This window comes from Nicotiana tomentosiformis, chromosome 12 (assembly GCF_000390325.3).
Source record: "Nicotiana tomentosiformis chromosome 12, ASM39032v3, whole genome shotgun sequence".
In the NCBI taxonomy this organism is placed as follows: domain Eukaryota; kingdom Viridiplantae; phylum Streptophyta; class Magnoliopsida; order Solanales; family Solanaceae; genus Nicotiana; species Nicotiana tomentosiformis.
Window position 1 is genome coordinate 134,433,673 of NC_090823.1, and position 72,089 is coordinate 134,505,761.

The 72,089-nt window shown below is 37.8% G+C and overlaps 4 protein-coding genes across 5 annotated transcripts; all 4 read left to right on the forward strand.

The window, feature by feature from the left end:
• The first annotated feature begins 4,208 nt into the window (after nt 1-4,208).
• On the forward strand, nt 4,209-13,670 carry LOC104097970 (uncharacterized). 2 transcript variants are annotated; one of them, XM_009604604.4, is made up of 15 exons: nt 4,209-4,743; nt 8,927-9,103; nt 9,195-9,319; nt 9,400-9,538; nt 10,011-10,160; nt 10,248-10,301; nt 10,429-10,524; nt 10,626-10,685; nt 10,775-10,849; nt 10,944-10,997; nt 11,096-11,197; nt 11,292-11,948; nt 12,096-12,194; nt 12,508-12,615; nt 13,343-13,670. In XM_009604604.4, the coding sequence occupies exons 1-15, from the start codon at nt 4,321-4,323 to the stop codon at nt 13,490-13,492; spliced, it is 2,469 nt and encodes an 822-aa protein (XP_009602899.1). In that variant the 5' UTR covers nt 4,209-4,320; the 3' UTR covers nt 13,493-13,670. The 2 variants fall into 2 exon arrangements, with proteins under 2 accessions (XP_009602899.1, XP_009602907.1); XM_009604612.4 differs by lacking the exon at nt 8,927-9,103.
• An 18,523-nt stretch (nt 13,671-32,193) lies between these two features.
• Nucleotides 32,194-32,790, forward strand: LOC138903439 (uncharacterized). The gene has a single exon (XM_070191411.1). The coding sequence runs from the start codon at nt 32,194-32,196 to the stop codon at nt 32,788-32,790; it is 597 nt and encodes a 198-aa protein (XP_070047512.1).
• A 1,026-nt stretch (nt 32,791-33,816) lies between these two features.
• On the forward strand, nt 33,817-34,439 carry LOC138903440 (uncharacterized). The gene is made up of 2 exons (XM_070191412.1): nt 33,817-33,966; nt 34,062-34,439. The coding sequence occupies exons 1-2, from the start codon at nt 33,817-33,819 to the stop codon at nt 34,437-34,439; spliced, it is 528 nt and encodes a 175-aa protein (XP_070047513.1).
• An 18,924-nt stretch (nt 34,440-53,363) lies between these two features.
• LOC138903441 (uncharacterized) lies at nt 53,364-53,870 on the forward strand. Its single transcript, XM_070191413.1, has one exon. It carries the CDS (start codon nt 53,364-53,366, stop codon nt 53,868-53,870), a length of 507 nt encoding a protein of 168 aa, XP_070047514.1.
• The last annotated feature ends 18,219 nt before the right edge of the window (nt 53,871-72,089 follow it).

Genomic DNA, 72,089 nt, shown 5'->3' on the forward strand with positions numbered 1-72,089 from the left:
CGTGATTAAATCTCATTTTATCAAAAACATAGGTTTTTAATTAAACCCATAGTTTTTCACTAATTTATATGTTATTAGCTACCCTTAATCTATGTATTTAACTCAAGATTGGTAGAAATCACTTACTTCCAAGTGCTAGGTGAAATCCCCTCCTTAAAAGCTCTCAAATCTCCCAAGAATGAAAGAAAAATATGATAAAAATGACCCAAGTCCCATATTAAATGAACCCTCACTGCCCCGCGATTTTCGTACATGCAGTGCCTTGGCCGCATCTGCGGTCATGCACCTGCGGCAATTGCCTCGCAGGTGCGTTTTTCCTTCACCCGGCCTTACTCCGCATCTGCGGACAGAAGAGGCCGTTCCTGCGAGCCTAGCCGCACCTGCGACCACAGCTCTCGCACCTGCGGTCACGCAGGTACGCCCAATCTTCCGCATTTGTGGTTCCGAGGCAGCCCTGATATTTTGGTTTTGCGGCTCGAGGCTCGCATATGCGAGCCCGCACCAGCGGCTAGCCAAGTGCATGTGCGATTATGACAGATCTGGGAGCTCCACCTGTTCCTCTAAGCTCCCAACTCGGGTCGATCCTCGTCTGATCGGCACTCGGGGCCCCACCCGAACATACCAGCAAGTTTGAAATCATAAAACGGATTCGCTCGAACTCTCGGAACGCCCAAAACAACATTAAAACTAAGAATCGCACCCCAAAACTCATTGAATCAAACTTATAAACTTCAAGTTCTTCAATTTATTCGAAATGCGCCGAAACGTACTTAAACTACCCGGATTGACATCAAATATTTTCGTGCAAGTCTTAAATGACATTACGAAACTATTCCCGATTTCAAAATTCCGTTTAGACCTCGATATCACCAAAAACCACTCCAGAAAAAATTTAAAGAACTTCTAAAACCTTCAAAGAACCAACCTTCACTATTAGACGCCAAAATGCGGGTCATCCAAAATCCGATCTGAACATACACCCCAGTCCGAAATCATCATACGTACCTATTGGAACCATCAAATCCCGATTCCGAGGTCGTTTACTCAAATTAATCAAATTTGGCCTTTTTAGCCAACTTTAAGGAACCAAGTGTTCCGATTTCAACTTGAACCCTTCCAAATTTCGAACTAACTATCCCGCAAGTCATAAAACAATAAAGGAACGTACGAGAAGTCTTATTTAGGGGAACAGTGTTCTAGAAAGCAAAACGACTGGTCGGGTCATTACAGTCACGCTATGTAATTACCTAATATTTAATGATTTGAGTTTATGGAAGTCAATTTCTTTAAGATAAATTAATAATAGAGAACAGAGAATAAAAAGTCATTTAGTTATTTCTGCCTTCTATGGCATTACTTACAAAATTTTGTAGCTAAAAATTAAAAATTTTTAACCATATAAATATTAAAAAAACACATGTTATCGCTAGAATATTCTTCAATTTTATTCTTGCAAAACCTTTTATCCTGAAAATTGATACGACAAAAAGCTATTAGCAAACCTAATGTAATAGTCTATACATAAATACATGCAGTTGGAAAACACAAGTATGATTTAATACATTCATTAAACGTTGAAACTAAAGTATAATAGAAGAACTTTAATAGATCCCTGATATACTAATAGAAGAATGACATTGTATGACACATACCTGAGTGAAATCGTTGTTTAGTTTTGGAGTGAATGTAACCAAACAAACATGAGAAACATTGCTAATTCTCATCACTTTTTCTTACGTGATGAGTAGGTACGAGCTCCAAAATTAATTCTTATTTCGTTTATAATTCTACTTCCTTTCACGGTTAGATTCTTATTCTATTACAACTCTTAGTCTTAACACGTAGTATTTCTAGTTATGTCCTTTTCTTATGATTTCTTATGACAATTAATATAAATAATTAAGTGTATAAAAGTTGGTCAATATCTTAGGGATATTTTAATCGTTCAACAATTAACGTTTTACATTCGTGCTTTTATAATAATATAGATATAGATAGATAGATAGATATAGATAGATATAGATATAGATAGATTAAAAAATTATCGAGAGTCAGTATTTAATCAGTCGTTCCTTTATCATTATCTACTTAATACTAAGTTGTTTTAACATCATCTGAATCTGCCCTAATGTATACACGTTGTGCTAATACTGCTAGACCAAAATCTCAGCTAACGAAATTGTTTATTTTACTTTTTTTTTTTTTTCATGTTAAGTTAAATTTTGAGTAATTTGTTAATATAGAAATTTTTAAACGGTTGTGTGCCGCATAAAATTAAATCATATCATGACAAGTTATAGAATTTTTTACCTCAAGTTAATCAATGTATATTCGCATATCCATTTTGTATTTCACATGACAAACTATTATATTTTGGTACAATATTTTTAAAGAAAAGAACTACTTTAATTTTTATTAGAATTTCTTTTTCCTACAAAGGAAAACTTAACTTTATTAATAACTATTCTCTATGTTTCAATTTATGTGAACCTATTTTCTTTTTTACTTCGTGCAGAAAAGAATGACATCTTTTTATATTTGGAAATAATTTACCTTTATGCAATGGTTTATAACCGTATAAAATATATGTACCTCATTTTATACAAAAAAATTCAAAATTTTTATATTTTTTTGTTAAATTTCGTCTTCAGTCAAATAAATTTACATAAATTAAAATTGGGTATTAAAAAGAACATGTAAAGTATAACAATATGTTCAAAGAAGAGTTAATTAATGCTTTAATCAACCCCCACCCCACCCCACCCCCCAAAAGCATTGAATCAGACTGTGAAACAACTTTTTGGTTGTATGTTTGTCATGACATAAGATGTATAGGGAATCAAAGGGTGGCTAAAAAGACTAAATATTCTAAAAAGGCTACTTGAGTCCAAACATGCCCTAACAAAAACAAAGAAAAATGTTATCATTTCCTTTGTTTCTTAGTGGGAAACGGGGGAATTGCAAGAAAGTTTTTGTTTGTTTGTATAATAAGGCCAAAAGACTTTTCAAATTTGCATTATCACTTTTGTCCTATTAATAACAAAGACAAAGAGGCAAAGGAGTTAAAGAAACGGCCAAATGTAGACTCCGCCATTTATGTTTTTGTCATCCACTTGTTAGACTCTTAGCCACAATGAATGGAAAGTTTGGATGGTTTTTGAAATCCTGTGGGAAATTGGTGGCAACTAACCACTTTTTTCTTGTTCTTCTTGAAAATATTTGAAATTTAAGAGAAATCTAACTGCCACGTTACATTGTTAAAAAAAATGCCACGTTGTCTATTTGTTTAGGTCAGGTTTTAAATTTAGTTATGGGCTTTTGGGATCATACCTACTTTCTTTAGATTATCCCTAAGTCTGTTTTTTATTGGGTGATTTGCACAAATAGGACACTTTGGTACCTACTCTTGATTTTTTGACCATGCTTGCCTCGTGAACAGAACTTCAAGTTTAACAAGCGTTGTCCCTCACTTATTCCACGGGCAATACTTTTAACGTTTGACCTTAAAATTTTGCCCATGAGGTCAAAAAATTAAGACCATTAACTTTTAAGGTCATTGGGTGTAATTTCTAATATTTTATTTACCTATGGGCTATTTACATGAGCCCTATAAGTTGCCCCTTCAAAGGCCCTATTAACCATCTCGCTCAATATATTAAAGCCCAAGTCCAGGTTGTATTATAGAGCCCAAGCCCAACCCAATAATCAAATGTGGGCTTAACCAATATTTTACTTGGACTAATCCAGTGGTGCTTCTTTACTTGCAAACTCAACAAACCTCACCTGATACCTTTGAAAAATCACTAAGAAAAGCAAATAAGAAAAGAAGGACCTTATTCCTTTTAACCAAATGTTTCGAATATGAATGCTAAAAATAAAGTTTTATTCGATAATAAGCGCTTTAACCCCTCAAAATGAGCATTTGCGTGTAAAGTTGCATTAATTAGGGTAGTAGATTTTCAATCTACATGCTAAAAAGAAATATATATATATATTTTTAAAAAAGTTATAATTTATTGGATGCTCAACGAAAAAAATCAAACATTTGGCTCAACGAAAAATAAAGGGAGTGACTTTGGTGAATGAAGTGGTTTTTCCTTGCGCAAATCTGGATTAGTCATTTTTTTATCTTTCCAGCTTTATCTAGTTGTACTTTCATGACCAAAATACCCTTCCCTCGAGCTAAAGCACTGTCTCAAAGCTAACCACCATAAAATCCTAAAGCTAAAGCGCCTTTACCATCATCGTCCCCAATAGGTAGGGTTTTACTAGGGTTTCTGTTTCACACATAAACACTTACACACATATTCTCCGTTCAACATGTCTCCAATTTCCGGCCGTCACGGGCCGTCGGAGGTAACGGCGGAGGGAATCGCAGCCTCAGGCCTCACATCCGAAAAACTAAGCTTACCAAATCTACAATCAAAGATGAAATGCGATCCAGAAGGTTACGAATCAGAACTAACGTTAGTATACAATCAATTCAAATCCTCAATGGAACTATTCGAACAACAAGCCGCACTTAATTTCACTTCCCTTAGCGGTGTATCCACTGACCCTACGGTTTCAAAGGACTTAGGTGAACGTGCGATGTTTTTATCACACGTCACGCCTTTTTACCCTAAACAGCTCGTTAATTTCCCTAAAGAGTTAGCTCAGTTGCTTCGTTCTTCGGCGAGGACTTTGCCTTCTGGATTACGTGTTCATGTTACTCAAGCTCTGATTTTACTCCTTAATCGAAAGGTATCGCTCCTCATTTTGACTTTCTTATTTAATAATGCACTCCAGTTCGTTTTATATGTGATGATATTTGATTGAGCATAGAGTTTAGGATGTTAATTTGACTTGTTTAGAAAATATTGAAGTATTGGTTACAACAGCAGCAACCCACAAGTGGGGTCTGGGGAGGGTTTGATGTACGCAGTCTTACCCCTACCAATTTGAAAAGACTGTTTCCGATATACCCTCGGCTAGACAACGACTGGAAAAGAAAAGGTAATTGCAACAAGTAGGAATAACAACAAGATAAAATAAGATCGAATCCAAGAATGCAGTCAAACTCTAGGTAGTAATAGCCAGCTATGAATAAAATATATCATACTAACACTAATGCTAGCGAATTGAGTAAGAAAAAGAGAAACGCTCTACTACCTATGAACCTTCTACCCTAATCTTTGACCTCCACATCCTCCTGTCTAGGGCCATGTCCTCAGTCAGCTCCAGTTGCGTCATGTCCCGCCTAATAACCTCTCCCCAAGACTTCTTAGGTCTACTCCTCCTGTTACCCACCGAGGCTAATCGCTCGCACCTTCTAAATGGGGCTTCTATACTTGTCCTCTTAACATGCCTGAACCATCTCAACTTCCCCCCGCATCTTATCCTCCACAGGGGCCACTCCCACCTTTTTTTCGAATAACTTCATTCCTAATCTTATCCAACCGGGTATGCCCACGCATCCACCTCAACATCCGCATCTCAACTACTTTTAGCTTATGGGTATGAGATTTCTTGACCGGTCAACACTCTACTCCATACAACATAGTCGGTCTAACTACAACCTTGTAGAACTTACCTTAAAGTCTCAGCGGCACATTTTTATCACACAAGACACCAGAAGCGAGCCTCCACTTCATCCATCCTGCTCCGATATGATGCGTGTCATCTTCATCAATCTCCCCGTTACGTTGTATTATAGATCCAAGATACTTGAAACTACCTCTCTTGGGGATAATTTGCGTATCAAGCCTCGCCTCCATATCCCCTTCCTAGGTACTGTTGCCGAACTTGCACTCCAAGTATTCCGTATTGGTCCTGCTCAACTTGAAATCCTTAGATTCTAGGGTCTGCCTCCAAACCTCAAGCCTCTCGTTAACACTACCCCGCGTCTCGTCAACTAAAACTATATCATCAACAAATAACATACACCATGGTACCTCACCTTGAAGGTGTCTCGTCAATGCGTCCATCGCCAAGGAAAATGGGAATATATAAAGAATTTGATGTCGGGGTTATGACGGTGTGCATGGCGGCTTTGGCTTCGGAGTTAGGAACGGAGGAGGTATTTCGTTGTTGGACTGTACTAAAGCCTTTGGTTTAAAAGAGAAAAAAGCATAGCCTCAGTAGAATATATAAATAATCTAGTGTTTATATTACTCAAGCTCTAAGGTCACAGGTTGGTGGCAAAGGGTGGTGGATTTGTGTCTTAGGTCATAGGTTCAAGTCCCCCAAAGCAAAGGCTGGTATTTAAGTGGAGAAGGGTAGAGGGGCAGGCCCATTATCCACCGAGTTTCGAAGGTTGCGATTGATCCAAAGGATCGGCCCAGACGGATTTCTCGATCATAAAAAAAAAATAAAAAAATTACTCAAGCTCTAAGTCTACTCATTAATCGAATTGTATCGATTCTTATTTTTTTTCAACTCTTGTTAGCACTTTTATTTCCTATGCTTTTTTAGGAGTTATTTAGCCCTTTAGAAATTTATGCCTCATTAGAAAATATAAAGAACTTCTAGTGTTTATATTACTCAAGCTCTAATTCTACTAATTATTCGAAAGGAATTCGATCCTCAGTTTTTTTTAGGTCTTTTTTAGCACTTTTTTACTTTACATCCTATGCTTTTTTAGGAGTTGTTTAGCCTTTCGGAAATTTGTACGTCAATAGAAAATATAAAGAACTTCTAGTCTTTGTCTTACTCGAGCTCTAATTGTACTCATTAATCGAAAGGAATCGATGTTCAATTGTATTTTTATGGCATGATAGCACTTTTACTTTACATCCTATGTTTTTTAGGAGTCGTTTAGCCTTTTAGAGATTTAATACCTCATTAGAAAATATAATGAACTTGTAGTGTTTATATTAATGAAGCTCTATTGCTCTAATTCTACTCATTAATTGGAAGGTGCATAGTGCTCCTCAGTTTTATATATTTAGTCATATTAGCACTTTTGCTTTATGTTCCATGCTTTTTCTAGGAGTTGTTTAATAGAGATTTATACGACAGTAGAAAATATAAAGAACCTCTAGTGTTTATATTACTCAAGCTTTGATTCTACTCATTAATCAAAAGGTGTGCTCCTCAATTTGATTTTCTGGTCATGTTAGATCTATTGCTTTTCCTGAGCCGAGGGTCTATTGGAAACAACCTCTCTATCCTCACAAGGTAGGGGTAAGGTTTGCGTACACACTACCCTCCCCAGACCCCACGGTGTGGGATAATACTGGATATGTTGTTGTTGTTGTTGTTAGATCTGTTGTGTTACATTCCATGCTTTTCAAGGAGTAGTTTAGCCTTTCAGAGATTTATATATCAATAGAAAATATAAAGAACTTCGTAGTGTTTTTTTAATTGTTAATTATATTCATGTATAATCTGAGATGAGTTTATATGGAGTATATGGTCAGTCATGATTCATATAAGATACAACTGACCCCAACTTATTCGGGATTGAGACTAGTTCTACTCATTAATCGAAAGGTATCACCACTTGAATAAGGAAATTTATTAAAGTAGGATCGGCACTAAGCGGATGCTTACAACAACAACAACAACCCAGTATAATCTCACTAGTGGAGTCTGGGGAGGGTAGTGTGTACGCTGACCTTACCCCTATCCTGGGGTAGAGAGGCTGTTTCCGATAGACCCTCGGCTCCCTCCCTCCAAGAACTACCCACCTTGCTCTTGGGGTGACTCGAACTCACAACCTTTTGGTTGGAAGTGGAGGGTGCTTACCACTAGAGCAACCCACTCTTGTCACTAAGCGGATGCTTCAATAACATAATTACAAACTGTGCAATTCGTCGATTGTGTATAACATGGTACCTACGTCCCGAGTAAAAGCCGAATTGCACCAAAGAGCTAGCAAAGTAAAAGCTGTAAACTTAAGGCTATGGGTGTTTCTTTTGTTGCCTTAAAAGATTCTGCTATTCTTTTCTGTCCAGACTATCCACCAAATAACTTGTGGAATGGTATTCCAAATTTTAAGGGGCTTTTTGTTGAGTCCATTTCTATACCAACACAAAAGAAGCTCCTAATTAGAGTTTGGCATGGTCCTTCATATGCCAAGTGTAGCAAAAAATAGACTCCACAACTCTTTAGTTGTTGTTGTACTAGTTCCTCGATTTTATATGGGATGATGTTTGATTGAGCACAAAGTTTAAGATGTTAATTTGACTTGATAAGTAAATATTAAAGTAATGGTTGCAAAGAGGAAAAAACATCACCATTCAAGCGTTATGTTTTTATACAAAAATAACAACAACTACTACTACTACTACGTTTATAACTTTATAGGCAGTGGGTGGTCTGGGTCCAAACAGTGGTGGCAATTTCAACCCGAAATAGTTTGACTCACCCAAGCTGGCCATGATAGAAACACATCCAGACTACACATTTAAACTATGGTTTAATATATAGGTTAAACCCATTTTCAACCCATACTAAAATGGTTTATTCAGTCGAAAATAGGTCACCTGCTTTCCTGTTGGTTCTTTCAATTGTTTGCGGAACTATAAACTAATAGGAAAATAGCATATTTTGTTGGTGCATTACACAAAAGTACATTTTGATTTTTCAAAACCAAGGAAGTACTGCTCCTCAATGTTTTTTCAATGGCCCGTCCAAAGAAATCCATAAAATTCGAAGGAGAAGGATAAGCTTGGCATGGCCCTGCCTAGGATGATTCTGAAATCAAGATTTCGTTTTATTTTGTCCTTTCTTGTTCATGTCAGGATAATTGCAATAATCTGTGTATCACATAGTAATTGAAGGCTCACTCAACATGGATGTGTTAGTCATGAAAAAACCAATTGAATACCTTTGTAATCAAGTTGGTTAAAGAATTAATGTAGATCAATATTGATGAAATATTACCCGACAAATTAAAAAAGGAAGTACTGTAGATCAACCTTGACAATATGCTTTCTTTCAGATTGTTGACATTGGGGAGACACTTGCATTGTTCATGGAGCTCCAGACTCTGGGGGATAGGGTTTTGAGAAAATTGGCTTTCTCACATATTGTCCATAGTATTAGACGTTTGAATCAGAAGCACAAGAATGATACAAAGAATCGGGCACTTCAGAATATTTTGTTTGCCTTGCTACAGGTTTGGTTCTGCCTTTTCTATTGATTAGCCTTCTGAACTTTTTGGTTGAAAATTGACATTCTTCTTATTTGTGGATACTAAAATGTGATAGCAAGAGGATGAAGCGAAAGCAAAAAGAGCACTCATCACACTTTGTGAACTTCATCGGAGAAAAGTGTGGTTTGATGATAGAACAGCAAATGCTGTATGCTCGGCATGCTTTCATTCGTCATCGAGGTAGGCATTGTTGCTAATAGTTGCTCACTGAATTCATCAGTTTACAACTAAGGCTCTTTGTACTTGTTTACATTCCTCAGGATTATGGTTGCTTCTTTATCCTTTATTCTTGATTATGAGAAAATTGAAGACGACTCAGATAGTGATATGGCAGATAGTGAAGATGAACAGACAGCCACTCAGCCTCAGGTTGTGGTAAATAAAGAGGCTATTTATAAGGTTGGTTCTCTTATTAAATCCTCTATATGCATTCCTTATATAATACACATCTGCGGAGCAATCATGCCTGCACTTGTGCTTGCAATTTGTGATTTATAATTCTAATGTGCATCATTCATTAAATGGTTATTTAAATTCATGTCAGCATGTTTTTCACTCTTTATTTTTTAGTTCTATGAGATTATTGATCATATTAAGCACTAGTATAAAATAATGGTTCAAGATTTTGTGCATTCCGGTTTAGATTGGAAAGCATGCAGATGAGTTTTTTGCACTCACTGATCCTTCTGTTTTGGAGTGGAATAATCAGTTTCCAAATTCGGATCTGCGAATTTAGGATCTGCTTACAACTGATATCTCTGGCTTTCAATACTTAATTTAGTTCAAAATCTCAAGAGAGTAGTGAAAGTTTGTCCTCCGTTGTGGTAAATATTCATCAAATCTGTTGTACTAACTCTGCGTGCACGTCTAGGCAAATAATAAGGGTACATCAGCCAGCAAAAGGAAAAAGCAAGCAAAGTTGCAGCGTGTCGTCCGCAGCATGAAGAAGCAGCAGCGCATGCAATCTGACAATAGCGGCACTGGTTATTCTTCCCCATTAAACCACTTAAAGGATGCACAGGTTTTTTTAGTTCTTAGTACTCTATGATGCAGTCTTTGTGATTTGAAATCTGTGGAAAAGATACCCATGGTACATATTTTCATGCAGGGATTTGCTGAAAAGCTGTTCTCTCGTCTTCAGACTTGCAATGAGAGGTTTGAGGTAGATTGCCCTTCTTTACTCCTGTAGTTTTGCTTTGGTGCAACTGGACTGGGCTTCCCAATGTAGTATTTTCCTTTGGGGGCCATCCTTGAAACTACATATTTGTTCATTTCCCGTCTCCCTCCAGGTTAAGATGATGATGCTGAAAGTAATTGCCCGAACAGTCGGGCTTCATCACTTGATTTTGTTGAACTTTTATCCTTACCTTCAGAGATATGTTCAGGTATTTTAAATTTCCTTTGGCATCACAGTTTATATATCTTTTGGCAGTGTTCTTTCATGTTCATACTTACGGTTGGTGCATGGATGTTCTTATAATTGCAGCCCCATCAGCGTGATGTGACAAATTTGCTTGCTGCAGCGGTTCAGGCATGTCATGATATGGTACAGTGCTTTTTGTTCTGCAATTTTTTTGTTTCTTTTGACAAAGTTGCTAGCCTTCTCCTGCTCAGATGATATCTTTTCTTGACCAGGTGCCTCCTGATGCAGTTGAACCATTATTTAAACAAATAGTCAATCAGTTCGTGCATGACCGTTCAAGACCCGAGGTATTTGAAATGACCTCATATCTCATTAGGATCATATATGTTGTACGTATAACGTATACAAAATTAATGCTATATCTGTATTTGAAATTTCCAGGCTATATCTGTTGGAATCAATGTAATTCGAGAAATATGTTTACGCATGCCTTTGGTATGTATAATGTTTCCCCAAGTATTTGGCATTTGTAATATACGGTCTTACGTGTTGGTATATTCACAACTTTTTTCATTTCATCTTTTTTGTTTTAGTTGATGACAGAAGATTTGCTGCAAGACCTTGTGTTGTATAAAAAATCAAATGAGAAGGCAGTTTCGTCATCGGCTCGATCTCTTCTTACTTTGTTCAGAGAGGTACAACAAATTGCCTTCTTTCCCTCTCTCCTAAAATATATATGTTAAGAATCAGTGAAGTTTTATTTGGCTCGACGGTGACAATTGCTTGCAGGTTTGCCCTTCACTTCTAGTTAAGAAGGATAGAGGACGCCCTACTAACCCAAAAGCAAGGCCTAAGGCATTTGGTGAGGTTAGTGTTGCCAACAGCATTCCGGGCATTGAGTTGCTGGAGCAGGAGGATAATGGCAGTGATGATGATATAGAGGAAGGGTCTGTTGGCTTGTCTGACCATGATGATCAAAGTGATGAAGATGTTGACCCTGGCAAAGAGGATGCCAGTTGTGAAAAAGATGGAGATGATGCTTCTGATGGTGAATCTGGTGACTCTAGTGGTGATGATTGTGAAATTGATGATGCATGTGATACTGATGAAGATAACATAGCGCAAGCTGCTGAAGAATTTTCAGAAAATGATGATGCCATTGATAGTACTGATGCCACTGAAGATGATGAGAGTGATGGTGAAGAAGAGGATATTGATGACAGTAAAATGCAGGATAATAATAGCTGGGCTTCTGAAGAGGATGATGTGGATGAAAAGGAATCTAAAGGAATAAAAAGGAGAATATCTGATATTGATGTAAATGCCGCCAGTAATAGCCTTCGTGCTTTAAAGAAATTAGCAGGGGCGAAAATGGAACATAACTCCTTGAATATGGAGGATGGTATTCTATCTAATGAGGACTTCCAAAGAATCAAAGAACTCAAGGTATGCTGATTTTGAAGAAACTCAAGCCCACTTGCAATGAATTCTTCATTTATGTTCTCTGACCTTACAAGTTCTAATGCCCTGAACTTCCTCCTACAGAAGCAGGTATTTTTATTGCTGTAACATTTCTCTGTTTTTGCTCATTAGGCTAAAAAGGATGCGAGGACTGTTTTAGCACAACATGGATTTAAGATTCCCAGTTCTGACCAGCTTAGTACTAAAAGAGTTGATGCTGCTAAACTTGAGGTTAGGATACTTTCACAGCATTTATTTTTCTGCAGTCAATATTGTATTTGAAATTACGAATTGGTTCAGAAGCAAAAAAATTCCCCCATGAAAAAAGAGGGGAGAAAAAAAAATGCTTCCCCCATGGCCCCATGTTAAGCTGATAATAGAGGATTTTAGATTGTGCTGCAGTAGCTTTCAATTCTGCTCGCTGGACACAAACTATTGTCCCCTTTTCTTTGATTTACTTTAGGAGTTGACTTTTGTTTCTTGTTAATTGCAATCTTCTGTTCTAACAGGATTCATCTTATGCTTATTATTTCTACTACTTTAGGCTAACATACGAAAGAAGCTCAGCAAGGAAGAGAGATTGGCGATTATTAGGGCTGGCAGAGAGGATAGAGGGAGATACCAGGCTAAAACAGCTCTGAAAAAGAAAAAGGTACTTTTCTTGTTTGTAAATGATTTCATTTACTTGAGCTTAGCATTTCATATTTCTAAATTTCTCTTATTCGATAATTCCTAGTTCTGTGATGTTATGTTTTGTTTTGTTTTTGCACAGCTTTTTGTTACTATTTGCCAAGTTTCGGAGCTACTTAACTATTTTTTTGTTTAAGAATGGGGAACTCAGCATTTCATAAGGAACTGTACACTTAATACATAGTAAACTGCTTTTATTTTCGAAGTGCATGAAAAGTATTTGATGATCTACTCGCTGTATGCCCGTATCCCCAAGCGCACTCTGCATCTACTCCTGGATGCATTATGAATGTTATAGAATCTTTGGAATTTAACATCTTAACTTTCTTTCGACGAGCTATTTTGTTGGAAAATTTTGAAATAAACAAGATTTTGAAAGCCACACTTCCAAAAATTTCAAATTCATTTCTAGTTTTCCCATTAGGTGGGTGTTTACTTTGTTTATGAATTTCCTGTTTTTCAAAATCAGTTACGCAGAAATAGTCTCTCCCCCTTCCTACCCTGTTCTCCCTCTCTTCAAATTTCCTTCTCTTGCTTTCACATCTCACATGACCTTCGCACTTGCTTGAACTAAGACCCTCAGTTTGTACAAAAAGCATGTGGATCATTAGTGATTAAAAAGGATACCATTCTATGAAATGTACTTGTGACTTGGATGATGTGATTACATTTTCGTTTCAATTGTGCAGACGGGTGGTTCAAGCAATCGGCAAAAAGAGAGCAAAAAATGCATGCCATCTGCTGCAAAGAAAGCCAAGGTAGCAAGATCTAAGCTAGACAAAAAGAGGAAACAACAACGCGCTGGCAAACAATTTCGAGGGAGAAAAGCTTGGAAGTAAAGTGAAGACTAGCCATCTTTTCAATTTTGTCAAAAGAAAAAGCAGAGAAGCAGAAAATGTACTTGCTCTATTATTGGTGTAATTCTATTTGATTGTGCAATTTTGATCCTAATTTATTGTAGACAAAAAATAATGTCAGAGTAAATTTTTATTTGAAAGTGCAGAGCGACTTTTTCTCTTTTGCCTGTACAACTTTTATTGCTTAAACACAAGCATCAGAGCAATCTTTCACTTTTGCAAGGTCTACCGTAAGACAAGCCTAAAATTGTGTATGTAGATCAGTACAAAACATTGGTTCAGTTGAACCCCCTTTACAGAGATTTACATCAATTATATACTTGTTGTGCATATTATGTGGAAATTTCTTCACAACGGAATGCCACTTACGAGAATATTAAGAAATCTGGCATCTACTCGGTTAAAATTTCCATATTTGGCCGTTGCATACAGTCCAGATATGAAATATAGTTCACCATCTTTTAGTGACAGAAATATTTCAAAACAAGTTTGGAGTTTCTTCAGTAATAATACTGGTAGACTTCGAAGGAATAGGGGTGTTCGTTGGTCGGTACGGTACGGTATTTAGACATTTCGGTTTCTTAAAATGTTATACCAATACCGTACCTAATTAAATTCGGTATGGTTCGGTTTTTCTCCTTTCGGTTTCGGTTTATTCGGTTTGGTAATTTCGATTTATTCGGTTTGAATACTAACGTGCGTAGAGTCATAGACTGTAATATTCTTAATTAAAGCACTCAAAAGTACAAAACTAAAAATGTTTGTTGACAAAATTTTTGTCCAAAACCGGCAAATATCAACCCAGAGAGAGAAAATGGTACACAAGGAATAAATTTGATCATTAGAAATGTCTTGTTACTTGCTTAGAGTTAATTGATGAACTTATAAAATAAAAGAAAGTAAAATTTTAGATTTTTTATATTTATTTTATAATTAATAATATGTGTATTATGTAATATAATATATATTTCGGTACGGTATCGGTATTTCGGTATTTTATTTTTAAATACCAAATACCATACCTAATACCAAATTATTTTTAAAACTTAAACCAAATACCATATCGGATACCAAAATATTGAATACCGAATACCAAAATTTTCGGTTTCGGTACGGTAATTCGGTATTTACCAAATTATGCACAACCCTACGAAGGACTCTCGGTAAGACAAATCCTCATAAGGTAGGATTAAGAAGTTTGCGTACACATTATCCTTCCCAGACCCCACTTGTGGATTAAGTTTGGTTTTTTGTTGTTGTACAATGTTAAGCAAAAATAAATTAATGCGCTAAATCCGCTCTTGGAAAGAATCTTGGAGACTCCAAAAGCCAAAAATAAAAATATATTCTGACGTGGGAAAAACGATTCATAAGCCTTCAACAAGATAAGAAACTTAAGAGAATCAACGAAGCTGAGATCCTTTCTACTGACCGAACCCTCAATTCAGGGGCCTTGCCAGGATTAGGCAACAATAAATAAGCAGAAGAAAGAGCAATGACATATGAGACAAAAAGTTTCTTCATTAAGATGTCTTCTTTGGCGCGAATAGAAGATAAACAACTTAACATAAAAAGAAGAAAACATAAATAAAACCTTGATGTTCTCCTGTAATGATCCAACTTGTCATTTTAAGAATTAGCGTCCAGTTCAGCGACTTAAGATCCCGAACAATTTCGTAGTATGTATTATGACTTGCATGTGCGGTCGAGTTTGGTTTTCGGAAGGTTCGAAATTAATCGAAAGAACAATTCTTGTTTTTGAAGCTTAAATGAAAAGAGTTGACCGAAGTTTGACTTTTGAGCAAAACGACTCCGGAATGAAGTTTTGATCATTTCAATAGTTTCGTATGGTAATTTCGGATTTAGGCGTATGTCCGAATTTGGATTTGGAAGTCCGTAAGACAATTCGGCGCATTTTGGCAAAAAATAGAAAGTTGAAGTTTTGAAATATTCATAAGTTTGACCGGGATTTGACTCGGTTGATAACATGTTCGAATTTCGATTCCGAAAATTGGAGCAACTCCATTATGTCATTAATGACTCGTGTGCAAAATTTGAAGTCATTCCGGATTGATTTGATGTATTTCAGCACGAGTTTTGTAAGTTGGAAAGTTTAAAAATTCATAAGTTCGATTCGAGGTGCAATTCATAATTTCGACGTTGTTTGATGGGATTTGAGACCTCGAGTAGGTCCGTGTTATGCTATAAGACTTGTTGATATATTCAGACAAGGTCTCGAGTGCCTCGGGTGGATTTCAAATGGTTAACGGTTCAGAACTTGGACTTGGTGAATTTCTGGGTTGCTGGTTTTGGTGCGTAGGTGCGTGACCGCTGCTGCGTGAAGCTGGCCGCTTCTGCAAAGTGGTGCGAGCCCTGTTGATTCGCTTCTGCGGATTGGGGACCGCAGGTGTGAGGTCGTGTCTACGGAAGATTGATCACATATGCGAAAATGGAGCTCAAGGTGATCGTCCACTTCTACGGAGTTGTGCTCGCTTCCAGATGCGAAAAATATCTCGCAGGTGCGCAAACTGGACAAGTCAGTAAAGGTCGCAAATGCGACGTTTTGGCTCGCAAAAGCGAGATCGCAGGTGCGAAAAGTATGTACGCGGATGCGAGGAAACCTAGATAGAATATATATTCGAGGGTTTGGTCATTTTCTTCATTTTTGGATTTTGAAGCTCGGTTTTGGGCGATTCTGGAAGGATTTTTCACAAGCTTGATTGGGGTAAGTGTTATATATCTGAAAGTGATTATATTTCATGATTCTATGTTTATTTTCATCAATTATTAGTGAATCAAATGGAAGAAATTAGGATTTTTATAAAATCTTTCAAAAACGGAAATTTAAGATTTGAAGGTCGATTAGTTATCGGAATTTGATAAAATTGCCATGGTTGAACTCGTATCAGAATGGGTGTTCTGATTTCGTGAAAATTCTATCAGGTTCCGAGATGTGGACCCAACATTAACTTTCGGGTTGACTTTTAATGTGAAATTTAAAGTCGATATTTTATTATCCAGAACTATTTTCGATAAATTTTAATGAAGTTATGTAATTAATAATTTGGCTAGATTTGAGCCGTCCGGAGGTAATTCACGCAAGAAGGCTATTTTGGAATATCGGCCTAACTTCAAAAAGGTAAGTATCTTGCCTAACCTTGAGTGGGGGAATTACCCCTTAGGCATTGAGTCTTATGTGGTAATTGTGTGATTGAAAGCCATGTACGCGAGATGACGAGTACGTACTTGATTTATATGTGCTAATTATATCGGTTAAAATTCTTAGACACCTAAATTGAAAATTGTTGGCACTTATTAAATCCTTTATTTGTCATGCCTCATTCCTTGTTTGCCGAGTTTGTTTTTATGTGATAATTTGGTGTGATTGCCACTTAACTTTTATGTGAATTCCGTGTTCTGTTGAGTTGCCATTTCGTGGAAATAATTTCATTAAGGATTTTTCATCTGCAAATAATGAATTAATTAAATTTGAAAAGAGGCATTAATCTAATTTCCAAGAATATGGATTAAAGAAGGTGTTGTTCTTGCTGAGTTACTTTTCCATCCTTGTTGTTGTTTTGAAATTTTATATACATTTTGTTGAGCCGTGGGCTATCTGTTATGAAATTAATTGATTTCGTTGTACCTTTGGAAAGGTTGTGGCCTACAGGAAATTTGTAAATACGAGTTGATTATGTTGTGTTGTGATAATATTCTGTGAGAATTATTGTGTGATTTGGGTTAATGTTATGCGGCGTATAAGGGTGGCATCCCACTATTGATATTATGCGGGCATAATGGTGTCATTTCACTATTGTTATGTGTGTTGGGATATTATTTGGGTGGAGTGATAATGGAGGCTATTATAGGAGTGATAAGGGTGGCCATATGAGCGATAAGGGTGGCTATCGATATTGTCAGAGTGGAGGGATAAGGGAGGCTATCATAGGAGTGATAAGGGTGGCTATCATAGGAGTGATAAGGGTGGCTATATCAGAGATAAGGGTGGCTATTGTCCGGATGTTATGTGATAATGTGGGGTTATCGTGCTGGTGATTTTCATGTGATGTTGTAATTTTTCTTATGTTTATTTTCATATCTTGTGCAGCTTATATTGCTATTTCGGTAAACTTGATAATAGTCTGATCTTTGTTGAAATTGTGAGCTTGTGGCTATTGCCGGGCGGATTATGATATTGGCACGTGAACTGTCTGCACATATGTGATATGAAATATGGGCACGATGTGCCAGGGAAATATAATGATTATGTTATTGGCACGTGAACTGTCAGTGCAGATGTGATATGAAATGTGGGCACGAGGTGCCATGAAAATATGAAAGTGGGCTGAGACCCGTGTTATAAAAATATGAAAGTGGGTTGAGACCCGTTGTCACGACCCAAAACCTAACCCGTCGTGATGGCGCCTATCGTGATACTAGGCAAGTCGACATCTCCAAAACACTTTCAACATTTAACAAAAATGAATTAAAATATTTAAAATAACCGGAGTCTTCCATAAAAATGGAGTAGAACCTAAAGCATAAATGCGGAAAAATAGCCCGACATCGGGGTGTCACTGAGTCGTGAGCATCTAGATATCCAGTCTAATACAAACAGTGTCTAAGTATCAATACAAAAAAGAAAGAAAACATAGAAGGAGAGACAAGGTATGCAGACGCCAACAACTACCTCGTAGTTTCCTATACTCGATCACGCACGAACTCAACGACCTCCATGATCAAACACACCTGGATATGCACATGAAGTGCAGGGTGTAGCATGAGTACAACTAACTCAACAAGTAACAGAAATAAATAAAGAACTAAGAAGGTATTGACGAGCTATACAAATACAATTCATTTTCAATAATTCCAGCAAAGAATAAACATGCTTTCAAACCGGCAGTTCAAATCAAATCAGTTTTATGCAGTTAAAGTGCAGGTAAATCCGGACATAGAATTTTTCAGAAATTTTATGACAATGCCAGATAGCAACTAAGTGCATCAATAAATGAAAAGCAAGTACAGCCTCTCAGGGCAATAGTCACCAAACTCGTCACAATAGCTAAATCACTCGGCTCTCAGCCTTCAGTACTCACTCTCAATAGGTACCTGCGCTCACTGGGGGTGTGCAGACTCCGGAAGGGCTCCTTCAGCCCAAGCGCTATATCGCTACGGCGCGCAATCCGATCCCATATAAATATCCATAAGGCTCGTTGCGGCGTGCAATACGATCCATATATATATATATATATATATATATATATATATATATATATATATATATATATATATATATATACAGCTCGAAGGCTTGTTCTGGCGTACAACCCGATACATATATACAGCCCTAAGGCTCGTTGCGGCGTGCAACCCGATCCATAAACATACATATAGCTCACAGCTCGGCACTCAGGCCCTAACTTTGTCACCAACCTCTCTAGTCTCTCGTGCTCTCAGAAATCATAAAGATCAGCCCAAACAAAAATAACATATTGTATCAACAAGAATCAAGAAGAAACTGAGATATGATACGCAAGTAAAACCATGACTGAGTACAAGACAATAATTAGCAAATACTTCAACAAGTACTCGACCTCTGCGGTGTCCCAACAGTAACATCACGTAGCGTAAGCATGATTTCTAACATGATTGCAGTCAAATTTCTATAACATAAAGAGAAACAAGTAATTAACAATAGGCTATTCGACTTTACAGTCTCACGGGACGGACCAAGTCACAATCCCCCACGGTGCAGGCCCATGCGCCCGTCACCTAGCATGTGCGTCACCTCCGAAATAGTCACATCTTACCAAGCATCTAGGGTTTCATACCCTCGGGACCATATTTAAAACTGTTACTTACCTCAAACCACGCAAAATCGTACTACGTAATGCCCTTTCCCCTCGAATCAGTCTCAAATGCCCCGAATCTAGCCACAAGTTGTATGATGTAATTAATATAAACTAAAAGAATCAATTCCACAAGAAAAACACGAAATTATAAGCCAAAATTCGAAATAGGCTCAAACCGGCCCCCAGGCTCATGTCTCGAAATCCAACAAAAGTCACAAAATATGAAAACTCATCCACTCACGAGTCCAACCATACAAGAATTACTAGAATCCAACCTCAAATCACCTTCCAAAATGCAAAATTTTAGCCTATGAAGTTTGTACCATTTTCCCCAAATTTACAACTCAAATCCCTAATTAGATGATGCAAATAGCAATAGATTCATGAAATATAGTCCAATCCGAGTTAGAATTACTTAACCCAACAATATTCTTGAAGAAACATCAAAAAATAGCCTCACACCGAGCTCTCAAAGTCCCAAAATCGAAATAGAAATCAAACCCTCGCACCTACAACCCGACGCATCTGCAAACACACTGTCGCACCTACGACGTCGCACCTGCGGAATTTCCCTCGTAGGTGTGAAAATGACTTAAAGGGATGGGTCCGCATCTGTGATCAAGTGGTTGCACCTGCGTGTGCGCACCAGCGGACAAAAGTCTGCTTCTGCGATCCTCCCCTCCATTTCACTTTCCGCATCTGTGGAAATTCAGGCGCATATGCGGGATCGCAGATGCGGAAACACCCTCGCACCTACAACCCTTCTCCATCTCCTCAACTCCGCTTCTGCTCTCATTCCTCCGCACGTGTGAGTACGCACCTGCGGTCTCTCCACTGCAGGTGCGAAACCACTAGATATCAGAAGGCTTCAACTATATGCCTAAGTCCACTTTCAACCCGTTAAGCATTCGAAACACACCCGAGGCCCCCGAGACCTCAACTAATATACTAACTAGTCTTAAAATACCATACGAACTTAGTCGAGCCCTCAAAACACGTCAAACAACAACAAAAACACGAATCACTCACCAATCTAAACTTAATGAACTTCGAAATTTCCAAATTCTACAAACGATACCGAATCATACCAAACCACGTCCGATTGAACTCAAATTTTTCACACAAGTCATATTCAACATTACAGACCTACTTCAACTTTTGGAATCGGAATCCGACCCTGATATCAAAAATTCAACCCCCCGGTCAAACTTTCCAAAAATTCGACTTTCGCCATTTCAAACCTAATTTAGCTACAGACCTCAAATTCATAGTCCGGACATGCTCCTATGTCTAAAATCACCTAACGGAGCTAATGGAACCGACAAAACACCATTCCAAAATCGTCTTCACACTTTTGACTACGGTCAAAATCCTAAGACTTAAGCTTCTATTTTAGGGACTAAATGTCCCAAATCACTCCGAAACCAAAATCAAGACCTCCCAGCAAGTCACATAAGCAGAAAAAGATACGGGAAAGACAGTAAATAGGGGATCAGGGCTAATACACTCAAAACGACCGGCCGGGTCATTACACTGTGTTTTATGATTATGAAATGAGGTGTCACTGAGTGACTTTTATTTGAAAGAATTATATTCGAAAGATATTTATTTGAAAGAGTTATATTCGAAATATATTTATTTGAAAGATTTATATTTGAAGGACTTGATTATCTGGTTGTACTTGTGTTCCTTATTCGTTTGAGCAATAATTATGGTGTTCTCGTTGCCTTGCTGTTTATATCACTAGTTGATTTTTGTAGCTATCATTGCTAGTAGTTTTCCAGTACTATTGTATACTGCTATATTGAACAGGTTATTTGACTAGTGAGTGTCTTAACTGTACCTCGTCAATACTCCACTGAGGCAAGTCTTGATACTTACTAGGTACCGACTGTGGTGTACTCATACTACTCTTCTGCATATTTTTGTGCAGAGCTAGGTATTGGAGATATCGGACTCGGACAGAGTTAGTGTGTTGATCACAAGGATTCAAGGTAGAGCTGCTTGGTCGTCGCAGTCCCTTGGAGTCTTTCCATTTTATTGTACTGCCAACTCTTATTCGAACAATATTGTATATTCGATCATTGAGATCATTGCATGTATTCAATTAGAGTTCGCGACTCAGTATTACCAGTCTTGGGAGGTGGTTATATTTGTTTTTCGCTTTTGATTTCGACACTTGTGTTGATACCCAATTTTATCCTCATATTTTCTCAAATAATATATATACTTTTAAAACATCATTTTTTGCATCATTATTTAGCTTACAAATCTATACGAGCATTTTTCTATAATATTTCATAATTTTTAGAGCTTTTAAATTGATTTTCCTGTACTTAAATTACTTGAATAATTATTAATTACTCCTTCAAATTATTTTGTGATGACCTAGTTACCAAAAATTATTATTTGGCACCTATAATACATGTTTCAAATATTTTTACTTCATTATATATAATTACATTAGCATTTTTAAGTTGTTTGCACAATTTTGCAGTAATAGCCTATACTCATCCATAATTACTTTTATTTATGTTATTTGTGTCAAAATAGCATTTTTATATTTTTATAATGCTAAATTATTATTTATAATCATTTTAGTGCCTAAATAGTATTTTTATTTATTAATTAATCATTTTTAATATATTTTGCATATTTAAATAGTAGACCAAATTTAAACCAATTTTTCGGATCAAAATGGCCCAGCACCTTAGCCCAATAAACCCCAATCCCAAACCAAGCGACCCTTATACCCAACCCGGTCGCGACCCACTTAATAACCTGCCCTGTTTGCCCGTTTAATCTTGGCCGTTGATCTTAAATGATCAACGACCCATAATTAACCTACCCGTTCCTTTATATTACCCCTTACCCAAAACCCTAGCCCATTTCTACCAACCTGCCGCCCCTAATCGCTCAATCTCCCTTTCACTCTTCTGAAGAACCCTAGCTGCCTCCCTTTAATTCGCTCTCCTAATCCCACTGATAATGGGATTCCCATTATTTACTATCCATATCACTGTTCCTTCGTTACTTGGTGTTTCTCCCTGGTGTTACATAAGAACTTGCTCTATTTTGTCAAGTGTAAACCTCCGAATCAAGGGAGATTAGCTTCACCCTTTAAAATCTAGACGATATCTCGTCCATATACATCATGGCAAGGCTATACGGGTTCTATTAGCCAAGATCTCCAGCCAATCTCCGATTTTTGTCAACTAGGGTTTACCTAATTTTTACCTAATCTAACTTTTACCGATTCTGCTTGATATTATTTCCTTATTTATGTTAATTTTATAGTATTGCCTTGTTTGTTTGACGGATTTCTACAACTATATAAACTCCTCCCCATTCCCCTTTAGGAGAGACCTGAATCACTATATTTTCACTAAAATCACTTTATTGTTCTCTCGTTCTCTTGTTCTATACTTTGATTCTTGGTCGGTTGAAAGCCAAGGCCACCGAGATTCGACTTTTCAACCTTTTCTTGGTGCGAGCACTGTCCGGGGTTCATTTGAAGCCCTTGGGAATTTTGACGCATTGAGATTCTGGGTTCTTATTCTTTGTTGATACTCAAAAACATTGTGGAATTTGTTCTTTCTTATAGTCCGTTTAACTGGTAAGTCACTTGGCTTTGCAATTTCGTTCTCATGTGTTTATGATTCGCACATTCTTACCTCTGAAATTCATGGCTTAATGTGTTTTTGGGCTACTTTTGTGTGCAACGTTGATTAGTTTTGCATTTGTTTTGAACCTCTTTAGTATTTAATTTTACCTAATGCTGCCAATTCTGAGACATGTTTATGCCTAATGTGAATAATTTGAACCGTCTTAAGTGCATTAGTTTACTATGTCAATACCTCAATGCCTACGTTTGCTATTTGACATGAGCTTGCTTTCCCACTCTATTCTGAATCTCTGTAATGACAGACTTGCATATGTAATGTGTAATTTATGTTAAGACTTGAACATGTAATGTGTTCTAATCTATGTTAAGACCTTTTCTATCAACTATGATCTGCTCCCCTATTGATGTGTCTCACAGCATGTCTCTGTTTTGCTTAATCCTATATCCTTAGTAACTGCTTGAACCCTTTAGAATATTTATCTTAGTTTATGTTTCCATACCATGTTTGATACTTTCCTGTTTCATGATATAAGTTAACATGGTTGTCTTATGATATTGTGATGAATCCTTAGCATAATTTGGACCTTTAAGCTTTAAACCTTTTAAGTTAGTGCCCCACTTAAACTTATTTGAGAATATGCACCTTAGTATGATAATCTGGTTGATCTTGTAATCTCAGGGAACTTGATTCTCCTCCAACTCCCAATGTGCTTTTTGCCAATGTGTTATTTTTGCTAAGTGTTGCACCTGCTTCTAAATCTTCTTGGCCTTTTTGATTAACTGTTCTGTGTTCTCAACTTTGCTATGTCTACTATCTAAACTATAAGTGTATTTCCTCAACTTCTGTCCCTTCACCACTGTCCACTCCCTCTCATTTGTTACATGTGCTATTCTGAACCTATCATTCTTGGACGGCTGAAAGCCAAGGCCACCAAGACTCTTACTACTGACCTCCCTAGTGTGAGCACTGCTCGGGGTCCATTTGAGACCCTTGTGAACTCTGGAACCCTAGGATTTGGGGTCTTTTAGCCACTCTCTTTACTATTGATACCTGAGCTATCTCTGACACTCGACTCTTTCTTCCTACTGTTTATTGAATATGTAAACTAGTTGATTTAAGTGATTCAATGTCTGGGTAATATTGGTCAATCTATGGTTGTTTGGTTTGGCTTGAGTTCTCCTATGGCTTCTGGGTTGTGCTGATGAATATAGTTCCCTGTTGGGAATCTGGGTATGTTATATGAGAGTTGTTGAAAGCCCAGGCAATGCTGGGTATTTTCTTTTGGGCCCGTTGTGGCCTACTATCATTGCTTGTATATTATTTTGTAATTACGTTTATCATTGGGTCTGTAATAACTCTGTAATGTACAATTGGGGTGATAGTGAAACTGGGGAATGGGTATACTCTGATATTTGTATGTAAGGGTAGAAAACATGCCTATAGGATTCATGTGATTTACTTGTTAACAGACTTGCTGTATATGCCATTTAACTTCCACTGGTAGAAATCATGCCTTTAGGAAACTCACACACTAACATAACCTGTCTACCATCAAAGCACGGGGGTAAACCCTATATTAATTCTACTGATGTGTGCTACTAGACGGCATACAGGAAATAAATGCCAGTGAACTTTCTTTCTATTTGTATGATTATAGCATATTCATTAGATACCCTGCCTATAGGATCTGACTAGCTTATGTTCTATTTTCACCTAGAAATCATGCCTATAGGACCTTGACTAATCAATTAGCTAATGTTAATGTTATTTCTCCTCCTAGATAACCTGCTCATAGAGGTAAAGTGTTATAAAATGAAGGTTTGATTGTCAATTGTTAGAGATCTTGCCTATAGGATACTGTCATTCGCTTAATATTGTTTATCCCCTTGTGAAGGATGGGTTCCCAGAACTATTTTCATTTGCTTAAATATGCCACTATTAGATATCATGTTTGTAGGACAATGTCACCTTTCTAAAACTGGTATCTAAAACCAACGTTAACAATAATTGGTTTACTGCTTCCTCGTCTAGCCACTAGAAGCAGTAATGTCATATAAGTGCGTTTGAATCCAAGGTCACATAGAAACCATGTCTATAGGGCTTAATAATTTCTAATTGGCTTCAGTTCTGAAACTGTCTAATGCTCATTGTGAGAACCTATTTTACGTGCATTTGTTGTCTAAGTGTGGAGGCTAACTTGAGCCTTTAACTGCTCTCATTTGAAGTCCAATTTGTTTTGTATGTCGCCTAGTTTTATCATTTTGATCAACCTAAGTTTAGTCTATAACCACCCTAAATAGAGGTCCAATTCCTCATGGACCATAGGTATGGGACGGGTAGTGTACGCATAGGGCACGACTTAGAATTGAATTAGAGCGCTTAGGTAAACAACTTTAACATAGTAATCGGGTAACAGGAGATGATAGTCTGTGCCCAATGAATAATATGAGTAACTCCCTACCTCAAGGGAGTTGCTAAGTATTATTTATGTTGCACGGGGTGATCCTTTAGGCTAAAAAACTTAGGACCCCCTTCTTTTCTTTATTCGTTTAACATCTAATATAGGTTTAATAGTTATATCCTTGTAATCCTTACTTCTCATTGTGTTAATAAATTCATTTGACCCGTACTCTCTTTGTTTATCTTGCCTAATTATAATCCATGTAGTCTTAAGTTCGATCGGGACCCACAGTTGTGGACCTCGAAGAGTGCCTAACACCTTCTCTTTGAGGTAATTTGAGACCTTACCCGATCTTTGGTGGCGTTGACTAGTCAAACAGAGTTATCAACATGATAGGTCCCCTAACGCAGCTTAAAATCGTTAGGTGGAAACTATTCTCTTCTTTAACACTCTATCTCCGATCCAAAAGAGTTATCACGACGTCGAAACCCGCTTTCATAAGAAAATGGGGCGCGACAACATGGCGACTCTGCTGGGGAAATACTTAAGATCTTACCATAATGAACTTGGCTTATGTGGATTATTTTCTTTGTTATAACATGCACATCCTTTCCCTTCTCCACCTTTATTTGTTTAAATTTGTTTTAACATGCATATCCCTTCCCTATTATTTGCTATGACTGCTCTTTATTTGATTGCTATATCATGTCTCTCCCATCCCTACTCCCTTATTTGCTTTATTACATTCTCGCATATATTCCACGAACTAACTTCTTCCTTTGTCTTTCTTTCTTATGCTCTTCATGTTTTAACCTATTACCGTATTTGCCGCTTTTACATATTTATCATGCAAATACTTGGCAACGTGTTATTATCTCTGCATAAGGCATGCTTCACATCATACTCCACTCGTGTCAATTATCAACATAGCGGCACTTGATGAGTGTCTGCGCTCTTCCAGAATTACCCTTTTTAAATCGAAAAGGCTTATTTGTTGTAGACTAGTCGATCAGCGGTGCAGTCGACGGTCCCGTGCCTTTCCCTCTCAATTTATCCACTTGAGTGTACCAGTCTAGACCATTCTAGAAACCTTACTCCACCATCAAATGTACATGCATCATGTTAAACCTAGTACGGATTATGACGTTGTTAATGTAATAGCCCGCTAAGATAAGCCTTGTCCAAAGTCCGACGGGATTTCCACAATCCCAATGGACACTACCGTGTTATGTGCATTAGTTGGAGAAAATGTGCCAATATGTTGATCATTATTGTGTAAATGGTTGAATTTGGAGGGGGAGAGGACTAACTCTATTTTCTTGCAAAAAATGAAGCACGAAGTCCCCAGGTTCGACATGGTCCAAAACATCCCACCTCTACTACTTGATTGGTGGAAAAATCTCGCATCTTGCGACAAGAATCATGTGAGAAGGGTCCTTGGTAATTTGCTGTCCTTGCTAGACATCTGACCAAATAGGGCATTGATTGAGGCCGCTACCTTGTTCTGGGATGATAAAAGGGTCGTCTTCCGCTTTGGTGACATAGAAATGACTCCTCTCCTAGAAGAAATAGGAGGCTTCACTAAGCTTCCATGGGATAGTCTAGGGTTATTAGTGCCATAGAATCGCATCCCACGCGGTTTTCTAAAAATTCTAGGTTTCAAGAAAAATGATGAGTTGATTTGTTTGAAGAAGTCATACATCCCATTTGAATTCCTTTATGAGCATTATGGGCACAGTAAGTCATATCGTCTTCATCATGAGGAACTTGCCATTACCTCATTAGGTTGGACGCACCGCCGAGTTTATGTATTCATCATTTGTTTCTTGGGTTTGTTGATATTTCAAATGAAAGGGGGAAGGATTCACACTCGTTTAGCTATGGTTGCAATAACTTTAATGGAAGGCATCAAGGGGGAAAACCTACACCATCATCCCTATGATCCTAGCTGAACTGGACCGCACTCTAGATCGGTGCAAGCAGGGGTTCAGACATTTTGAAGGTTGTAATATATTATTGCAAGTCTGGTTATTGGAACACTTTCATAGGGGAGAATATCGCCAAACGCTTCTGCGACGACCGTTGAATGACTACATAGATTACCATCACCCAAAGAAAATGACATTTATCCCAGATAGGTTTGCACAACCCGGAGGTGCTGTAAGTTGGGAATGTTTATTCAGCAATCTAACAGACGAGAAGGTACATTGGATGTTTGATTGGTTTCCCAGCAGCGAGTTCATCATCAGGTCGAGGGATACTACTCATTTGGTATTGATCGGGTTGCGAGGCATTTATCCTTATGCTCCTATAAGGGTAATAAGACAAGAAGGAAGAAAACATGTCATACCTCGGGTTTCCAACATGGTCCAGTACAAGGCGAATTTCAAAGGGGAAATCATTCCTTTCAAGTTAGAGGTGCAACATATGTGGAACCAGAAGGTCATTATGGAAAGAGAGACTATCGAGCCAGACAGGTACCATGCCGGTCATGTGTATTTCTATCCATCATGGTTTGTAGATCACATAGCGGGAGACGTCAAGCCAGGGGTCAATTTGGAAAATAGGATCATTGATGATGCTACCGAGGTTAAGTATAGAAGGCTTCGCAAAAGGGTTTTTGAGTCTGAAGCTAGACATCTGGAACAACGTAAAGTAGACATGGAGGCAATTAATAAATGGAAGGAAATCGCCACTAAGTCTACCAAGAGATTGGAATATTTGGATCAAGGGTTGATGGAGTTTGAGGGAAAGATGAGGAAGAGGCTTTCAGATTGCCAGAACACAGATGGCAATGAAGGAGAGCATCTAGAAAAGGCTATATGCGTGACATGGGGAACATGATTGACGGATTCAAGAGAGCCAAGCATGGAGAAGGTCTCTCAGGGACCAAATAGATTTAGCAAATGATGTTCTTTACTATTTTCTAGCTTAGTTTAGATTTCGATGGTAATAAGGCTAAATGCCATTAGTAACTTTATTATTATTGTTGATTTAGTAAAAGTTTGGCTTGTTTTCACATTAATGAAATGACGTAATATTAGCATCAATTTTCTCCGAGTCTATGTGTCGCTTAGGCCTACATCGGGCACAATGAGGTCCCCAATTAGGATGCGAATTATTGCATGATTCTACAGAACATGTTTAAATACTGCAAGCATTCTTTCAAATATCCCTACTAACTTGGTTACCTTTTGCTTTTTCTTTCTTTTGATTATTCCCATTCTCAAAGGTTGGTTCGTGCATACTGGCATTTCCTGCATATCATACTAGATCCAGAGGTCCTACATCTCCGCCTTCACTAAGTGATCTTAAAGGCAGAAGCAAAGGGAAAGGAAAAGTGGATGATTTGAGCGGTATCAGAAAAGACAATGCTACTATAGCAGAAGACGTTGAAACTTCAGTTGGCCGAATCTTGGAGCTACAAGAAGAACTTGAGCAGGTCCGAAACTTGGCAAATCTTTTCCTCATCCTAAACGTCCCTGTTATCAACCAACAAAATCCAAATGCCCAAAACCCGACACCACCCCAAAACACGCTGAACCAAAATCCACTGCTGAATCCTCCCGCACCACATCAATACACCACAGCTCCTCAGAACCACAACCCTCTACCAGGTACCTACTCCTCAACAACACCACCATAATTCGACTCAATACCAGCAAACCACCACTTATCACGCTCCCCAGAATGCGCCACAACCTACTCTTGATCCCCAAAACTCAACCACTGACCATATTTATGCCCAGATTCCCAGAGTTCACCATAGCAATCCCATATATGTGGAAACGTTACCCTACACCCCATAACAAACCCTATATATACTGGAATCAAACAAGAAAGACTCTCTCATCAAGAATATGGCGTAAGAACTCAAGAAACTCACTGGCAGAGTTCAGAGCGTCGAAGGTGGTAAGGGAATTGAAGGTTTGAATTATGAGGACTTGTGCATTCAACCAGATGTGGAACTGTCGGAGGGTTACAACCCTCACAAGTTTGAAATGTTTGATGGAACTGGTGATCCGAAGGTATATCTAAGGACATATTGTGACAAACCTGTAGGAGTGGGAAAAGATGAACGAATCCGTATGAAGTTGTTCATGAGAAGTCTCACAGGAGATGCTTTGTCTTGGTACATCAGTCAAAACCCGAAGAAGTGGGTTAATTGGGTGAGCACGACGACAGATTTTATGGATAGATTCAGGTTCAACACAGAAAATGCACCAGATATTTTCTACATTCAAAATATAAAGAAGAAACCAATAGAAACTTTCTGCGAGTATGCTACTCAGTGGAGATCTGAAGCTGCAAAGGTAAGGCTAGCGCTTGAAGAAGAACAAATGAATAAGTTCTTCGTCAGAGCTCAAGACCCGCAGTACTATGAAAGGCTGATGGTTATTGAAAACCATAAATTCTCTGATATCATCAAGCTGGGAGAAAGAATAAGAGTGGAATGGTGACAAATTTCGAAGCACTACATGCCACAAATAAAGCTTTGCAGTCAGGAAGTATCTATAAGAAGAAAGAAGTGGGTGTTGTAATGGTGGCCCAGGGTCCTAAGTCTCCTCTCACATACCAAATACCTCCACCCACATACCAGCCCTCACCCCCAGATACCAACAACTTGCCACCACCTACCATGCCTATAACACCCAACCCGCATATTATCACTCACCACCACCCGCCCGCCAAAATTACCAAAAACCAAGACCAAACTTCGACCGTAGACTACCCAGACAATACACTCCAATCGCTGAACCCATAGACCAACTGTATGAGAGACTGAAGGTTGCTGGTTATGTCACTCACATTCCCGCCGTTTCTATGGAAAACTATTCTCAGTGGGTTAACCCAAACAAGGCGTGTGCCTATCACTCATGCATAAGGGGTCATACCATTGATGAGTGTCGCACTCTGAAGGACAAGATTCAGACATTGATCGACACCAAAGTCATATAGGCAAAAGAAGCCGCACCCAATGTTCTTAACAATCCTCTTTCGGATCACAGAGGTGAAGGAGTGAATGTGATAGAGAAGGGTCAATTGGACTCATTCGGGAGGGGATGATCCTAAAACATCTCCAGTCACCCTCACGCCCATTGTGGTACAAACCTAAGCACCGCTTGAAGTCGAGGTAACCGCACTAACACCGTTTGAAGTTGAGGTAACCACACCCTTCACTGTGATTGTAGCACCCACAACATCTTACAAGTCTGATGTTATACCATGGGATTATGTTGCAGAAGCGAGAAGTAAAGGAAAAGCAAAAATGGAAGAAACAGGTACAACACAAAGCATGACCAGAACTGGCAGGGTTTATACACCTGAGCACTTGGGAGGAACAAGCAAGGAGGATGTATCTAAGCCGCTTGTCATTGAAACTGGCCCTAACAACCATTGGAGAAAAGTGCAAGCAAGAGAATACTCTGAGGTTGACCATTTGAACAAAAATCCCCCTCAGATATATATCTTGTCACTACTACAAAACTCTAAGACACACAAGAATGCCCTGATAAAGGTGCTGAGTGATGCCTATGTATCCACCAACATCACTAGTGGGGAAATGACCAACATGGTCGGGCATGTACTGGAAAGCCACAAAATCACCTTTCATGAAGACGAGCTGCCACCAGAAGGACTAAGTCACAACAGGGCACTACATATCACAGTGCAATTTGAAGATAAACTCATCTCCAGGGTCCTGATAGATGGGGGTTTAAGTCTCAATATATGTCCACTGACCACTTTGAAGAGATTGAGTAAAGGCCTGCATGATATACAAGCAAGAAGCATGAATGTAAAGGCGTTTGATGGATCTCAAAGAGCCACAATCGGAGAAATCAACCTCAGCCTACAGATGGGCCCAACCTAGTTTGATGTTGAGTTTCAAGTGCTGGATATATCTGCTATCTACAATCTATTGTTGGGATGACCCTGGATACATGCTGTTGGGGTAGTGGCCTCTACCCTGCATCAGGCCGTGAAGTTTGAATGGAACCACCAGGAGGTGATCATCTACGGATACGGAAGTAATCCGATTTATACCAATCAGACTATTCGGTCATCAATAATATGAAAAAGTTAGGTGGAGAAACATACCATCGCATTGAGAGTGTCAACGCAATTGAAAAGGACAAATGGTGGAGCAACAAGATAAAAAGCATAATACTATAAACAGGGTATGAACCTGGCAAGGGTCTCGGCAAGAACCTCAAAGGGATCACCAAACCGGTATAGCCGAAGCATCATGGTACAAATTTCGGACTTGGGTGCAAATATACTTGGCAAGAGTGCCAGGATTGGTCGCCACCATGGCGAGGTCCTTATTATCCGCGAGAACAACTGATACCACATTTGCACCAAACATTTCCTCAAGCTGACATGATATGGGAGTCTGAGGAAGATGAAGCCTTATATGTCATAAGGTAGTTGTTTCAGGATGACGAAGACATGGATTGCGGTGCGATAGTTAAGGAGGAGGAGGATGAAGACCTTACCATTCAGACCATTGAAAAAGGAGCTTCTCTCAAGAATTGGACTACTGCACCATCCCGGGCCCGTCGAGTTCCTGGGTAGCCTGGCAATTATCATCAATTATTTTAAAGCAATCTTTTGAGCATCTAAGACATTTTCAGTATTTTGTTTTGAACGTATTTTGTTTTGAAATAATTGCTCGAGTCATCGAGCCGTACTTGTTGACGTTTTTCAAATTTTATTAATACGTTGCAATTTTTAGTATTTATAGTTATTCTTTATATTTTTTCTCTCTACAACATTATTATTACCTAACCCGATAAACCTATGACTGTGACATGTAATGAAGCAACGCGACATAAGGATAATGATTCAGAGGATCTGGAAGACGACGTAATACCTAAGGAAATTGTCAGAAAAGGGAAAAACTTTGAAAACAAGCCTAAGTCTAATTTGGATGAGACTGAAACAGTTAACTTAGGAGACTTTGAAACAGTCAAGGAAACACGTATAAGCATCCATCTATCACCGTCAAAGAAGGAAGAATACACCAAATTTCTGAAAGAGTATGAAGATATTTTTGCATGGTCCTACGATGATATGACTGGTTTGAGCACATCCATAGTGGCTCACAAGCTACGTACCGATCCCATGTGTCCACGTGTTAAACAGAAACTCAGAAAATTCAAGCCAAATATGAGTTTGAAAATAAAAGAGAAAGTCACTAAGCAAATCAAAGCCAAGGTTCTCAGAGTGGTTGAGTATCCGACTTGGTTGGCCAACATAGTGCCAGTCCCGAAAAAAGACGGGAATGTTAGAGTGTGTGTCAATTATCGAGATTTAAACAGAGCGAGTCCCAAAGATGATGTATCATTTTCCAATATACACATACTGATCGACAACTGTGCCAAACATGAACTCTAGTCTTTTGTGATTTGCTTCGCGGGGTATCATTAGACCTGGATGGATGAAGAGGATGCTGAAAAGACAACCTTTATCATACCATGGGGGATGTACTGCTATAAAACGATGTCGTTTGACCTGAAGAATGCTGGAGCCACTTACATGAGAGCCATACCAACCATTTTCCACGACATGATACACAAGGAAATAGAGGTGTACGCGGATGACATCATCATCAAATCTAGAAGAAGCACAGATCATATAGCAGACTTGAGTAAATTCTTTTATCAGCTTCGAAGGTACAATCTGAAACTGAATCCTGCAAAGTGTGCCTTCGGAGTCCTTGCCGGAAAATTTCTAGGATTCATCGTCAGTCGTCGAGGGATTGAATTGGACCCGTCAAAGGTTAAATTTATCCAGGACTTGCCACCGCCGAAGAATAAGAAAGATGTGATGAGCTTCTAAGGGCGACTCAACTACATCAACCGTTTCATAGCACAATCAACCGTGATCTGTGAGTCGATCTTCAAAATGCTGAAGAATGATGCTGCAACAAGCTGGACTGAAGAATGTCATAAAGCCTTCGACAAAATCAAGGAGTATTTATCCAAACTGCCCGTTCTAGTCCCACCAGAGCCAGGAAGACCACTGTTACTTTATTTGTATGTACTGGATGGAGCTTTCGGTTGTGTTTTGGGACAACATGATGAAACTGGAAGAAAGGAGCACGCAATATATTATTTGAGCAAGAAATTCACACCTTACGAAGCCTGGTACTCTTTGCTGGAGCGCACCTGTTGCGCTTTAGGATGGATAGCTCAAAAGTTGAGGCATTGTTTCTGTGCATACACCACATATCTCACATCAAAGATGGATCCACTGAAATACATCTTCTAGAAACCTATGCCTACGAGAAAGTTAGCAAAATAGCAAATATTGCTGAGTGAATTCGACATCAACTATGTAACTCAGAAGGCGGTAAAAGGGCAAGCATTGGCAGATCATTTGGCAGAAAATCCTGTGGACGGAGAATACGAACCATTGAAAATGTATTTTCCCGACGAAGAGGTGTCATTCGTAGGAGAAGATATCACTGAAGCATATGATGGTTGTAGAATGTTTTTCGACGGAGCTACAAACTTCAAAGGAGTGGGTATCGAAGCTGTATTAGTATTAGAAACTGGCCAACACTATCCGGTATCTACAAAACTCAGTTTCCATGTACCAACAATATTTTAGAATATGAGGCTTGTATCTTGGGACTCAAGTTGGCCATTGACATGAATGTTCAGAAGTTGCTGGTGATTGGAGATGCCGATATTTTGGTGCATCAGGTTTTAGGAGAATGGGCTACCAAGAACACCAAACTATTACCATATTTTTACTGTGTACAAGAGCTAATCAAGAGATTCACGAAGATAGAGTTTAAACATGTTCCGAGGATTCAAAATGAGTTCGCAGATGCATTGGCCACTTTGTCTTACATGATACAACACCCAGACAAGAACTTCATCGATCATATCCCAATAGGAATTCATAAACAACTGGCTTATTGTGCTCATGTTAAAGAGGAAAGTGACGGGAGTCTTTGGTTCAACGACATCAAAGAATACTTGGCAAAGGGAGACTATCCGGAACATGCAACTCATACTCAGAAGCGCACACTCTGAAGGTTAGCCAACCATTTCTTTCAAAGTGGAGGAATTTTGTACAGAAGGACTCTAGACCTGGGATTATTACGGTGTGTGGACGCTAAGGAAGCATCCATATTGCTCGAGGAAATACATGCCGGAACCTGCGGACCGCACATGAATGGCTTTGTCTTAGCCAAGAAAATGCTAAGAGCAGGATATTTCTGGATGACTATGGAAACAGACTGCATCAAGTATGTCCAGAAGTGTCACCAGTGCCAGATACATGCTGATATGATACGAGTGTCACCCAATGAACTCAATGCAACAAGTTCACCCTAGCCTTTCTCCGCTTGGGGCATGAATGTCATCGGTCCAATCGAACTCGCTGCTTCAAATGGGCATAGGTTCATTCTAGTGGCCATAGATTATTTCACAAAGTGGGTTGATGCCGCATCTTACAAAGCTGTAACTAAGAAGGTCATCGCAGATTTTGTTCGGGATCACATTGTTTGTCAATTTGGAGTACCAGAGTCAATCATCACCGACAATGCCGCCAATATCAACAATGATTTAATGAAAGCCATGTGTGAAACTTTCAAGATCAGGCATAAGAACTCCACAACATACAGGCCGTAGATGAATGGAGTTGTAGAAGCCACCAACAAAAACATCAAGAAAATACTAAGGAAAATGGTAGACAATTACAAACAATGGCACGAGAAGCTACCCTTTGCTCAGCTCGGGTATCATACCACGGTTTGCACATCAACTGTGGCAACTCCTTACCTGCTGGTCTACGGTATGGAAGCGGTTATCCCTGCCGAAGTAGAAATCCCTTCTCTAAGAATCATACAAGAAGCTGAGCTCAGCAACGCATAATGGGTACAGATCCAATATGAATAACTGGCTCTCATCGATGGAAAAATAATGGATGTTGTATGTCATGGTCAAATCTACCATAATAGAATGGCAAGAGCTTTCAACAAAAAGGTTAGACCAAGACAATTCACACCAGGGCAGTTAGTGTTAAAGCGGATCTTTCCACATCAGGACGAAGCCAAGGGGAAGTTCTCACCCAACTGGCAAGGTCCCTACATGGTTCATCAAGTACTAATGGGAGGAACACTCATACTTGCAGAAATGGACGGAGAGATTTGGCCAGAACATATCAACTCGGATGCAGTCAAGAGATACTATGTTTAGGATTGTTTACATGTCTTCACTTGATGTAACTGAACTACGCTTGACCTGATTCCCATTTAAGAGGTGATACGTAGGCAGCCCTGTGGTTTCAGTCACATCTTAATAAAATCTTCATTTTCCCCACGATCAGAAACTGGGGCAAGATCGCAAGTTCAGCCAACTTCGTCATATACGGAACAACAAAAAGTATTGTCATAAGTATGCATTTAAACTGGGGCAGAATTCTAAGTCAAGGATGTCGCAATGTCTCTAAAATGTGTCACAGTCACCGATTTATCTAAATTATTTGATGTCGCATACGAATACATTTCAAATAACTATATTTATCAAATACATTGCATATTTTTCGAAAGTTTTATTTCTATGACAGCCAGATGTTGCCCAGGATAACTTAAACGAGATCCCAAGACAAGAGCAAAGGCCGAGCAAGAAGACAAAAGCACGAACCAACCTCCCCCCCCCTCCCCCACAAAATTCACGATTTTCTTTGGATGCAGGCACGATAAAACAACATTATTCGCAGATACATCAAGTCACTACCTTCATGGCGACAAATTACCTAGCGCAGACACCTCCAGCTAAGAAATACTTTACTTTACCACCGCCTTCTCATCATTTGCATAAGGTTAAGCTCTATCTCCTCTTCTTGCATGAGGCTAAGCATTGCCTCCCTAATTGCATAAGGCTAAGCATTGCCTTTCTTCGTATGAGACTAAGCATTGTCTCTTCTTCTTGTATGAGGCTAAGCATTGCCTACCCAATTGTATAAGGCTAAGCATTTCCTTTCCCCACATGAGACTAAGCATTGTCTCTTCTTTTTGCATGAGGCTAAGCATTGCCTCCCTAATTGCATGAGGCTAAGAAGTAAGAACTGCCTTTCCTGCATGAGACTAAGCGTTGTCTCCTCTTCTTGCATAAGGCTAAGCATTGCCTCCCTAATTGCATGAGGCTAAGAACTGCCTTTCCAACATGAGACTAAGCATTGTCTCCTCTTCTTGAATAAGGCTAAGCATTGCCTCTCTAATTCCATGAGACTAAGCATTGTCTCCCCTAATCGCATGAGACTAAACACTGTCTCCATGAGACTAAGCATTGTCTCCTCTTCTTGCATAAGGCTAAGCACTGGTTTTCTTGCATAAGGCTAAGCATTGTCTCCCTAATTGCATAAGGCTAAGCACTGCCTTTCCTGCATGAGACTAAGCATTGTCTCATCTTTCCTGCATGATACTAATCTTTGTCGCATCTTCTCGCATGAGGCTAAGCATTGCCTCCCTAATCGTATAAGGCTAAGCATTGCCTTTCCTGCATGAGACTAAGCATTGTCTCCTCTTCTCACATAAGGCTAAGCATTGCCTCCCCAATTGCATAAGGCCAAGTATTGCCTTTACCCGCACAAGACTAAGCATTGGTCCCCCCTTTTGGCATAAGGCTAAGCATTGCCTTTTCCTTACATTAGATTAAATACTATCTCCATTACGCTATCTAAAACCCTGCACTATCCTCTGTTCACCTAGGGGCTAAGCACTGCCCTCATCTTATAAAAGACTAAGCCTTGTCTTGTCTCATCTTCGCATATGCCTAAGCATCCTATCTGTGCACTTCATAGGTTGAAACATCACTATTTTGTCCAAAGGCGTCATAGTCCGAAGACATCATCCTCATAGTCGGGAGACACCATTCCATGGCCTAAGGATCTCTCAAAATTGCACATTATTATTCAAAGGCGTCATAGTCTAGAGGCACCATCCTCGTGGCATGAGGACATCATTTCATGGCCTGCGAATCCCTTGTCATACACTTCATGGCCCAGGACATCATGGTCTGAGGACGTCATCCTCACCGTCCAAAGACAATCTTCATGGTCCAAAGGGAATTTGCATCACGTTTAAATTGTCGCAATAACCCATATATATTCGCGTGCGCCATGTTTTAAGTTTTGCAGGTAACCCAGGAAGTAACCATTCTTCAAACAGGAGAAATCTTCGCTCTGGTTTCCATTCACAACGTTCACATCCTGCAATTGTTTCAAACATAACCGACCATCATCGATTACCCTCCTTTTACTCTATGACCGTTCAGATATTTGCCCGGTGATACATCCGTAATGTTTCAAATTCACATTCATGACTCCGCATAAATTCATCCGATATTATCCTACCCAAAAGAACCCTTTCCAAAACATAAAACCATTCCTATAGCAACTCCATCGGTTTCGTTCACTGTTGGATCCTAACTACACACAGCTTGATTCCTATAACACCAGGGATATGTAGGCAACTCATGAACCCGGGTTCGGCACCCAATTTTTTAAATCCCATCATTCTTCACTCAATTTGGCCAAAATTGGTCATCATTTTCTTTACCTAACAACTCTTTCATCATTCCCGGATAAAGAGGGGCTGCTGTTGATACCCAATTTGCCCTCATATTTTCTCAAATAATATATGTACTTGAAAAACATCCTTTTTTGCATCACTATTTAGCTTACAAATCTATACGAGCATTTTTCTATAATTTTCCATAATTGTTAGAGCTTTTAAATTGATTTTTCTGTACTTAAATTACTTGAATAATTATTAATTACTCCTTCAAATTATTTTTTGATGACCTAGTTACCTAAAATTATTATTTTGCACCTATAATACATGTTTCAAATATTTTTACTTCATTATATATAATTACATTAGCATTTTTGAGGTATTTGCACAATTTTACAGTAATAGCCTATACTCATCCATAATTGCTTTTATTTATGTTATTTGTGTCAAAATAGTATTTTTATATTTTTATAATGCTAAATTATTATTTATTATCATTTTAGTGCATAAATAGTATTTGTATTTATTTATTAATCACTTTTTATAAATTACTTTTTTTATAAATTTTGCATATTTAAATAGTAGCCCAGGTTTAAACCAATTTTTCGAACAAAAATGGCCCAGCACCTTAGCCCAATAAACCCCAAGCCCAAACCAGGCGACCCTTGTACCCAACCCAGTTGTGACCTGCTTAATAACCCGCCCCGCTTCCCCGTTTGATCTTGGTCGTTGATCGTAAATGATCAACGACCCATAATTAACCTACCCGTTCCTTTTTATTACCCCTTACCCAAAACCCTAGCCAATTTATACCAACCCGCCGCCCCTAAACGCTCAATCTCCCCATCACTCTTTTGAGGAACCCTAGTCGCCTCCCCTTAATTCCCTCTCCTAATCCCACGGATAATGGGATTCCCCAATTAGTTACTTACCATATCAGTGTTCCTTCGTTAGTGGGTATTTCTCTATGGTGTTACATAAGTACTTGCTCTATTTTGTCAAGTGTAAACCTCCGAATCAAGGGAGATTAGCTTCACCTTTTGCTGATTCTGCTTGATATTATTTCCTTATTTTTGTTAATTTTATAGTATTGCCTTGTTTGTTTGCCAGATTTCTACAACTATATAAACCCCTCCCCATTCCCCTTTAGGAGACACCTGAATCGCTAGATTTTTACTAAAAATTAGAGCTATCAGTTTATTGTTCTCTCGTTCTCTTGTTCTATACCTTGATTCTTGGCCGGCTGAAAGCCAAGGCCATCGGGATTCGACTTTTCTAACTTTTCTTGGTGCGAGCACTGTCCGAGGTTCATTTGAAGCCCTTGGGAATTTTGACGCATTGAGATTCTAGGTTCTTATTCTTTGTTGATAATCAGAAACATTGTGGAATTTGTTCTTTCTTATTGTCCGTTTAACTGGTAAGTCACTTGGCTTTGCAATTTCGTTCTTATGTGTTTATGATTTGCACATTCTTACCTCTGAAATTCATGGCTTAAGGTGTTTTTGGGCTACTTTTGTGTGCAACTTTTGCATTTGTTTTGAACCTCTTTAGTATTTAATTTTACCTAATGTTGCCAGTTCTGAGACATGTTTATGCCTAATTTGAATAATTTGAACCCTCTTAAGTGCATTAGTTTACTATGTCAATACTCGAATGCCTACATTTGCTATTTGACATGAGCTTGATTTCCCACTCTGTTCTGAATCTCTGTAATGACATAATTGCACATGTAATGTGTTCTAATCTATGTTAAGACCTTTTCTATCAACTATGATCTGCTCCTCTGCTGATGTGTCTCACAACATGTCTCTGTTTTGCTTAATCATATATCCTTAGTGACTGCTTGAAACCTTTAGAATATTTATCTTAGTTTGTGTTTCCATACCATGTTTGATACTTTTCTACTTCATGATATAAGTTAACATGGCTGTCTTATGATATTGTGATGAATCCTTAGCATAATTTGGACCTTTAAGCTTTAAACCTTTTAAGTTAGTGCCCCACTTAAACTTGTTTGATAATATGCACCTTAGTATGATAATCTGGTTGATCTTGTAATCTCAAGGAACTTGATTCTCCTCCAACTCCCAATGTGCTTTCTGCCAATGTGTTATTTTTGCTAAGGGTTGCACCTGCTTCTAAATCTTCTTGACCTTTTTGATTAACTGTTCTGTTTTCTCAACTTTGCTATGTCTACTTTCTAAACTATAAGTGTATTTCCTCAACTTTTGTCCCTTCACCACTGTCCACTCCCTCTTATTTGTTACATGTGCTATTCTGAACCTATCATTCTTGGTCGGCCGAAAGCCAAGGCCACCAAGGCTCTTACTACTGACCTCCCTACTGTGAGCACTGCTCGGGGTCCCTTTGAGACCCTTGTGAACTCTGGCACACTAGGCTTTGGTGTCTTTTAGCCACTCTCTTTACTACTGATACCTGAGCTATCTCTGACACTCGACTCTTTCTTCCTACTATCTACTGAATATGTAAACTGGTTGATTTAAGTGATTTTATGTCTAGGTAATAATGGTCAATCTATGGTTGTTTGGTTTGGCTTGAGTTCTCCTATGGCTTCAGGGTTGTGCTGATGAATATAGTTCCCTGTTGGGAATCTGGGTATGCTATGTCAGAGTTGTTGAAGGCCCAAGCAATGCTGCGTATTTGCTTTTGGGCCCGTTGAGGCCTACTGTCGTTGCTTGTATATTATTTTATAATTACATTTATCATTGGGTCTGTAATAACTCTGTAATGAATAATTGGGGTGATAGTGAAACTGGGGAACGAGTATACTCTGATATTTACATGTAAGGGTAGAAAACATGCCCATAGGATTCATGTGATTTACTTGTTATCCGACTTGTTGTATATGCCCTTTAACTTCCACTGGTACAAATCATGCCTTTAGGAAACTCACACACTAACATAACTTGTCTACCATCAAAGCACGGGGGTAAACCCTCTATTTATTCTACTGATGTGTGCTACTAGACAGCATACATGAAATAAATGCCAGTGAACTTTCTTTCGATTTGTATGATTATAGCATATTCATTAGATACCCTGCCTATAGGATTTGACTAGCTTATGTTCTATTTTCACCTATAAATCATACCTATAGGAACTTGACTAATCAATTATCTACAGTTATTGTTATTGCTCCACCTAGATAACCTGCTCATAGAGGTAAAGTGTTATAAAAAGAAGGTTCGATTCTCAATTGTTAGAGATCTTGCCTATAGGATACTGTCATTCGCTTAATATTGTTTATCCCCTTGTCAAGGCTGGGTTCCCAGAACTATTTTCATTTGCTTAACTATGCCACTATTAGATATCATGTTTGTAGGACAATGTCATCTTTCTAAAACTGGTATCTAAAACCAACGTTAACAACAATTGGTTTACTGCTTCCTCGTCTAAGCCACTAGAAGCAGTAATGTCATATAAGTGCGTTTGAATCCAAGGTCACATAGAAACCATGTCTATAGGGCTTAATAATTTCTAATTGGCTTCAGTTCTGAAACTGTCCAATGCTCATTGTGAGAACCTATTTTATGTTGTCTAAGTGTGGAGGCTAACTTGAGCCTTAAACTGCTCTCATTTGAAGTCCAATTTATTTTGTATGTCGCTTAATTTTATCATTTTGAGCAACCTAAGTTTAGTCTAGAACCATCCTAAATAGAGGTCCAATGCCTCCTGGACCATAGGTATGGGACGGGTAGTGCACGCAAAGGGCACGACTTAGAATTGAATTAGAGCGCTTAGGTAAACAACTTTAACATAGTAATCGGGTAGAAGGAGATGATAGTTTGTGCCTGCTGAATAATATGAGTAACTCCCTACCTCAAGGGAGTTACGAAGTATTATTTATGTTGCACGGGGTGATCCTTTAGGCTAAAAAACTTAGGACCCCTTTCTCTTCTTTATTCGTTTAACATCTAATATAGGTTTAATAGTTATATCCTTGTAATCCTTACTTCTCATTGTGTTAATAAATTCATTTGACCCGTACTCTCTTTGTTTATCTTGCCTAATTATAATCCACGTAGTCTTAAGTTCGATCGGGACCCACAGTTGTGGACCTCGAAGAGTGCCTAACACCTTCTCTTTGAGGTAATTTGAGCCCTTGCCTGATCCTTGGTGGCGTTGACTAGTCAAACAGAGTTATCTGCATGATATGTGCCCTAACGCACCTTAAAAATCATTAGGTGGCGACTCTTCTCTTCTTTAACACATTATCTCCCATCCAAAAGAGTTGTCACGACGTCGAAACCCGCTTTTCGCGAGAAAACGGGGCGCAAAAACTTGTATTTAATTCCTTTAAAAAAAGGGCTCGAAATGTAATTGTAACCGATTTACCTAGTCTTAGAGACTAAGTGTCACCACGACGCCTGTAGTGGGATTTTGGGTCGTGACATCTCCTTAATTATTTATTTATTTTTTATTCTTTCATTGTCACAATTTATGCAACACTACTATTATTTGAAGAGTCAAACTATTTTTTCTTTTATTACGATTTTTTGCAATTTTTTATTCAATTAAATATAATTAGAATTGGTTAAATATTGGTTATTCTTATTTTGGTGATCCCTATCCATACTGTGGAGGACCACACTTATGGTAAAATTGTGAATCTCAATCTTATGAGTGAAATTTGTATAATGTGTGTGATTGTCAAGGTGGCCATTGGGATGGTTGTCCTAATTCTTTTTACCCTTCTGTGAGCCCTTATTATGATATTTTCAATAATGTTTGTGAGTAAGATAAGAGCAATGAAGTGGAGAATGTAGAGCGTGTTGCTCGTATTATGGACATGGTGAGGCAAGTAGCCGAGCAACAAGATGAAATTCAAAAAAAGACTGCCTTAGAAAATAAAGTATTGTAGGCTAGAATGGAAGAATTAATGGCCAATTTTCAAGAAGAACCTCATCTCGACAAAGAGAGTGAATTCCCACAAGAAGATAATTTTGAAGAAGCAGATATAGTAAGCCAATCTTACCTATAGGAACAAGATCAAGTAATGAAATTTCATAAGTTTCTCCGTAATGGTCTTTCAAATATGGTAGAACAACTGATAGAAGGAAGAACTGAGCTCAGACAAGAGATAGACCAATTTGGTTCAGATATCCATGACATGTAGGCTCGATTAAAAAAAAAAGATTGAGGCGTCTGATACCCAACAATAAATTATTGTGGATACTGGCCAACATGTGGAGCAAAAAAAGGTAGTGTTGATGATGCCTAGGTTGAGAAAGTGTGCAAAAGTGAGTATGTTAAAAGTAAAGCATTTTTAGAGTTGGAGCGTATTGGACCTCATTCTAAACACTTTTCTATATTGTGTTTGGTTGGTGACACGAGAATCCATCCACCCGAGCCTATGAAGGAATCAATAGATGGGGAACAAAGTGCATACATTCTGAAATTTATGATGCCAAGGAGACAAAATGGCATCCCTCACTTAAGGGCCAAATATTGCAAGATGCAATATCTATTGCTTTGTTCCTTTATTTTCACACCACCGCCTCAGGAACGTGACAGAAAAATTGATACAAAATTGGGGGCTCAATTCATATCCTCAAAAAAGAAGGAAAAGTGGTGAAAGTGATGGTGTCGTGCCGCGACGTTAAATCAAGCGCTTGTTGGGAAGCAACCCAACTTTATTTTTTATTTTTATTTTTGTTTATTTATTTTTTTATTGTGTTATTTTTGTGTTTTGTAGGAGTAGGAGTATGGAGTCAAAGTCAATAGGCGTATGCAAAATCGAGCTGGTGGTTGGCACTAAGTGTAGGGTGCTCGCACAAAGGACCATACTTGGGAGAAGCCTGAGTATCCCATGAGCTGCTAATACTTCAGCTTTTGGCCTACCAGGGAGTCTCTTTTACCCTCTTGTTATTTATTGTATGCATTGAGGACATTGCATAATTTTAAGTGTGGGGTGAGGAGATTGTCTGGATGGTTTTCTACGCTATCTTAGCTTAGTTGTAGTACTATTTCTAAGTGTAGTAATTTTTGTGTAAAGAAAAAAAAATGAAAAAAAATGAAAATTGAGAGAAAAGTTTTTTTTAGATTTTTCCCGACGATGGATTTTGTGGATTGCTTTCTTGAGGGATTAAGGTCCAATAAAAAATACAATAATTTTTTTTTTGTTCTAGTTAGTTTTAGTTAGGTAATAATCTCCCTTGGTTTTCTTTGTGCATCGGTTCTTTTCTAAGGAATGTAATTTGAACCGGAAAAGTTTTTTATTTTTAAGATCAGATTTTTTTAGGAGTAGTATAAGAGAGAGAGAAGATATACCCTTTGTGACTTTTTTGATACTAGCATATATAGGCCTGAGCTTGAGTAGTATTTTCCTCTCAGTGCTTGAGTAATGAATAAAATAGCAGACTTTCTGACACATAGGCTGAGGGGTGTGACTCTGTATATAGCTTATTCTTATTTTGTTGTTCGCTATGATCATGTCTGTCTTATAGTAGAATTGATCCATCTTGATTGATACTTGTGCTTTGTGGGGTGAGGATTGCTTACATATATTCTAAGTTTTGCAACATAGTCTAGAACTTGCCCTGCATGTTATTGAAGCAAAATAAAAGTGTTGCTTTGTTTAGAAGATGATAATAGGCTTTATTTGGTATGTCTTGTGAATTTTAGCCTTTTCGGATATTATACAACTAGTCTGCCCTTTGAGCTTGTAGCCTTTTGCTTGGAAGCCATATTTTTACCTTGATTCTTTTGTTGAATCCCTAGTTTTTGCACCCTGCTTCCTTGAGCATTGTTGCTTAGACAACGATATTAATTGATAAATTTGAAGAAAAGGATGATTAAGTAAAAAAGGTGACTAACGATAGCTGACAAGTGATAAAAATGCTCTCTTGAAAATAATGTGAAAAAAAAAAAGAAAAAAAAAGAACGAAGAAAAAAAATTGCGTTGAAAACAAATGAAACGATCTTGATACGAGGAAAATTCTTGTGAAACAATTGATGAAGTGAGTACTAAAAAATAAAATTAAGAGATGAAAATAATGATTGATGAAGTCTAAAAGTGCAAAGTGGTTAGGGAAGTGTAAGTCACTATTATATAATTCTCCTATCCGCCCTCTAGCCAACACTACGACCCGTTAAAGTCATATTTGATTTTATTCGAGCATACTTAATTAGTAGAGATGTACATAATGGGCAAGCATATGGTTCTTTGTGCATACATGTGAATTTCTTGTGAGTGTGAGAGCTGTTCTTTGATGCTAAGTCCTTAATTTATATTCATTATTTGATTTGCGTGTATGGACTATTTATTCTTATGAGGGCACTTGTTTCATGATAGATAGGTGATGTTATTAGATTTATTTGACAGAGTAGGCAAGGGAGCTTAAATTTGATGAGTTAGTGTCCCTCTCGTAGGTTAAGAGGTTAGAAGTTTATTATTTGCTTGTCACTTGTATATTTTGCATGATGATTAGGAAGTATATATCTGATGGTTTGAGTTGCTATAGGACCTAATTGTTAGTATCAACCAAAGTGATGGTGTTTCTAAGCTTGATTTATTGAGAGTATTTTAATGTTGACTCGAGGACGAGCAACAGTTTAAGTGTGGGGTTCTGATGTTCGGCCAAAAATATATGTATTTAACCATTGTTGCCTCATATTCTAGTACTTTTAATCATCTTTTGAGTACTAATTATATTACTTTGTGCTTAATATTATATTTCAACTGTGTATGAATAAAGCAGTGTGAAGATGAAGAGATTTGCAGCAAAATTGAATAAAACATAGAAAGAAAGAAAAACGAGACAAAGGGAGGACACCTTTTGGTGTTTCCCCCCAAATGTAAGACAAGAAAAGAATGAAATCCAATTCAAATCAAGATAAGAATTGAGATTACAAAAACGTTTCTCGTTTGTGCGCGACGTGCTGGCATGGAACCTGTGTTGCGGGATTTTTTTTTCTATTTCGTCCGGAACAAGGTTATTTCGATCGAAGACGCCCTCAACTCATATAAAAGTAAGTCTAAATATATTTTGGGAGGAGAACATGCTATTTTGGAGGGGAGAATATAAACAACGCTTGGAGGAGGCTTCTAACTAGTTTTTCTTGTATTCTCTTCCTTTAATCTCATAGTTTATTAGTTTTAGAGTTGTGGGATGTTACATGAATGTTGTAGTTTGAAACTTGAATTGTTCTTATTATTTTATCATATTGGTTTATTTATTCAATCTTGTGATTCATTATTTGATTGCTTACTATCTACGGATCTAAGATTGAACTTGGGAGAGGGAATTCTAGATTGCATATAAGAATGAGTAGAGCGAGATCTTGAACCTGGATTACGGGGAACAAATTTGCGGTTAGTATAGGGATATACCTAATCGTCTTGCTTGGTTATTATACGGGAATTATTAATGCGTTCTTGTTAATCCCAATTCCATAGAAATAGAGGCGTTAGGTTAGCTTGAATATGGGAGTAGCATTTTGGGAGAATAGTACGAGCAATACTAACCATGTCAATCAATAAATCAGGTAAATTAATTAGACAATTTAAGTTGAAGACTCAGTGGGATTGTTAGCTAACCCATAGCTCTAGAATATAGACTCTCATTGAATTCGTGTCTAATTTCGCCAATTTATTTTCTTTAGTTTCTTAGTTTACTACTTTAGATTAGCTTTAGTTAAACAATCACACCTAAGGAATCGTTTGAATAATCAATAATATATATCAACTATTTCATCAGGTACCTACTATATTTCACCATCACGTGTATCAAGTAACTTTATCAGCCAGGATGATGCTTTACTTATAATGATTTTAATTCCACTGATATATTACTCATTAACTTAAATATCTACTTTACATTCCACTAATATAATATTACAAGTTTAAACTTCATTTACCAACATATTTCTTACTAAGCATAATTTATGTAAAGTCCAATGAATCTTTGGCTTAAATAGGCTAATTACTAGCTTAATAACGTGATTTTAGTGACACAAATGGGTAGAGGATGTCACGTTGATTTATGAAAAAAAAATGGTTAGAACATGGATACAATTATTTGGTGTATAACTCAGAAGAATAATAAAATAGCGAGATCGCAGTCATGTTCGAGGTTCTTAAATTAATTTGTAGCAGCAGTTTTTATGATTATAAACATTACATAAGTGTTGATTAATGAAGCATATAACAAGTAATATGAGTATAATTAGTGGTGGGCCAAATGAGGTCTTAATTATTCTTAGAGTGGGAACTTAATCCCTCACGTGCTGCTGAAAATTTTGGCAGCATACCACATGACTTATGCAAAATTATATTTAGTTATTAAATTAATATTTCAATTCCTTGGAAACTCTAAAAAGAAAGAGGGATACAACTTACATAAATATAATATAAAATAAGGAAGAGAGAACCAAGACTTTCTTTTGGCTTCTCCTTGACGCTAAGGTAGGCATTCTGCCCTTTTAGCTACTGGAAATTTGAAGGAGGGCTTAGGTAGAGTGAAAGTTTTACAATCGATCAAGTTCTTAAAGATAAGTGGTAGCAACAGTAAGAGATAGAAAATCATCTCTAGTTTCTCTGTAAGGTATCCATAAACTCCCTCTAATATTTTTATCACTTTTAAAATATATGTGTGTTGATATTTAAGAGAGAGTATTTAGTATATATAGGTTGTGATATAAACCACAGATAAGAATTAATTTGAAGAATTTGGAGACTTAGGGATTCTTGTTTGGGGTGAATCTTGAAATAGGTCAATCTTGGGTTAAAATATTTGAAAATTTTAGGATGTTTTGAGTATTAACTCACTACACATATATGACATATTATGTAGATTGAACTCTGTCAAGGCAAGCTTTAGCTAACTTAGAGCGACTTCAAGGTATGTCGATCTCCTAGTTACTTGTGTATTATCAAATTTACTCCTGGCTTCGAATTATAGTTGGATGATATTCCGTGCACATTAGGGATAGGCTTTCATGGCCTACTCTTGGTTTGGACAAAGATAAATAAAAAAAATGTGTCTTGTCTAGCTGTGCGGGAGCGGTACCGCAACCTTTTTGGATCCTTTATATATTACATAACAAAGTAATTTTTGGCTGATGGCCTTTAAAAGAAAAAAATATGAATAAAAAAAATATATGCCTCGTCTAGCTGTACAAGAGTGGTACGACAACCTTCTTGGATCCTTGACTGTACACATTGGCCTAACTATTCAGGGATGGTACGACAGTCTTCATGGATGGCATCCTGATGTATTCCAGCACTATGTGTGCCATTGACATTGAGATACTAGATAATGAGGACGATACTAATGAGATATTGGACATATGAAAGAGGTCTAAATGAATAAAACTTAAATTCGTATTCTTGCAAATTTATCCTTTATTGTGATTTTGTGTACCTTATCTTCCTTAATTTAATCGAGATATTTATCTTTTGCCATGTTATATAAATTATAATTTGTATAACTCTTATACAAACGTTAGTGGCGGCTATGACGCATATCTGAGTATTTCAATACTCAGGCATCATTTGTTTAAATGGTGTTAGGTTTAGCAGATGGTCGAGTGCAAGGCAGTCATCGCACATGCTAGAGTTTTCACAGCTTTCTCTCTTTTGGTGAGCCCACCTTCGTACTCGTGGGACCACAATATTTCAGTTGTATAATTTTGTATAGTGCAGACAAGCTCCGTAACTTTATTACTTTATTTGTAGCGTCATGGAGGCTCCGTAGAGGATTTATATTATCTTAGGGGAATGGGTACTCATATGACATTGCGGATGATATTTTTACTTATGTCTAGTTTATGTTTTTTTGATGAAATTTTATTGTTAATGAAGTTTATCTTATTTCTCTCATATAATATTGTAATTACTTAAATGGATTGAGCTACACGATAACGAGTTGGGGTATGTATTATGCAATATAATAAATTCTTAGCATGAAATTCAATATTACAGTTGTGGCAGAAAAATATTTATATTTGTAGCACATTGTTCCATTAAAATAAGAATATTAATTATTAATCCCTAAACATAATCAATTTGAATGGAAAGTCAATAATTCTTTGTACAAAAATCATTCTTTTTTTTCATCTTCTTAATTTTGTTTTCTACCGAAGCCAATATATTTTCTAAATTTGTTCCATTCGTTTTCTTTTTAATTATCTTTCTTAAGTTTTTCTCTTCCTTCTTTCTTCCTTTCTTACTATAGAGATCTTACTTCAATAATAATATACGTTAATATATACAAAACGTATATATAAAATAATATACATTGAATTAACACATATAACGTATACAAAAAATATACATAAACAATATATCTTCAATTAAGATGACACTTAGACATGTGAAATATACATAAAAAATATATCTTAAATTTAATTAAGATAGCATATAAATATACAAAAACAATATAAAAAATACATCCTGAATTAAAATAGCACTTGACATATAAAATATATTTAAAATATACATTAAAAATATATTTTAAAATAAGATGGCACTTCACAAATAAATATACAAAAATTATATACATAGAAATACATTTTGAATTAAAGTGATACTTGATATACAAAGTATAAAAGACGTATAAATCAATACATCTTGAATTTAGGTGGCATTCACATATGCATCAGATTTTTAAAAATGGAGTGAAGAAGATGCATGTTGGAAAGGGAGAATGGAGATGGACAAAAAAAGTACTTCCCGTGATTAGTGAGTTAGTTAACTTATTAAATGTTGAGCTTAATTTTTATAATATGCAAATAATGAAGAAAAAAAATGCTCTTTATGGAATAAGCAATACTTTTGCATTTTTCTTTTACCTCCATATACATATGTTCATTATCAGTGAACATGACGCATATTCATTCCCATTTGAATTCAATGGACTTCAAACAGATATGTAACAAAATTTTCTAATGTATTAATAATAAATTTCCTTGCGAGAGAACGCATAGCATTCTATAGGTACATAGGATCAAACGTAAAGCAACGCTCTCTTTGCAGAGTTGTAGGCGGCGCTCTATCGTATCTCATAAACCAATTCATAAGGGAGTTGATTAGAAAATCCTCTGTGTCCAAGAAGTACCTTAGCATGCCAAATTTATGTCGAAGGTACGGCTCAAGTAAGCCTTAGTTTTTCAATTAGTTTTTCAAAAGTCCCAACAAAAATAAAGAGAAAAAAGCTACAGGTTTATCTTCATTCTTTTATGATTTTCTCAAGCTTCTAAAAAACATAAAATCACAGTATCTTCATTGGAGTAGACCCCAAAGATTTCGAATATCAACATATATAACAAAATATATTATCGGAAAATCTATGGGTTCACTTATATGGGGAAAAATCTATCTATGTACTATTCGGAATAGTTTAAATTTTGCCTTTCGTGGTGTTTTTGATCTATTAATATTCTTTCCATTTGTAACTTATTTCATATTTGTCTTTGTCATTAACAAGACTCTAACATGATATGTGAACTCCATGTATTCAAAATATTCGAGAGAAAGGGTCCAGTTATGCCTGTGTATTTAGAACGATTCAATTACTTTCAAGCTTTTGGTCACTTAATACTCATGTCGCTGCAAATCTTGTCGCATTTTTCCTTAACATTAATGGAGCTCAATCGTGAAATGGGTGGACTCCGTGTTTTAACATTCTTCAAGAGAACGACTCCAAATTTATGTATGTGTTACTCGAAATAGTAAAAATTTGCCTTTGTTCAACTTTTGGTCACTTGTACTTTTGTCATTAGAAAATTGTCTCGTATGTGTTCTTGTCATTAATAAAGCTTCAAGAAATTTGTGGAAAATTTGAGTCTAAAGAAATTTTTGAGACTTTCACCTAAAAAGAAGGTAACATTAGACTAAAATTTAATGAATGAAAAGATTAAGCAATTCTGAATAGTTCTGAGCAATTTTTCTTTAGAAAATACAAAAACATAAAAAATTTAGAAATAGCGGCGCTTTAGTTGTATTTAGCGGCACTCTGATAAATAAAATTTTAAGAAAATAAAAAAATGGAAAAAATTAGAAATAGCGGCCCTTTATTAAATAAAATTTAGAAAAATTTAAAAATTTCGGTACTTTTATTGCATTCAACCTTTCACAAGTTAGAATTTTCTTTATAAATAATCGATTATATATCTCAATAAATGTACTTTAATTTGGTAATAAAAAATATGTAAATTTTGTTCATTTAAAAATACTAGTCTCTATGTTCGTGCTTTGCACGAATATATTTTGCATGCGTACCTAAAGTAATAAACTTTCAACTATTCATTATATAATACTATGTTATTGTAACTCTATTGTACCATCTATTTTTAAGTAGAAATAGAAAGGAAAATATTCAAGAAAGAGGATTTCCAGTAATATATCTAATAAAATTTAAATTCACTAACTATGGCTAAGAAGATTAATTAAAAACAGTTATCAAGTAAATTAGGGGAACTCAATCATATTCCATATACACTCTATTATTTAGGATATCATAAGTTGGTTTTCCTCTTTCGTGCCGAACTTGATCGTCATTTTCTACAAAATTCCTATTCATCGTCACTATAAAGAAAACAATATCGACATTCAAGCTGCCAATGTCAACGCAGAACAATTGATATAAATTTTCGTGTTGTTCAAAGAGTCATATTACATCGTTATGTGGAATATTCTAAATACAACAAAGTAATTTCACATCTTTCAAGTGCTTTAACTAATAAAATATTGCAGGATTGTTTTACGACATGACCTCAGGCCACACATAATAAAAGCCATATAACACAAAAGAGAGAAATAATCATAGATGTGAACTGCTTCATAACAAAGTTATACTAAAAGTTTGTATTAGCTAAAAGGTGGACAATATTTTTATAGAATATATTCATAAAATATAATTTAATGCAATAGACTGAGATGTTACTAATATTTATAATTTAGTAACACAGACTATGAGTTACAAAGTACTACAGAGTAATATTTATTTGAGATTGGAGCACTGTATTTTAATCTAAAGAGGGTAAAGTTACTTCAAAGTTCAAATTATTAATTAGACAATTAAAGTCCTAAATATTACTATGTTTTGAGCAATAGTGGGTCAATATGTCTTTTTATAACAACAAAATATAGTAGATTATCCTTAAAAACATATTTTTTAAAGGAACATGCCGTAGGTTTCTAATATAAATTTAGAATCATATCGAATAATTATGATAGATTTTTAATTCTATAAAAAGAAATAAAAAATTTATCGAACTGAACTGAACAAATTTTATAGAAAAAATATGTTCTATAAATTGTTTTTCTATAGTATTTTATATGTGTTAACGATATTTTTTAGAACAAACAAATTTAGAAGCATTTATTTCAAGGTACCGTTAGTTCACTCCTACTATATTACTTTATTTATAAATTTTATTACGTGAATAGTTGAAAAGCTCAAACTACATGAATGTTTAATTCCCTAACGTGTGATGCATATCACGTTGAGTCAAAAGCTTTGCAAATTGTCTGATCAATCGATGTGTATGCTAAAGGTACCGTAATTATTTTAGATCAGTATATATGTGTCTCATATTTAATTATCACGTGTTAATCATCAAAGAGTTGCATCCCATGCTATCCGGTGTATTTCTTACTAAATATTGTTTAACACTACTATTATTATTTAGATGTGTCTAGTTAGTTGGGTTTGATGAATGTCGTGGTAGAACGAATTTGAGCTAAACACCATTAAATATAGTGCCATGTTAAATTACCTCTCAAACTTTAAATTCAAGTTTTTGAATAAGTCTCGTGTCTAATATCTAATGAGAATACAATATGATAGTGAAGATGTATATAGTTGTGTAGAATCTTCTAGAATTAGTTATGTAGTCAGTTAGTTTAGGTTGTTAGTTAGCTGATACATCATCTGTATAGGTATGTGAATATACTGTACAAAAATACAAGAGAGAAAATTTTCATTTCATTTCTCCCTTTCAATATTTCTCTCTCTAATACATTCAACTCCACAATCTCTTCTGCCGATTAGGGTTCATCAATTACCCCTAAAATTAATATGGTATCAGAGTAATTAATCGCGATTGCGAGTACACGACATTGATTCTGGGAGACTCTGTTAGTTCAATGATTCAATTAATAGGAGACTCTGTTAGTTCAACGATTCAATTAATAGGTGAGTTATAAAATTGAGATTCAACAATGGTGACAAAGACAGATTTGTACCATAATCATCTACTGTTCATTCATCCTTCAGACATGACGGGAGCTCCGATAATATCGATCCAGCTGACTGGTTCTGACAATTACATCACCCGGAGTCGAGCGATGAAAATCTAGCTGCTTGGGAAGTACAAGCTAGGGTTAGTCGATGGGACTCTAAAAAGGGGGGATTTTGATGCAGAACTAGGTCATCAGTGGGACCGATGTAACGCCATCATTTTAGGATAGATCATGAGCTCAGTATCAAAGGAATTGATAACAGAGATTGTGTATGCGAAGAATGCTAGAGCTGTTTGGAAAGATTTGAGGGAACGATTTGATAAGGTGAACATTTCACGAGTGTATCAGATGCATAAAGCAATAGCTACAATTACTCAAGGAGCTGATAGTGTGTTAGTGTATTTCTCCAAACTTCGTAATATCTGGAATGAGTTTGACAACATGGTGCCACCTCTATGTGATTGTGCCAAGTCTAAAAATTTCATTGAATTCATGCAAAAATATAAGGTCTTACAGTTTTTTATGGGCTTGAATAAAACCTACGAACAAGCTAGAAGCCAAATCTTGATGACTAGCCCTATACCAAGAATTAATAAGGCATATTCAATGTTGGTTGAGAGGGAAAGCCAAAGATCAGTGGCCAACATCATGACAGCAGGGGATGTAAGTGATTCTGCAGCTCTTTTGGCTGGTAAGGGTGATAAGCACCAGAATTATCAGAGACCAAAAAGAAACTAGAATACGCAATATGACTATTGTAACATGAAAGGTCATACGAAGGAAGGATGCTACAAAATTATTGGATATCCTGCAAGTTTCAAAGGGAAGAAGAAAATGAACAATGCATATAATGCTTGTGCTGAAAATAATCACCCCAATGTAACTGCTCGAAATACATGAGGCATTGGTCAGCCTGAGGGATTTAACAAAGGAGAAATGGCTAGAGCACCACAATTGACCACATAGCAGTATGATCAGATCATGAAGATGTTGAGTCTGAATATCAATCGAGAACCACAACAGGAAAATACAGCCAACATGGCAGGTAATGCTTATTCATTTCTTGTTGATATAGCAAAGGCACACTGGATAATAGACACGGGAGCAACCAATCACATGGTTGCATATCTAAGATTGTTGAATAATGTTAAAGCAGTTAACATTAAAGACACTAAGAAGGTTAATCTACCAAATGGGGAAGTAGTACATGTGACACATATTGGGAATTGTAGAGTCACAGGAACAGGGGAAATCAAAGATGTGTTGTTTTTACCTGATTTCCAATACAACCTTATGTCGGTGTCTAAGGTGACAAGGGATCTTAAATGTCTGGTTGCATTCTACCATGACTTTTGTTTGTTCCATGACCTCTTCAATGGGGAGGTGAAGGGTATGGGTAGAGAGAAAGATAGACTTTACCTACTAGTATCACAAATAAATAAAGCAGCTGGAGCATAACCAAGGGAAGTCACAAGAGGACTAACAGTCACATAGAAATAAAGAATAAGTAATGGTGTTGCACAAGAGATTGGCATATGCTTCAGGAGGAGCTATGAAAAAACTTCTAGGTTACAACTTAGAAGTATGCCAATCTGTAATAGATAGTTGTGATGTATGTCCACTAGCCAAACACCACAGATTACCTTTTCCTTCAAGTACTAATAGATCAAATAAAGTGTTTCAATTGTTGTATTTGGATGTCTGGGGCCCATATAATACACCAACTTTTGATGAAAATAAGTACTTCTTAACGATAGTAGATGACTATTCTCGCGTGACATGGATTTTTCTGTTGAAAGTTAAATCAGATGTCATCATAGTCCTTAAAAGTTTCCTTAAAATGATTGCAACTCAGTTTAGTGCAGTGGTTCAGGCAATAAGGTCTGATAATGAAGGGGAGTTTGTGAACTCAGAAATGCAGGACTTGTTTAGGTCCTTTGGAATCATACATCAGAGAACCTATGCTTACACACCCTAGCAAACTGTGGTAGCAGAGAGAAAGCACAGGCACCTCCTTGAAGTTGCCAGGTCAATCAAATTTCAAGGTCACATTCCTATCAGGTTTTGGGGACACTGCATACTAGCTGCAACTTATGTGATCAATAGATTATCATCAGTAGCTCTTGAAGGCGAATCCCGCTATGAGGTGTTCTTTTATAAAACAACTTATATAAGCCACTTGAAGACTTTGGGATGTCTATGTTTTGTTGTTGTCTTACTAAGGGGAGACAAGTTTGCAAGCAGAGCAATTAGAGCAGTGTTTATGGGGTATTCCAGTGTAACCAAAGATTACATTCTATATGATCTGGAGAAGCATCTGTTCTTTGTGAACAGAGATGTCACATTTAGGGAAGATATTTTCCCATTTCAACTACATGATACAGAGATGAATCGAACAATGGATCCCTTCCTTGTAAATGATAGTGATCTATTACCACCAAGGAGCCTAATACCAGCATGTTCACCTATATTGGAATCTCCTCCAGCAAATGTCTCTGCAATTGATCCTGCAATAGTGTCAGAAGTAGTACCTATCAATGAAGTTTCACAGGAGAATTCGACCTTAGAGGGTACTCTTGAGAATGAAACTTTACAGCACACTTACACCACACATGCATCTACGGAATCAACTAATCCTAATTAGGATATACAAAACATTCCTGCAATAGATGAGTCAATAGTGCCAGTTGACAATATTGAGCAAGTTTTTTCACCCATAAATAAGATTGACACTACAGTTCCTCTAAGAAGATCTCAAAGAGGATCTAAAGAACCTGTGTGGATGACAGACTATATTACTCAGAAGCCATCTACTAATTCAGTTTTGTATCCTATTGAGAATGTTGTCAACTATGATAGGTTATCCTCATCTCATCACATCTATCTTGGATCTTTTTCAGCAATCACAGAACCTCAAAATTTCTAGCAGGCATCCCAAGATAAGAGATGGGTTGAGTCTATGCAGGCTGAAATTCGAGCTCTACAGGAGAACAACATCTGGGAACTGGTTAAGCTACCACCAGGAAAGAGACCTATAAGATGCAAATGGTTCTACAAAGTGAAGCTTAAAGCCTGTGGTAAGATAGAAAGGTTCAAATCTGGCTTTCATCAAAGCAGTCTAGATCACTCTTTGTTTATCAAACAATAAGGGTCAGACATTGTAGTAATTCTAGTCTATGTGGTTGACATGCTAGTAACAGGAAGAAATTTACAACTGATTGAAGCCACCAAAAACTCTTTGCACCACGCATTCAAGATCAAAGACTTGGGAGATAGTTTTTCTTTGGAATGGAATTCAGCAGATCTAAGGGAAGTATACCGATCAACCAGAGAAAATATGCATTGGAGATAATCTCTAAGTTAGGGCTCACAGGTGGTAAGCCACCATGGACTCATTTAGAGCCAAATGCAAAGTTGACTGTGCTAGAGCTTGATAAACTGATAGGAGTTGAGAATGATACTTTGCTAACTGACATTGGACAATATCAAAGGCTCATTGGAAAGTTTTTGTATCTGACATAAACTAGGCCAGACATAGCATTCTCAGTACAAACACTTAGTCAGTTTTTACAGAGTCCAAAGAAGTCTCATTGGGATGCAACATTGAGAGTGGTAAGATACATCAAGAGAGAATCAGGAATGGGAATTCTGTTAAGTAGCAGTAGCAGTAGCAGCAAACAGTTGTGTGTATACTGTGATGCTGACTGGGCATCATGTCCCAACACAAGGAAATCAGTGTCAGGTTTTCTATTGAAGTATGGAGATTTTTTGCTCTCATGGAAGTTTAATAAGAAGAACACAATATCAAGGAGTTCAGCTGAAGCTGAATATAGAAGCATGGCAAGCGCAGTATCAGAAGTAGTATGGTTGACAACACTGCTGAATAAGCTGGGGACAAACGTAGAGTTGCCAATTAAAGTATACAGTGATAGCAGGACTGCATTGCAAATTGCATCCAACCCAGTATTTCACGAAAGAACGAAACATATAGAAATAAATTGTCACTTTATCAGTCAAAAGATTCAGGAGGGATTGATAAAGATAGAATGTGATGACCTAAAAGGTCATCTTATGTTTTAAAACTCGAATCTACACTCTTAAGCTTTAAAAATCTCATTTTACCCTCCTCGATTTGCGTGCGCGGTCCGAGCAGATTTCCGAAAAACTTTTATGTTGAAAACTAATGAAAATAAGAATTTTGCCTTAAAAGTTGATTTTAGTTGACTTCGGTCAATATTTTTGGTAAACGGGCTCGGATCTATGTTTTGACGGTCCCGATGGGTCCGTATCTAATTATGGGACCTAGGCGTATGCCCAGAATCAAATTCAGAGGTTCCTAGTTTGAGTTATGAATTTTTTATGAAAATTAAAAATCTGAAAATTAATTATTTTTAAGAATTGATTGATGTTTGGCATTATTAGTGTCGGGTCCATATTCTGGTTCCGGAGCCCAGTACATGTTCATTATGATATTTAAGACTTGTCTGTGAAATTTGGTGAGAAACGGAGTTGGTTTGACGTGATTCAGACGTATAGTTGAGAATATTGAAATTTTAAAGTGTTCTTGAGAATTTCATTTGATTTGGTGCTAAATTCGTAGTTCTAGGTATTATTTTGGCGATTTGATCACGCAAACAAGTTTGTATGATGTTTTTAGACTTGTGTTCATGTTTGGTTTGGAGCCCCGAGGGCTCGGGTGAGTTTCGGATAGGCCACGGGATGTTTTGGACTTTGGAAATCTGGTTTTTCTGCAGAGTCTATGTTCTGGCATGTCCTTCTTCGCATTCGCGAAGGTACTCTCGCGAACACGAAGAGTAAACTGGGCAGCTGAGGATTTCTTCTTCGCGAACGCGAAGCGATGGGGGTATTACCATTCGCGATCGCGATAAGCCCATCGCGAACGCGTAGCGTTAGGCACTGGGGAGGGGCAGATAGCTTTTTCTTCATCACGAACGCGAATGTCACGACTCAATTTCACCTATAGGGCGTGATGGTGCCCAACACTACAGCTAGGCAAGCCAACTAATAAGTCAAACGTACATTGGTTAAACTTTTATTTCAAGAAAATAATAAAATACCAACTTCTACCAATGTGTGTGCCAAGACCCGGTGTCACAAGTGCATGAGCATCTAGTAGATTATACAAAACTCCAAATATTGTCTGAAATAAAATAGACAGAATATAAATATAAGAAGAGACACTGGTAACTGCAGAACGGCTCAGAAAGGAAACTCACCACTATGCCTTGGGATGACGTGGGTATGTGATGATAGGTCCTCCACTAGTACCTATCTCAGGTCCTGCACAAAAAGTGCAACAAGTATAGTATGAGAACGTAAACAACGTGTACCCACTAAGTATCAAGCCTCATCTCGAAGTGGTAGAGACGAGATGGCCGACTTTGACACTCACTATGGGTCAATAATAACTGAAATGAAACTAGGATATTTAAATCAGCATGATTTACAGATTTCACAATAATTTATTTAATCAGCAAAAATAATCAAATTCCTTCAAATGTAACAATTCTCAATATATTATTTAAATTCCTTCAATTCAAATAGTTTCCAATTTATCAATTAAACCTCATTTACAGGAGTCACAATTAATTCCTTAACAAGAAAGAATAATAATTCATTAAATCCCAAGGATTTTTCAATTTATTAATTAGCTTCACAAGCTGAAATAAATTATTAAAGTATCGTGTAATTATTATTATTAAGCATGATTTTTGCCGAGGATGTATGGCCCGATCCAGAGTGTCGTGTACACTGCCGAGGGACGTGCGGCGCGATTCATAGATACATCTATCCTGCCGAGGCGTTCGGCCCGCTCCACAAGAAAGGAGGACATTTTCTTATATGCCTCCGGAAGGAGAGTATATTTATTATAAGGTAAATTCAGGAGGAGAATAATTTCTTTTAACAATTAATTGATTTAAACAGAAAATCAAGCCTATGATATTTTCATCCTTCAATATTTTTATCTAACAATTCACAATATATTCATATAGATATCAATTAATATAAATAAATCAAAGAATATAATTTACACAAGTAAGGCATGCTTTGAGTCCTAAACTACCCGAACTTTAGTATTAATAGTAGCTACGCACGGACTCCCGTCACCTCGTACGTACGTAGCCCCCCACAATTAGCAACAATTATTTAATTTTAATCACCTATGAGGTAATTTCTCCCTCACAAGATTAAACAAGAGACTTACCTCGTCTTGCTCCAATTTAATCCCCTATAAGGCCTTTTCCACGATTATCCAACTCCGTCTGGCTCGAATCTACCCAAAATAATTCGATACAATCACTAAATATTATAGGAATTAATTCTATAAGAAAATACTATATTTTAAAGAAAAGATCCCGAAATTAATTAAAAATTTGCATGCGGGGCCCACATCTCGGAATTCGGCGAAAGTTATGAAATCCGATAAACCATTCAATTACGAGTCCAACCATACCAGTTTCACTCAAATCCGACTCCGAATCGATACCGAAATCTCAAAAATTCGTTTCTATGAGATTTCTAAAAATTTCTCAAATTTAAATCTCAAAACACTAATTTATGGTGAAAACAATGATATACTTGTATATGTAGACCAAATCCGAGTTAGAATCACTTACCCCAATGTTTTTCCATTGAAAATCTGCCAAAAGTCGTCTCTGCTCAAGCTCAAGTTCGACAAAAATGACAAATGGAACAAATGCCCTCTTTTTATAAAACTGCCCAGCAGCCTTCGGAACTGGTCCTCGAACTGGGCCTCGATTGCGGCTTCGATCACAGGCTCAAGCCTGGACCTCGGTCATGGCCTCGATCATGGCATTGAGGTTGGGCCTTCGATCATAGCCTCAATCATGGCATCGAGCTTGAGCCTTCGATTGTGATCCTCGATCTTTGGTCTCGATCCTGGCCCTCGAGCCTTGCCTTCGATCATGGCCCTCGAGCTGGACCTTCGATCATGGCCCTCGAGTTGGACCTTCGATCATGGCTTCGATACACTAGCTCGAGCATGTACCTCGTCAACCCTGGGCTCGATATCTGGCTCGATATCTGGGCTCGATCACAGTCCAGAATGTCCAACATAAGAGGAAAAATTGCAGCAGCTTTTTAACTCAAATTTTTTATCCGTTAACCATCCGAAACTCACCCGAGTCCCTCGGGACCTCAACAAAATATACCAACAAGTCCTAAAACATCATACGAACTTAGTTGAACCTCTAAATCACATCAAGCAATGCTAAAACCATGAATCATACCCCAATTCAAGCTTAAATGAAAATAAGAGTTTTCAACTTCTACATTCGATGTAGGAACCTATCAAATCAACTCCGATTGACCTCAAATTTTACACACAAGTCATAAATGACATAACGGAGCTATAAAAATATTCGGAACTGGATTCCGACTCCGGTATCAAAAGTCAACTCATCGGTCAAACTTCCAAACTTAAATTCTTGTTTGTAGCCATTTCAAGCCTAATTTAACTACGGACTTCCAAATAAAATTCCGAACACGCTCCAAAGTCCAAAATCACCATACGGAGCTGTTGGAATTATCAAAATTCTATTCCGGGGTCGTTTTCTCAAAAATGTTGATCGAAGTCAAACTTATCACTTTAAGGCCAACTTAAGGAACCAAGTGTTCTGGTTTCACCCCAAACACTTCCAAATCCCGAACCAACCATCCCCGCAAGTCATAAATCATTACAAGCACCTACAGGAAGTTTTATTGTAGGAAACAGGGTTTTAAAAGTTAAAATAACCGATTGGGTCATTACATTCTCCACCTCTTAAACAAACGTTCGTCCTCGAACGGGTTTAGAATTGTACCTGGAGTGCTGAATAAGTGTGGATATCTGCTCTGCATGTCTTTGTCGGCCTCCCAAGTCGCTTCCTCGACTGGTTGGCCCCTCCACTGGACTTTTACTGCAGAAATCCTCTTGGACCTCAACTGGTGAACCTGTTTATCAACAATGGCAATTGGCTCCTCTTTATAACCCAAGCTATTATCTAGTTGAACTGTTCTGAAGTCTAACACATGTGACAGGTCGGCATGATACTTCCGGAGCATAGATACGTGAAAAATCGGATGAACTCCCGATAGGCTGGGAGGCAATGCAAGCTCATAAGCAACCTCCCCAACTCGTTTCAACACCTCGAATGGGCCTATAAACCTTGGGCTTAACTTGCCCTTCTTCCCGAATCTCATAATTTCCTTCATCGGCGAAACCTTCAAGAGAACTTTTTCACCTACCATAAATGATATATCACGCACTTTCTGATCCGCGTAACTCTTTTGTCTGGACTGTGCTGTACGAAGTCGCTCCTGAATCAACTTTACCTTTTCCAAGGCATCACTTACCAAATAAGTACTATATAACTTAGCCTCACCTGGCTCAAACCATCTGATAGGTGAACGACATCGCCGACCATATAAAGCCTCAAATGGAGCCATCTCGATGCTGGATTGGTAACTATTATTATAAGCAAACTCGTCCAAAGGCAGGAAACGATCCCACTGACCTCCAAAGTCAATCACACATGCCCTGAGCATATCCTCCAAAATCCGAATTGTCCTTTCTGACTGTCCATCGGTCTGCGGATGAAAGGCTGTGCTGAGCTCTACACGGGTCCCCAACTCACTCTGTACTGCTCTCCAGAAATGTGAAGTAAACTGAGGACCTCTATCTTATATGATAGAAATTGGCACACCGTGTAACCGAACTATCTCCTGAATATAAATCTGGGCCAACCTCTCTAAAGTATACGTAGTCACAATAGGAATAAAATGTGCTTACTTAGTCAACTTATTAACAATCACAAAAACTGCATCAAATTTCCTCAAGGTCCGCGGCAACCCAACTACAAAATCCATAGTAATTCATTCCTATTTCCACTCTGGTATGGTCATCTGCTGAAGTAGGCCACCTGGCCTCTGGTGCTCATATTTAACTTGCTGGCAATTTAGACACTGAGCTACATACTCAACTATGTCCTTTTTCATTCGTCGCCACCAATAATGCTACCTCAAGTCACGATACATCTTCGTAGCACCTGGATGAATAGAATATCGAGAACTGTGTGCCTCATCCAGGATCTTTTTCCTTAGTTAATCCACATTAGGGACACACAGACGATCCTGGAGTCGTAGAACACCATCTGCACCAATAGTGACTTCCTTGGCACCACCTCGTAGTACCGTTTCACGAAGAACCACCAGGTGTGGGTCATCATACCGGCGAGCCTTGATCTGCTCAAATAGTGAAGATTGAGTCACAACACATGCAAGAACTCGGCTGGGCTCTGAAATATCCAGCCTCACAAGTCTGTTAGCCAAGGACTGAATATCTGAGGCTAATGGCCTTTCCTCTGCTGAAATGAAATCCAAACTACCCATACTCTCCGCCTTTCTGCTCAAGGCATCTGCAACCACATTTGCTTTGCCCGGATGATACAAGATAGTAATATCATAATCTTTTAGTTACTCCAGCCATCTGCACTGCCTCAAATTTAGATCCCTCTGCTTGAACAAATGCTGCAAACTGCGATGATCAGTGTAAATATCACAAGACACCCCATAAAGATAATGCCTCCAAATCTTAAGAGCGTGAACAATCGCAGCTAACTCCAAATCATGTACCGGATAATTCTTTTCGTGGGGCTTCAACTGACGTGAAGCATATGCAATAACTTGCCCTTCCTGCATCAATACACAACCCAAGCCAACGCGCGAAGCGTCGCAATACACTGTATACATCCCCGAACCGGAAGGCAACACTAACACTGGTGCTGTAGTCAATGATGTCTTGAGCTTCTGAAAGCTCACCTCACAATCATCGGACCATCGGAATGGAGCACCCTTCTGGGTTAATTTGGTCAAAGGTGCTGCAATAGATGAAAAATCTTCCACAAACCAACGATAATAACCTGCCAAACCCAGAAAACTCCTAATCTCCGTCGCCGAAGTGGGACGATGCCAATTCTGAACTGCCTCAATCTTTTTGGGATCAACTTTAATACCTTCGCCCGATATAATATGTCCCAAAAATGCTACAGACTCAAGCCAAAACTCACATTTAGAGAACTTAGCATATAACTTTTGTTCTCGCAATGTTTGAAGCACTACTCTCATATGCTGCTCATGCTCCTCCTTACTACGTGAGTAGATCAAAATGTCATCAATGAAGACAATGACAAATGAATCAATATATGGCCTGAATACCCTATTCATCAGATCCATAAACGTTGTCGGGGCATTAGTTAAACCGAAATACATTACCAGAAACTCATAATGACCATATCTAGTACGAAAAGCAGTTTTCGGAACATCTGAATCCCAAATCTTCAACTGATGGTACCCCGACCTCAAGTCGATCTTAGAGAATACCCTAGCACCCTGCAACTGGTCAAATAGATCATCAATACGTGGCAACGGGTACTTGTTCTTAATAGTGACTTTGTTCAATTGGCGATAATCAATACACATCCGCATTGTTCCATCCTTCTTTTTCACAAATAATACTGGTGCACCCTAAGGCGATACACTCGGTCTGACAAACCTTTTGGCTAGTAACTCTTCAAGTTGTTTAACTCTTCAAGTTGTTCTTTAAATTCTTTCAATTCTTTCGGAGCCATGCGATACGGTGGGATAGATATAGGCCGGGTATCTGAAGCCAAGTCAATACAGAAATCAGTATCACGATCAGGTGGCATACTTGGAAGATCTGACGGAAATACATCGGGGAACTCCCGAACTAAAGACACTAAATCAATAGCTGGAGTCTCTGCAGTAGTATCTCGAACATAGGCTAGATAAGCCAAACAACCCTTCTCAGCCATGTGTTGAGCCTTTATAAAAGAAATAACTCGATTAAATGAACTAACAGGCGAACCCTTCCACTCCAGCTTAGGCAATGCTGGAATAGCCAAGGTAACAGTCTTGGCATGACAATCTATAATAGTATGATATGGAGATAACCAGTCCATACCCAGAATAATTTCAAAATCGATCATCTCAAGCAATAGGAGATCTGCTCTAGTTTCATAACCACAGAATATAATAATACAGGACCGGTAGATCCGGTTCACAACAACAGAATCGCTCACAGGAGTGGACACATAAATAGGAGTACTCAAGGACTCACGAGAAACGCCCAAGAATGGAGCAAATAGAGATGACACATGTGAATACGTAGATCCTGGATCAAACAATACTGAGGCATCTTTGCCACAAACAGAAATAATACATGTAATCACGGCATCTGAGGCCTCTACATCTGGTCTAGCCGAAAAAGCACAGAACCGAGCTGCAGCGCCAATTGGCTAGCCTCCGCCTGGCTGACCTCCACCCCTAGGACGGCCCTTACCCACCTATCCTCCACCTCTGGGTGGTCGGACCACTGGTGGAGCAACTGGTCTGGTAAGCATAGGCTGCTGACCCTGCTGTACTAGTCTACCTCGAAGCCTGGGGAAAAACCTCTGCATGTGACTGGGATCCCCGCACTCGTAACAAATCTTCGGTGCGATGGGCTGCTGACTAAGTGTCTGGCCCTGGGGACCTGAATACCCACTGGGAGGACCCTGAATAGTTGGTGGGTGGTAAGAACTCTCTGGGATAGCACTGAAATAAGGTCGTACTGGAGCACCTCGAGGAGGTGGTGGTGCTGGATATGGGGGTCTGTTGGACCGCCCCCTCACGAACTGACCTCTGCCCCCGGACGGAGCACCTCTGAACTCTCCAGAGTACCTGAATTGCTTATCTCTCATAATCTGCTCTCGGCTCCGCTGACGTACACCCTCAATCCTCCGGGCTATCTCCACAACTAGCTCATAAGAAGTACCCATCTCAACCTCTCGAGCCATAGTGGCCTGAATACCAGTATGTAAATCGGCTACAAACCTTCGCACTCTCTCCGTCTTAGTAGGGAGTATCATTAGTGCATGGCGAGATAATTCAGAAAACCTCGCCTCATAATCAGTCACTGACATCTGACTCTGCTGGAGCTGCTCAAACTGAAACTGCAACTCTTCCCTCTGGGAGGGTGGAATATACCTATCCAAGAAGTCCAAAATCACCATACGGAGCTGTTGGAATCATCAAAATTCTATTCCGGGGTCGTTTTCTCAAAAATGTTGATCGAAGTCAAACTTAGCACTTTAAGACCAACTTAAGGAACCAAGTGTTCTGGTTTCACCCCCAAACACTTCCAAATCCCGAACCAACCATCCCCGCAAGTCATAAATTATTACAAGCACCTACAAGAAGTTTTATTTTAGGGAACGGGATTCTAAAAGTTAAAATGATCGGTTGGGTCATTACAGCGAAGACCAGGGAAGGGTAGCCTACGCGAACGCGACAGTGCTCTTGCGAACGCGATGAACAATGTCGCCCAGCACTTAACAGAACCCAAAAACGGGATTTTACCCAAAATCTCATTTTTCGCAAAAACCAAATGGTGAGAGGCGATTTTTCAAGAGTCATTTCTTTCCCAAATTGTTGGTAAGTGATTCTAAACCATTTTCTTTCAATTACCCATTACATTTCTTGAATTTTCAACCTAAAATCTAAAGTTTTCATGGTAGAATTAGGGGTAATGGTATAAACTAGTGATTTCGGAAATTTGGAGATTTAGACCTCAATTTGAGGTCGGATTCCAAAACTAATTACATATTCGGGCTCGGGGGTGAATGGGTAAAAGAATTTTGGTCTGAACCTCGAGTTTTGATCAAGCGGCCCCGGGGTTGATGTTTTGACTTTTTGGAGGAAAATTTGAAAAATTTAATTTATGCAATATAATTGATTTCTTTAGCAATATTTGATATTATTGAGTCATTGTTTAATAGATACGAGTGGTTTGGAGGTGAATTCCAAAGGAAAAGCTTTGATTGAGAATTAAGTGGCATCCGGAGCAAGGTAAGTGTTGTGTCTAACCCTGACTTGAGGGAATTAGGAACCTTAGATTATTTGCTAAGTGAAATTCATGTGAGCGGCGTATATGTGAGGTGACGAGTATGTTTGCGCCGCCAATTTACCTGTTTTCCATGTTTCTCTATTTTTCTTATATTGTCTCATTCCTATGCCAAATTGCTACGTGTTATACTAGTGTTGTTTAATTTATCGTTTTTATCATGTTTACGGATTTTCTGGTGATAATTGAGTTTTTATTTCAAAGTTGAGATTGATATTATGGAACCAAATGTTGAAGTAAGGTTTGTACTTGTTATTCTATCTCCCTGTTGTTATTTATGCATTGCATTATGGTAAGGGAGAGTGTTAATGCACGAAGGGTGATGTCGTGCCATATTGTGAGTGTTAATGCACGAAGGGTGATGCCGTGTAATATTGTGAGTGTTAATGCATGGAGGGTGATGTCGTGCCATGATATGAGAGTTAATGCACGAAGGGTGATACCGTGCCGTTTCTATTGATTTTATGGTGAGATTGAGAGTAAAAGCACGAAGGGTGATGCCGTGCATATTTCCTTACTCTATTCACTATTCATGTTGATTCATGGTATATTGACTGCTCTGGTGATTATTTTGTTGTAATTCTTTATCTTGTATTTCCTTCAGTATGTCCCCCTTCCGACATTTCCTGTTTAGTTCTTTATTTCTGTTATTTGCATATACATTGTTAAATTGTACAGGTTAAATTGTAGGTGCCTTGCCTTAGCCTCGTCACTACTTCGTCGAGGTTAGGCTCGACACTTACCAGTATATGGGGTCGGTTGTATTGATGCTGCACTCTGCACTTTGTGTGCAGATTTTGATACCGGCTCAGGTTGATCGAGATTGGCTACTGGTCCGCTGTCTGGAGACTCAAGGTAGATTTGTCGGCGTTCACAGACCTTGAAGTCCCCGACTATCTTTTATGTCCTACTGTTTTCTTTCATTCAGACAGTCGTATTTCTTTCACACTATTACTTGTAGTTAATTCTAGAATGCTCGTGAATTGTGACTCCAAATCCGGGTAGTAGTAATTAATACAGTTTTATGATATTCCGCACTTATTATATTTCATCTTAGTTAGTTATTGTTATTTACTGAATGGAAATAAGGAATTGGTTTAACGATTTTCTAACGTTGGCTTGCCTAGCAAGTGAAATGTTAGGCGCTATCACGGTCCCGTCGGTGGGAAATTTTGGGTCGTGACAGTTGGTATCAGAGCCCTAGGTTACATAGGTCTCACGCTTCACGAGCAAGCTTAGTAGAGTTTGGAGGATCGGTACGGAGACGTCTGTGCTTATCTTCCAGAGGCTATGAAGTTTAGGAACAAGTTTTACTTCTTTTCTTCTCTGTCGTGCTATTTTGCTTTCTCAATGTTGATTGAACTCTTATTCTCTCGTAGATGGAGAGAACACATACTGCTTCTTCAACTGAGAAGCAGCCAGAGCCTCCAGTGGCAGCTCCTACGCGGGGCAGAGGTCGAGGCCGAGGCCATGCCAGAGGCCGAAGCAGGGGCACGGCACAGCCTAGAGCCCAAGCAGCAGCCCCAACAGTGGAGCCTCAGATAGAGCTTGATGAGGAGGTTCCAGCCCAGACTGTTCCTACCGGACCAACTCAGGTTCCGGAGGGGTTCATTTCTACCCCAGTACTTCAGGACGCTTTGGTCCGTTTGGTGGGCCTTATGGAGAGTGTGGCCCAGACTGGCACATTTCCCATGGCACCAGCAGTCTCTCAGGATGGAGGAGGAGCCCAGACCCCCATCACTCCCACTCCGGAGCAGATAGCTCCCCAGTATCAGGCTCCAGTAGCTCAGCCAGTCGGATTAGTTCAGCCGGTTATTGCTGCACAGATCGGAGATGGGCCAGTTATGTCTTCTGAGACTTTATGGAGATTGGACAGGTTTACCAAGCTCTTTCCTGTTCACTTCAGTGGTGCTCCTTCAGAGGACCCCCAGAAGTATCTTGACAGCTTTCACGAGGTTCTACGGAATATGGGTATAGTGAAGACCAATGGGGTCGATTTTGCTGCATTTCAGATGATTGGTTCCGCCAAGAAATGGTGGAGAGATTACTTGTTGACCAGACCAGCTGGGTCGCCTGCTCTTACTTAGGACCAGTTCTCTCAACTCTTCATAGAGAAGTTTCTGCCTATCACATTAAGAGAGGAGCGTCGCCCTCAGTTTGAGCGTCTCCAGCAGGGTAGTATGGCTGTTAATCAGTATGAGACCTGTTTTGTGGATTTGGTCCGTCATGCCATTCTTCTGATTCCCACCGAGAGAGAGAGGGTGAGGAGGTTTATTGATGGACTTGCTCAGCCTATCAGATTGCAGATGGCTAAGGATACTGGGAGTGAGATTTCTTTTCAGGCGGCTACTAATGTCGCCAGACGAGTCGAGATGGTTCTTACTTAGGGAGGTCAGGGGTCTGACAAGAGGCCTCGTCGTTCCGGTGAGTTCAGCGGTGCCTCATCTAGAGGCAGGAGTACTTTTGGTAGAGGCCATCCTCCCAGGCCATTTCATTCAGCGCTCTAGGCATCCCACGGTGCCTCAGGTGGTCGTGGCCCTCAGATGCATTATTCCGACCAGCTAGCATACAGTGCACCACCAGCTCCTATTAGTGCACCTCCACTCCAGAGTTATCAGGGTGGTTGTTCAGGTCGACATAGTCAGTTTCAGGGTCAACAGTCACAGCAGCCGAGGTTATTTTATACTTGTGGTGATCCGAGGCACATTGCTAGATTTTGCCCTCGGGCAACGGGCAGCTCACAGCATCAGAGTTCTCGTGCCATGGTTCCGGCACCAGTTGTTGCACCACCTGCTCAGCCAGTCAGAGGTAGGGGTCAGGCAGCCAGAGGTAGGGGCCAGACAATTAGAGGTGGAGGTCAGGCTAATGAGCTTAGTAATGAGCTTAGTAATGAACAATATCTTCATCCTAATGAGCTTAGTAATGATGGTCGGGCTAAATTAATAGTAGCATACATTATCCTAAGTTATAAATAACCGATCTAACCAGAATTTGTTATAAATTTTAGTGTCTTAAGTAGTCCACTCTAAATATAAATATTTCTAGTAACCAAACTAACAAATTTGAACTTTTTGGTTTGTAAAGATAGAAAAGTTAGATTCCTTGGATTATATAAAAATAATTTGATAAGATTAAAACTAGGTTTCAATAATTATTTGACCCAATTAGTTTTGGATGATAAAGAGAAACAGATAACATACTAATTTGTGAAGATGTTACTTGTTAGTCCTATTAGGATTGAAAGTTCATAAAAGTTAATACTCCAGGTAGAATTACTATTACGTGGGCACCATGTCTCGTCACAAAATTTAGAGAATTTTACTTTTAGTTGATTTCAAGTCCTATTATTATCAAATTTTTAAAGATTACGGTTTTATCCAACATTAATTATATTTTAAGACTATTTTGGTACATCAACATTATATTCATGCTTTTATAATAAACTAGTATCTATAAATGTGCATTGCACGTTAATAATAACACATGATGGTTTAAATATTTATTTATATGAAAGAACAATAAATTTAATTAATGAGATAAATTTTATATATAATACTACAACATTTATCTAAATGTCAAAAAATATTGTTAGATTAGCATAATACGTGAATTCAAAATGAAAGGATATCATAAAAACTTACATAAATGATCAATTTTAGTCATGTTAAGTAGATGATTATGTATTGTAGTTTAAAGGTATCGAATGTGATGGTATCTTATCGAATACTTCTTTATAGACAGTGTTTTTTTGTATATGTTTCCTTCTAATGCTTTGGTTACTCTGCCATAACCAGAACTCTTGCTGTCGATATTGATATCTCTCTTGAAACTACAACATATAGTTATTCTTATAAGAAAACATATTGTGGTAAATATAGTTCAACTAGTAAACTTGTCGCACTTTGTGTGATTATAAAGAACTCTTATATTTAGAAATAAATTGTTTACAATATTTAAATGGTTAAAAGTATAAAATAATAGGTTGTGAGGAGCTATTTTATTTATGTCCTAGTTCTTTCATATCATATTTGGTTTAACAAAGGAAAGGAGAAACATAAATAAAAGAGAAATTCATTTATTTATTTGTTTCGCATATGAAATTCAAAATTTACTTTCTTGATTGTTTGGTATAGTGCGATGAAAATAAAAGAGCAGGTTTCTCATATGGGCCTAATTTAGAAGTAAGATAAAAGTTTGAAAGTAGTAAATAAATGAGCTTCTCTTCTGCTCATCCTTCCTTTTTTTTTTCACCCCTACCAAAGATGGTTCTAATTCATATGACTATATGATATTCGGTAGAAATTTATTTTAAGCAAGTTTGGATCTCATTGCATCTCTTAATTTTGAGGTTTTAACCTTTGAGATTAGATTAATGCTTTATTAGCACGTTAATCAATAGCAGCAAAAAAATCAATAGCAACAAAAAAATCAATAGCAATCAATATTTGTTCCCCAAAGAATAATTGCTTATTGTTGGCCAAGAAACCAAAGTGTTTTTCATAAATAAATTAAAAAAATCTCAAAAAAAGAAAGCCTATTGTGTTTGGGTAGAAACTAGAAACTAAACAATTCAAACACAAATTATTTCCAAAAGTTCTTTGAAATTTTTCATTCTTTCTTTAGCCAAAGGTCTATCGGGAATCGCCCATCTTACATCTTACCCTCTCTAAACCCCACTCGTGAAAATTCACCGGTTTTTTTTGTTGTTGTTGTCATCTTAGAAACTTTTCTAACAAAATATTTTCAAAAATCAGTCCAAACACTAATATGTGGAAACGGTGATTGAGGTGGTGAAACAGGCAATGGCATGTGTTTTCAAATTGTTCTTCCTCCTTGTTCTTAAAAAAATTTCTTCGACAAAACATTTTCAAAAAGTTCTCCAACGCTAATAGAACAGCACTCGTGTCCAAACGGTGATTGGGACAACAAAATAGATATTATCATGTGTTTGTTCTAAATAGTTACTTGCTCCTTATTCTAATTAATACTATATTTTTTTTATTCTCATTTTCTTCCCCTTTTTTTCTCATTTTGATATCATTTTCTCACCTGTTAGTACCGGTTATTTATTAAGAAAAAACTAAAATCACTTCTCTAAATAGAGGAAAAAACCTTTTTCCTTCAAAATCAAAACAACATCCTAAAAGTATTCTGCCGTTTCATAAGATCATTTCTACCAATTAAAATGTTCATCATTTTCTTTTGTACAAGACCCACAAAAGCAAAAGGGTAGAAAACGAAGAGACAACAATGCCTGAAAGTTCACTTGGGCGAGAGGAGAAAAATGTTAAAGTATAAAGAGAAAAAATTAATACCCCACTTCAGTTCCATCAAAATTTTAAGTGGAATTTTCTTGTTCAACTTACCCATTCTTCTTGTCCCCTTAATTAGTTTAAAAATTATCATTTAAGATTCTAGTTCTAGCATAATGAGACTATTTACCCGAAAAACGGATAGAGTTGAATTTATACGTAGTTCTAAGGATACGTGGTATAACTTGGTACAAATCGAAAAAGTAAGTAGAAATATATCGAATATTGATTGTATAAAGGAATGAAATACAAACCAAATTGAGTAGAGAATGATTTATAAACAAACAAGATGAATCAATGTCTCAGCTCAAAAAGGATAATCTCTACTATATATCAATGTAATAATCTTTGTGAGTGTATCAATGTTTGCTTCTCAGGATGTTCAATCTGCCTTTACAGAAACAATACTCACTCTTAATATAGTGGAAGAATCCTACTTTGGATATAATAAAAAATACATAGTGGGATCCCATGATAGATTAGTTGATTAGCTTTTCCTTGATTCCTGCTGAGATTCTTTTCCTGGTGCGGCTACAAGGCCTTTTTGTCTCTTAGATCGATCTTGGTCGGTCTCGGTATCAGTCAATATCTGGATCTCGAGCTCGATATTGACTCGAGCTCAATATTGACTCGGGCTCGGTATTGGTTGGTCTCTGACTCTTG

Bases quoted from the DNA above. Each gene is read 5' to 3' on its own strand.
- LOC104097970 (XM_009604604.4), top strand. From the start codon at position 4,321: ATGTCTCCAATTTCCGGCCGTCACGGGCCGTCGGAGGTAACGGCGGAG. The intron at 9,320-9,399 runs GTAGGCATTGTT...TACATTCCTCAG, and splicing joins TGCTTTCATTCGTCATCGAG to GATTATGGTTGCTTCTTTAT. The intron at 9,539-10,010 runs GTTGGTTCTCTT...GTGCACGTCTAG, and splicing joins ATAAAGAGGCTATTTATAAG to GCAAATAATAAGGGTACATC.
- LOC138903439 (XM_070191411.1), top strand. From the start codon at position 32,194: ATGACTGTGACATGTAATGAAGCAACGCGACATAAGGATAATGATTCA.
- LOC138903440 (XM_070191412.1), top strand. From the start codon at position 33,817: ATGTATTTTCCCGACGAAGAGGTGTCATTCGTAGGAGAAGATATCACT. The intron at 33,967-34,061 runs GTATCTACAAAA...ATGAATGTTCAG, and splicing joins AAACTGGCCAACACTATCCG to AAGTTGCTGGTGATTGGAGA.
- LOC138903441 (XM_070191413.1), top strand. From the start codon at position 53,364: ATGAGCTCAGTATCAAAGGAATTGATAACAGAGATTGTGTATGCGAAG.